This window comes from Lissotriton helveticus, chromosome 7 (assembly GCF_964261635.1).
Source record: "Lissotriton helveticus chromosome 7, aLisHel1.1, whole genome shotgun sequence".
Classification (NCBI taxonomy): Eukaryota; Metazoa; Chordata; class Amphibia; order Caudata; family Salamandridae; genus Lissotriton; species Lissotriton helveticus.
The window spans coordinates 71541590-71607995 of record NC_136068.1 but is presented as its reverse complement, the minus strand read 5'-3'; the positions used below and the strand labels follow the sequence as shown (position 1 = coordinate 71607995).

General features: G+C 45.2%; 1 pseudogene across 1 annotated transcript; it reads left to right on the top strand.

The window, feature by feature from the left end:
• The first annotated feature begins 35256 nt into the window (after positions 1 to 35256).
• On the top strand, positions 35257 to 65054 carry LOC144768091 (complement C1r subcomponent-like; annotated as a pseudogene). The gene is made up of 5 exons (XR_013598468.1): positions 35257 to 35336; positions 47750 to 47969; positions 48783 to 48963; positions 51548 to 51676; positions 64096 to 65054. The product of XR_013598468.1 is annotated as a complement C1r subcomponent-like (transcript).
• The last annotated feature ends 1352 nt before the right edge of the window (positions 65055 to 66406 follow it).

Below are 66406 nucleotides of genomic sequence, written 5' to 3'. Positions count from 1 at the left end.
TAAGGATGGTGGGCAGGCGTGTCTCGATCAAATGAATGGAAGACTTTCCTACTCTCACAGTGCAGCAGAAACTTGACATCAAGTGGCACTGTCGACTGCTGTGGAACCCATGATAGAACTTCTGGCTTCTTGGCCCCTCCTCCAAAAGACCACTGTTGTAATGGAAGCTGCTTTCCCTCTTTCTCTAGCCCTCAAGCCATTAGCCATATCTTTGGAGTAGTCAGGAGAACCCACTAAGATGATGCAATTCTGACTTCACCGCCATACCTGCTGTTATCACCTTAAGGTCTTCAACCCCTTCCATCAGCTTCACCAAATAAGTTTCAGTTCCCATAAGAGATAATTGAACCTCATGTCTCTTAGGGCCGGATGTAGGAACCCTAATACCGGTCGGTAACGGACGAAATTACCGAATTTCGTCCGTTACCGACCGGTATTAGGCATTTGGGATGAATGTCTGACATAATATCGACAGACAGAATATCTACATACAAAAATATCGACACAAAAATATCGAAATCAAAAATATCGAAATTATATCTACATAATGGTAAGTACAAAAATATCGAAAAAATAATATCGTAGTACAAAAATATCGAAATTAAAAAGATCGTTTTTTTAAATGTATTAATAATAATGTAAAAATAATTTTAAAATACATATAATTTAACAAATATTAAATAAAACATTAAAACATAATTAAAAAATTAAAAGTAATACATATACATTTAAAATAAATTAAAAACGTAATAATTTAATGTAATTTTATTTTTTTTAATTTCATTTAATTGATTTAAAATAAATTTACATTTATTTTATTTTTACCCTGTACGCCTGTACCCCAAAAACCCAAAACTGACCCTGAACCCTAAAAATACCCCTGTACCCCAAAAACCCAAAACTGACCCTGAACCCTAAAAATACCCCTTTACCCAAAAACTGAAAACTGACCCTGAACCCTAAAAATACCCCTTTACCCAAGAACTGAAAACTGACCCTGAACCCTAAAAATACCCCTTTACCCAAAAACTGAAAACTGACCCTGAACCCTAAAAATACCCCTTTACCCAAAAACTGAAAACTGACCCTGAACCCAAAAAATACCCCTTTACCCAAGAACTGAGAACTGAAAATATCGACACATACAAAAATATCGACACGATATTCTGTCTGTCGATATTATGGCACATCGATATACTATACCATCGATATTAAAACATCGATATTATTGTATTTCGATATTTTACTTTCGATATTTTGTCTGCCTACCATTTGGGATGTAGGTGGCTACATTTCAGATTCGGTAATTTACCGAATCGGTAGTTAAGAATTCGGTAAATTACCGAATCTGAAATTTAGGAAGCACTCAAGTGAGTGCTTTTCACCTGTAAGGATTCGTTATTTACCACCAACTATAAGTTGGTGGTAAATAACGAATACCTTTGAAAATGCAACTCTGCATTTTCAACTGTGCCATGTGGCAGACATACATGCCCTTAGGGCATGTATGTGTTTAAGGGCATGTATGTGTGCCACATCTGCGCACAAGCACGATTCAGGGGTGCAACAGGGTGTCAAAGTGACACCCTGGCACCCTTGAATGTTTCCCCCATTTTATTGAATCGGTATTTACCGATTCGGTAATTGCCATTCATTCCTATGGGCCTCCAGGCCCATAGTAATGAATGGCAATTACCGAATCAGTAAATACCGATTCGGTAAATACCGAATCTTACAGATTCGGTAATTTTTACAGAAAATGTATCTACATCCAATTTACCTATTCTTAAATACCGAATCGGTAAAATTCGGTATTTAAGAATAGGTAAATTGGGATTACCAACATCTGGCCCTTAATAGTTACAGAAGTCATAATCCTATATCATTATGATAGAACTCCACAACTTAAGTGTGCTTTGTAAAACCCTGACCGCTCTATGTTCAGTTCTATTTGTATCCTTGATAAAGTTAAAATTTACAATCTACGCACCAAGGATCAGGAACAACATCTCCATCTTCATCAGGACCACCCAAAGGTTGCTCCAATGTAGGAAACAGTTGAAAACACACCTCTTTAAAGAACACTACATCATAATCCATTGACACCATCCAGAACTCCGTGTCCTCTCCTATTACTCACCGCCTTTAGCTTGCCTTTAACCTTGTACAGCGCTTGCTGCCTTTTTGGCTATGTTTGCGCTACAGAAATACTATATGCATACAGTATTGGAGAAGTGTGGCTCAATGGTTAGAGCGGCAGACCTTGATGCAGAGGTCTGGCCTGGGACCAGGGTTCAATTCCCGCCTCGGCGGGTCTTGGACTCAATTTCCCCGGACCTGATAATTCTCGCCTCGGTACCTATTCTAATCATGGGTCCCACTCTGCAACTCTGGGCAATAGCTTGCTTAATCTCCACAATGGCCCCAACAGCGCTAAGGATGCCTGGCTTCACATTGGGGGTTCCCAGGAGTGGGCATTTCACAGGGAAATGCCAGGAAGGGTTCCACCGCGGTATGTGTACAGCGCCAAGACGCCTCAGGGTATAAGTGCGCTATACAAGTATGAATTCATTTCATTTCATACATACCGCCCTGCTGTCCCAGGGCAATTCACTCATGCTGGAGGGCTAGTTTTGCAATATCGGCTCGACGTCATCATCGTAGTGACCATAGCACCCTTCAGTGTCTCTCCCCCAACGTCTTCATTGCAGTGTCCTTACCACCCTTCAGGCTCTCTCCCTCCGCATTATCATTTCTTTGACCTTCTACCCAATCGCTACTACACATGTTAGATTGCTGGACTAAGAGCAGGGGTATATCTATTGAAATATGCAGAATCTATAGATTTTACATTATCACAAATGTATGAAGTTTTTTATTTTTTACGCGGTTCAGCAGAACCATCAGGGGACTGATAAACCTGAAAAATTGTAAGAACACATGCATAAACGTGTACTAATCACATGTTAAAGAGACATCAAAAGTAAATGTGAGAGAACTTAGGGGCATATTATCAAGGGGGTTTATCTCCGCTTTTTTGGCTTTAAGAGCCAAGAAAGCGGAGATAAAATTATCTCCCTATTACCTAGCTGTCGCTAACACCAGTTAGCGACAGCTAGTAGGAGATAGCGACCATCTTGGGCCCCACTTTGCATGTCAGTGATATTTATCACTAATGACATGCAAAGTGGGCGTGCCAAGATGTTAGCGACTGGAAACAGTCGCTAACATCGCTATCTCCTATTACCAACTTTTGGAGATATTCGCGCTAAGCGCGAATATCTCCAAAAGCTAACACCTGCCCTGGGCAGTTCTTAGCCATGTTATCCAATGGGAGGTGGATAACATGGCTAAGACCATTAGCTCGGTAATGCATGAATATCGCTGACTTTTCAGCGATATTCATGCATTGCGGCCGTTTTTTATCGCATTTGCGATAAACCTTGGTAATACCAAGGTTTATCTGCGATAAAAATAGCCGCAGCTCTGCGGTACATTTTTGTCTCTAACTAAGCAATAGCGATAATTATCGCTATTGCTTGGTAATATGCCCCTTAGTTACTGCATCATAAAAGAATGCAGATAATTGTAGGATAGATGAAACCATATTCATTTCATAATACAGGTTTATATTTTAATAAATAAAGCTTAGCATTATTATTTCAATGTTTAATAGAATGGTAAAGTGATGTGTTCATGTGTTATAAAACTTCTAAAGATCCTTATAGAAATAGTAAATTGTGTGAAGAATTTATTAAGTTGAATGTAACTTAATTAACTTTATGTGTGATATTGAAGGTTTCCTTCTGAATTTCCAATCTTCTGCACATGTGAAATTTTGCACCAAATGAGAAAAGCAGAAAGTGGTGCAGCACAGTCGTATTGGGTGTTATTATCATGAAGCTTTCAAATAAGCTGAAATGGTCTATTTGAATATTGATTTAGCTTTATGAAATGTTTATTTCACTGCTTATATTTTGAGTATTCTTAATTGATTTATTCTAGGCCTGCATTTTAATATTCTGTATTGTCTTATACCCATGAGAATACTTTCTAAAACCTACACTCTGAAGCAAAATTGTTGCCTCCTAAAAGGAGTTCTTATTCCCTAAGAAGGACTGCTTTCAACAAAGTTGACACTTTGGGAACATTTGCTATGGGAAACTGTCCTTTTGAGCTCACTCATGTGACTGCTGTTAAAGGATCGTTGTTTGGAGGTTTACAGGTACCCGGTGATCCTACAAATTACGTGATTAGTGCCACCTCTTTCTACAATAGTTTCTTACTTTATGCCTCGTCAAAATCATCCTATATGAACTGACCAAGGATCTGAGTGGTCTGACACTATGAGGTGACCAAGGAGGTGTCACTCCCAAGGGCCAGATGTAGGTAGGCTTTTACCGGTCGGTAACGGCCGAAATCAGCCGTTACCGACCGGTAAAAGCCTTTTCCTATGTAGGAGGCTATTTTACCGATTCGGAAAATAACGAATCGGTATTTACCGATTTGGTATTTACCGAATCATCATTTATCGATTCGGTATTTACCGAATCGGTAAATGAGATGTAGGAAGCACTGTAAACAGTGCTTCTGGGCTTTATGAATTTGTTATTTACCACCAACTATTAGTTGGTGGTAAATAAGGAATTCCTATGTAAATGCATAAATGTGCATTTACACCTGTGCCATGTGACAGACATAGATGCCCTTAGGGCATGTATGTATACCACATGTGCACACCAGCACTAATCAGGGGTGCAACAGGGTGTCAAAGTGACACCCTGCCACCCTTGAATTTTTCCCAATTTTACCGAATCGGTATTTGACATTCATTCCTATGGACCTCCAGGCCCATAGGAATGAATGGCAAACACCGAATCGGTAATTACCAATTCGGAAAATACCGAATCTTAACGATTCGGTATTTTTTACCGAATGATTTACCGATTCTAAAATACCCAATTGGTAAAATTCGGTATTTTAGAATCAGTAAAACCTATTTACCTACATCTAGCCTTTTCATACACTGATTTCATGGATGATGGGCTGATACTTTCGTTCCATTGCGGAGAGACTGCTTTGATGCCCTGAATCCTTTCCGTTGGGAACTCTATACTGACTACGTTCATGTTCATTCCTTTGCGGACTCTGCTCGTTCCCTTCCTTCTTGGACTGCCGCATACGCTGTGTGTGTGTGCACCATTCTGGGACTCCTTTCCGAAGGGACACTGCCTATGAGCTATCATGGCTCATATCCTTGCTGAACTTTCCTGAACCCTTTGTCACCTTATGGCAAGCCCAAACTAGATAGACTATCCTGTACTCTTTAGGCAAGAAATATTTACTAATAGTGGAATGATTTTATTTGACATCTTTTACACCTAGCCTTCACACCCAGAATTAAGGAGGCACACACAGGGGGCCGCCTCTTTTCCTACCTCGCCCCTAAGCTCTGGAACTCCCGCCACTTGCCATCCGCAGCGAAGCCAACCTCCTCTCCTTCCTTCTTGAAGACCTGGCTGTTCCCCTAACCTCATCGTTCCCGCTAGCACACTCTTCAGCGCTGGGACGCCCCCGGGTAGCCACGCGCTTTATAAATCTTCTTTTCATTTCATTTCATTTGATAAACTAAACTTTAACTGAAACCTTGATTCTATGTCTTATCATGACCAGTCTACTTGAAGTTGATTGTGCCTTCTAAGTTAATATGTTAATGCCAGAGAGAAAACAGTTTAACACCTTCGCTGCGGCGGCTATTCCGCCACAGCGCTACAGGGCGGGGGGGGGGGGCACGCGGCGCTCACACGCTGGTGATGGAACCGCTCCGTCACCAGCCTCGGGTGAGCTGTGCTGATGACGGATCGGTTCCGTCATGGCCCCGCCCGCTCAATAGAACGTGCCGCGCAGGTGCGAAATCAGCGCAGCGCAAGCGCGTCGGGCGGGCCATGACGGAACCGCCCCGTTACCAGCACAGCGCCACCGCGGCTGATTACGGAGCGGTTCCGTCATCAGCGTCGAAAAGGTTAAAGAACTATCCAAGCATCAGGTACTAATTTTATTGTTTTGTATGGCCTTAGCAGAATTATTGGTCTGCATGATTTTGGTCCGGTTAAATTTATTCAGAAGTTTCAGAGTAGCAGTGATAATCCTTTATTTTTATAGTATAGTGTTGAGAGTCATATACATGAACTTAATTATTAGTTTGTGAAATGGTTATCCAATTCCTTATCCTCATTGGATATCTGGATGTTAGATCTCTATCCAACCACTCAGTGGCACAATACAAGATCCATCGGAGGATCAAGTGAGTGTTGGAGTGCTCAAACACCTGGGCTGGCTGCACCTGCCCGGAATCACTGGTAGGGGCCAGGAAGAAGCCAGGGTGGGAGGAGGCATGTGGGGTGCAGGTGTGTAGAGCACGTTCAGAGCCAGATTGGCTGTAGCTGGCATCGAAGGTTTCCCCGGGAGGCTGGAAAGGTGGGGATCGGTTTTGCAGCAGTGGGGGCCAATTTTGTTACTGAGGTGCTGCAACATTGCCCCCCAGTAACCAAAGTAGCAGTGCGTCAAACTAGCACATACCCCCGGAGGGCTGTTCCCACAAACTTGCCAGAGCTGATTCAGGTTCCCAGTCTGGCCCAGAGCGCGTTTGCACCATGGCTGGCATTAAATATTTGTGCCGGGGAAGGGAGGGTTCAGAGCCAGTGACAAGGTGGACGCTGAACTATGCCAGCCTCCCCATTGTCCTGATTGGGCCATCATGGCAGCGGGAATGCAAGATCATTTCATACACACAGACTCTGTTTTGCAGGCTTGTGTGGATGAAAAAAAAAAAGACTGAGAGGAGAGCCAGGCTCAAGAGGGAGCAGGCGAGTCTTCAAGGTCCAAATGCAACAGGAGGCAATAGGAACAATTCGTAATTTGGCAAATGGCCTTATGGAGGCCTCTGTTTCTGTTTAACAATGATGCTGTAGGTAAAGCCTACGTGCCTGACAATCAACTACTCTTGAAAGCGTGCCACCCTTCTGCCTCTCTCCCTCCGCGTCATCATCATCATCATGGGGACCTTACCACCCTTCAGCCTCTCTCCCTCTGCATCATCACCATCATCATGGGGACCTTACCACCCTTCTGCCTCTCTCCCTCCGCGTCATCATCATCATCATGGGGACCTTACCACCCTTCAGCCTCTCTCCCTCTGCATCATCATCATCATCATGGTGACCTTACCACCCTTCAGCCTCTCTCCCTCTGCATCATCACCATCATCATGGAGACCTTACCACCCTTCAGCCCCTCTCCCTCTGTATCATCATCATCATCATCATCATCATGACCATAACACCCTTCAGCCTCTCTCCCTCTGCATCATCACCGTCATCATGGTGACCTTACCACCCTTCAGCCTCTCTCCCTCTGCATCATCACCATCATCATGGAGACCTTACCACCCTTCAGCCCCTCTCCCTCTGCCTCATCACCATCATCATGGGGACCTTACCACCCTTCTGCCTCTCTCCCTCTGCATCATCACCATCATCATGGGGACCTTACCACCCTTCAGCCTCTCTCCCTCTACATCATCACCATCATCATGGGGACCTTACCACCCTTCAGCCTCTCTCCCTCTGTATCATCATCATCATCATGGTGACCTTACCACCCTTCAGCCTCTCTCCCTCTGCATCATCACCATCATCATGGAGACCTTACCACCCTTCAGCCCCTCTCCCTCTGTATCATCATCATCATCATCATCATCATGACCATAACACCCTTCAGCCTCTCTCCCTCTGCATCATCACCATCATCATGGTGACCTTACCACCCTTCAGCCTCTCTCCCTCCGTGTCATCATCATGATCATCATGGGGACCTTACCACCCTTCAGCCCCTCTCCCTCTGCATCATCACCATCATCATGGGGACCTTACCACCCTTCAGCCTCTCTCCCTCTGCATCATCACCATCATCATGGGGACCTTACCACCCTTCAGCCTCTCTCCCTCCGCGTCATCACCATCATCATGGGGACCTTACCACCCTTCTGCCTCTCTCCCTCTGCATCATCATCATGGGGACCTTACCACCCTTCTGCCTCTCTCCCTCTGCATCATCACCATCATCATGGGGACCTTACCACCCTTCTGCCTCTCTCCCTCTGCATCATCACCATCATCATGGGGACCTTACCACCCTTCAGCCTCTCTCCCTCCGCGTCATCACCATCATCATGGGGACCTTACCACCCTTCAGCCTCTCTCCCTCTGCATCATCATCATCATCATGGTGACCTTACCACCCTTCAGCCTCTCTCCCTCTGCATCATCACCATCATCATGGAGACCTTACCACCCTTCAGCCCCTCTCCCTCTGTATCATCATCATCATCATCATGACCATAACACCCTTCAGCCTCTCTCCCTCTGCATCATCACCATCATCATGGTGACCTTACCACCCTTCAGCCTCTCTCCCTCCGTGTCATCACCATGATCATCATGGGGACCTTACCACCCTTCAGCCCCTCTCCCTCTGCATCATCACCATCATCATGGGGACCTTACCACCCTTCAGCCTCTCTCCCTCTGCATCATCACCATCATCATGGAGACCTTACCACCCTTCAGCCCCTCTCCCTCTGCCTCATCACCATCATCATGGGGACCTTACCACCCTTCTGCCTCTCTCCCTCTGCATCATCACCATCATCATGGGGACCTTACCACCCTTCAGCCTCTCTCCCTCTGCATCATCACCATGATCATGGGGACCTTACCACCCTTCAGCCTCTCTCCCTCTGTATCATCATCATCATCATGGTGACCTTACCACCCTTCAGCCTCTCTCCCTCTGCATCATCACCATCATCATGGGGACCTTACCACCCTTCAGCCTCTCTCCCTCTGCATCATCACCGTCATCATGGGGACCTTACCACCCTTCAGCCTCTCTCCCTCTGCATCATCACCATCATCATGGAGACCTTACCACCCTTCAGCCCCTCTCCCTCTGCCTCATCACCATCATCATGGGGACCTTACCACCCTTCAGCCTCTCTCCCTCTGTATCATCATCATCATCAGGGTGACCTTACCACCCTTCAGCCTCTCTCCCTCTGCATCATCACCATCATCATGGGGACCTTACCACCCTTCAGCCCCCCTCCCTCTGCATCATCACCATCATCATGGGGACCTTACCACCCTTCAGCCTCTCTCCCTCTGCATCATCACCATCATCATGGGGACCTTACCACCCTTCAGCCTCTCTCCCTCTGCCTCATCACCATCATCATGGGGACCTTACCCCCCTTCAGCCTCTCTCCCTCTGCATCATCACCATCATCATGGGGACCTTACCACCCTTCAGCCCCTCTCCCTCTGCCTCATCACCATCATCATGGGGAACTTACCACCCTTCAACCTCTCTCCCTCTGCATCATCACCATCATCATGGGGACCTTACCACCCTTCAGCCTCTCTCCCTCTGTATCATCATCATCATCATCATCACGGTGACCTTACCACCCTTCAGCCTCTCTCCCTCTGTATCATCACCATCATCATGGGGACCTTACCACCCTTCAGCCTCTCTCCCTCCGCACCATCACCATCATCATGGGGACCTTACCACCCTTCAGCCTCTCTCCCTCTGTATCATCATCATCATCATCATGGGGACCTTACCACCCTTCAGCCTCTCTCCCTCTGCACCATCACCATCATCATGGGGACCATAACACCCTTCAGCATCTCTCCCTCCGCATCATCATCGGAGTGACCTTACCACCCTTTAGCATCTCTTCCTCTACGTCATCGCGGTGACCTCACCACCCTTCGGCCTCTCTCCCTCTGCATCATCATCTCTGTGACCTTCTTCCCAATCGCTACTACACACCTTAGATCGCTTCACTAAGAGCAGGGGTGTATATATTGAATTATGCAGATATGCAAAATCTATAGACTTCACATTATCATGAATGTATGAAATTTTGTATTTTTTTACACAACTCCAATAACAATCAGGGGACAATTTGATGTCTTTACCTGTGGATTTGCCAGCTTTCACTACCCAGCCCTCATCCCATCAGAGTTTATTTAATCACCTGAGTATTGTCTTAGCCCCAGAGGACAATATTTCCTTCCACTATGCAGTGATGCCAACTTAAAAAAAATAGTCCTTGCAAGCAGAGGGCAAGGCTTAAGAGGGGGCGGGGCTTCATGAATAAGAACTGACTGAAAGGCACGTCTCCACACCCCCCTCACCACCAAATAAGTAAAAACTTGCAAAGGCTGCCCCAGATGTGCTGGGGTGTTTTCACACTCCTTAGTGGACATTGTCTGCTTAGATCTACCAGCGGCGGGTGGTGCAGGAGTGTCCAGCTCGCCTTCCCAGCCACTATGTGATATCGGCTCTTCACTTCATAAAAGAATCAAGGACTTTCCCAATTTACAAAGCCTGCAGTACTGCGGCAGACATTTTGTCCCCATTCCCATTCTTAGGTCTTCCTAGACTGCCAAAACAGTTGAGCTAAAGATGACCAAGATGGCCGCCGTTGAGCAGCAGCAATTGTTGTTCCTCCAATGGGAAGGTCTTCAATTATTTAAAGGGCTATAGTAGACAAACGCTCTGCCTTTTGGGAGCTCGGCCCATCAACTGATATTTTTACAGGCCTAACAGGTGCTTTTATCATGAGACTGGCTGCTGATTCTGGGTTGACCTACCTGGTTCCCCACAGCTCCTGTTGTCTGGCCCCAAGGCAAACCCTAGATTACAGGAGCACGAGAAACCCCCTGGGAAGTTGTGGCAGAGCTGACCGCACTGGCCCTTCCTAAAGGCACACTCGTCAATGTCTGTGAGGGAGAGAAAAATCAAACAATCAAAGGTAAGCGGCAGCAGGAAATTGGAAGCCGACAGCTTTGCAGATAGATAATGTCACAGTGTAACATCAGACGCATTAGGATTACAACATACAGGGCACAGTGACGTCATAGAGGTGAATCTATGACATCATAGGAGGTCAAAGTCAAAAAGTAGCTTTATTCGATTTCAGTTAAAGAAAATCACAAAAGCACAAGTAAATACATAAAATGGACATTAATAAAATTCATTTAAAACTGAGAATTACCGAGAAGCAGTCATAATAAGATTTCAATTCATTGTTGATCTACATCTGATAGCGCTTTTTAAAAACATGGCAACTAAGTACATGGACATCTCATCTTCCAACATTTGCAGTTTCAATAATGCCGGTCTACATTGTCTCAAACCCCATTGCTTCAATAAAAATATTAAATATTTGGTCCTTGGCAATGTGTAAAATTTACAAAACAGAGTATAATGTATCAGTGACTGCTGTGATATGTCATCACAGGGGCAGAGTGCCATCATAGGAGGTAATATAGAATCACTGCCCAGAAAAGGGAACGTGTATGACGTCATTGCTGGCGTATCATAGGAACTAAAGTGTGGTATCAATAGGTAGGTCAAATTATCCATATATATGACATCACTGGTGAATGACTGAGATACCAGAAGTAGTATGTATCTTCATTAAATACATAATTTAAATATAAACATTAGATAGCATGTGTGTTAAAATATGACGCCATTGAAAAAAGGTGAGAAATCTGAAAACATTGCGTGAAGCATTGAAGATAGGAAGATTTAAGGTGATGCTTAAAGTGTGACATCACTGAAAATATGTAGCAATAACGCGTGGCATCATTGAAGACAGGGTTTAACAACAGAAGGCTTAATGTGTGAGATCATTGACAAGAGGGTTACATATCCCTGACGTCAGTATGTCAGTAGAAAGCAGCCTTCCAACCCTAATTCAGGAGTGCTAAAAAAAAGGCACCATACCGACAGCAACATATCGAGCAGAGAAGCTTCCCAGGTGTTCCCGCTGCGATGCGGTGGAATGGAATGTTACAGTCATCCTGTTGGAAGTGGAGAAGACGACCATGGGAACGTGGGGGCTCTTCTGAGGGGGGTGGTCCATATTTCCGCAGATGGTGAGAGTCGGCTTCTGTCCATCGCTGACCTGAAGGGAACGATAAATGGATTCCTGTTATAAGAATTTATCCTAACAGTTCCATCTTCTGCCTTCCTAGAAAGATCAATTTTTGCCCCTGATTATGATTTGTTTTTTTGCACAGTCCCATCTACAGAGGGGAGTAGGATAATTTTCTAGAAGGACCGCACCTTGAGGAAGGGACTAGGATGAGGGCCCTGGAGTGTATTTTCTTGAAAAAAAGGATTAGAAGAAGGTTTTGGTATTTTATTTTATTTATTTATTTTATTTTAAGAGTTTTCTATAGCGCGAACATGACCCTTGGGTATCAGAGCGCTTCACATTACATGAGGTAGTTATAGACAAGCCTTGTTATAGTAAAACGTTCACAGTGGTATGATGTAGGTACGTACACAGCCATAGAAGGATAACAACAATTAAGGGTTATACAGAAAATATATACAGAACATGAAGTAGGTTTAGTATACAGCTAAATATAATGTGTACTGGAAGCGATAGATCCTAAGTGTCTATTTCCTGTGCATTTTTCAATCACAATCCTTGGTCATGTATTGTGTAGTCCCGAGTTGGGGATATCCCCAGTAAAGTTGGAGATTTTCTCTTGTTGTTCTGTCTAGGTTACATCTATGTCAAGGTGCTATTGAAGACTGTCTTGCCTATGGAAGGAACTTACTAATTCGGAAGATCTTAGTTTCCTTCTTAACCCTTCTGCGCCCGCGATTTTGCAGAAGTGCGACACTTCCGCAAAACGGGCGGGGCCGCGTCGGCCATTGGCCGACGGCAGCACCAGCGAGGTAGCGTTGCCGTTGGGCAATGGCCGACGGCAGCATGGAAGGGGTTAAAGGTTGCTGTGTTTGGAATTTTTCTAATGTTTGGAGGAAGAGAGTTCCAGATTCTGGGGGCTGCTCCTGAGAAAGCTCTATCATATGTTTTCGTATCTCTACCTCTATCTCTATCATCTTTTCTCTAGCTCTATCATATGTTTTCACCTCAACAGTGGTGATGCAGAGTAGAGTCTGGAAGGAGATCTCCTTCTTGGGGGGAATAGGATGAGGGTTCAAAAATAGAATCCCATTGAGGGACAAAAGAGAGATTCACCTGGCAGAGGTGATGCTGAGAAGAGTCTGTAAAGAGATCACCTGACACAAGAAATGGGAAGAGAATTCTGGAATAGGATCATATGAGGGACCAGACAAGTCGAATGATGTGTAGGAGATTATCTCGGATGAAGATGCCCAGGAAGTAGTTGCGGATGGATCACCTTGACGTAGTCCTGGCAGTTGTCTCCATCTCTGGCTACATCGAAGTGGGTGAAGCGCAGCCGGATCCGATAGCCGCTTGCCACAGAGAGGTGCCAGGTGTTGTTACGCCTCATATTCCCAGGGTACTTGTGATACATCAGGGATGAAATCTGCCCAGTCTGAAGGCTGCCGCCAGCCACCATGTTGGACCCCATAAGCAGACAGAGCACAACCCTGAGACAGAAACACATATTAGGGTAACAATCCAAACATGAGCATACAGAAAATGGAATTCCATCCGTGGACCCCTTTATCCATCCTACCGTCTATTAATTTAACATCTAACCATGGTTGGCAATTCCCAATTTATTCATTCATCCACTTATCCATCCATGTACTCAATCACTCATGTATCCACCCCTCTCTGTTCACATTCACTCATGCATCAATATGCTGAGATGTCCACATACTCAACTGGTGGCTTACTGAACAACTTACCAACTGATTCATGCCAACCAACCTAAACATGAATTCATCCATTAGCTCACCCAGTCCCTCAATGGCTCAGTCATATCACCTTCATTCTATGCCATTTAACTCTTTCATCCATTTTGCTATTCACTCAGTTAACCCACCTGTGCTCTCTACCACCCCGTCACCAGGTACCCACTAAATATTTGAACTGCTTAAATAGCACTGTTTAGTGAACAGAAGCGCTGAAAGTTCTTCTTCCTGGGATTGGGTGGGGGGTGCGTTTGGAGGGTTCAAAAACTGGGGGGTGGGGGGAGTTACATTTATTTTTCTAAAATATAGGGTAGTGGCCATAGGTGCACATGGTCGAGAGAGGCACGTTCCATTGGAAAATGTGCTAAGTTTCAAACTGCAGCCAGATCAATAATTCTAGAGGATAAATGTTTTAATTTTTATTTTTATTGTAAAGGTTTCATATAGCGCTGGCTAGACCCGGAGTTATCAGAGCGCTTTACATGAACATCAGATCATAGTTACAGGTTACATCGTTACAATGGTTACACAGTTGTTAGAGCATGGGAACATAGTTACTTGTATGGTCGAGATAAACAATCAGAGCAAATACGTAAGGGGAAAAACAGGCAGAGGGAAAGATACAGGGGAGGGGGAAGGAGCTGGGGAAGTAGACAGATAATGAAGGCGGGAAAGAGGAGGAGAGGGTGAAGGACACCCCATTGGGAAGAGGAGGGGAGGGGCGACGGGGAACACAAACCGGTAGACGAGTCAAAGCAACGTCCAAAGTCCAGTAAGCTGTGATCCCAGGGGAAGTGGTAACACTTCCTTATCTCAGTTGCGGGAGACTCCCTTTACGCAGTGGACTCTCTCAGAGGGGTCTCTGAGACTCCAAGGCCTACATTCTGGATCCTTCCCCAAAAAGGGGAGAGGGAGTGCTTTGGCAAGTGCCATACCATACCTCATCTGTGAGTGGCTCCCTTGGCGCAGTGGACTCTCTCAGCAGGTTCGCTGAGACTCCAGAGTATAAATATTGGATCTTTCCCCAACAAGGGGAGAAGGAGTCAAGTCAAGTCAAGTCAAAGAATTTATATAGCACGCTACATACCCAGAGGGTCTCAAGGCGCTAGAGGAGGAGTGGGGAATTACTTGTCGAATATCCAGGTTTTAAGTTGCTTTCTGAATGCTAGGTGGTTCTGAGTGAGGCGCAGGTGAATGGGAAGTGAGTTCCGGGATTTAGCCGCCAGGTAGGAGAAGGATCTTCCTCCCATGGTGGTTTTGTTGATGCGAGGTACGGCAGCAAGGGCTTGATTGGAAGAGCGTAGGTGGCGGGGGGGTGTAGAAGGAAAGTCGAGTGTTGAGGCATTCGGGTCCAAGATCGTAAAGTGCTTTGTGTGCGTGGGTTAGGAGGCGGAATGTTATCCTCTTATTGACGGGGAGCCAGTGGAGGTCTTTCAGGTGACCAGAAATGTGGTCTTTACGCGGGACGTCTAGTATGAGTCTGGCTGATGCGTTCTGGATGCGTTGAAGTTTATTCTGAAGTTTTGCGGTGGTACCGGCGTATAGGGTGTTTCCGTAGTCCAGGCAGCTTGTAACCAGTGCGTGGGTGACCGTTTTTCTTGTTTCGGTGGGGATCCAGCTAAATGTTTTTTTGAGCATGCGAAGAATGTTGAAGCAAGACGAAGAAACGGCGTTGACTTGTCTGGTCATCGAGAGTGAGGAGTCCAGGATGACGCCCAGGTTCCGTGCGTGGTCCGTAGGGATGGGTGCTTTTCCTAGGGCCGCTGGCCACCAAGAGTCGTCCCAGGCAGAGGGGGAGGTACCTAAGATAAGGACTTCTGTTTTGTCTGAATTCAGTTTCAGACGGCTGTGCTTCATCCACTCGGCTACTTCTTCCATTCCTTCATGTAGGTTGGTTTTGGCGGTGCTAGGGTCTTTGGTGAGTGAGAGGATCAGTTGAGTGTCATCAGCGTAGGAGATGATGTTGAGGTTGTGTTGGCGTGCGATGGCCGCGAGGGGGCTCATGTATACGTTGAAGAGGGTAGGGCTGAGTGAAGATCCTTGTGGCACGCCGCAAATGACTTCAGTGGCCTCTGACTTGAATGGTGGGAGGCGGACTCTCTGTGTTCTTCCGGCAAGGAACGAGGTGATCCATTCCAGTGCTTTTCCTTGGATTCCGGTGTTTCTGAGGCGTTGTAACAGGGTGCTATGACAGACTGTGTCGAAGGCTGCGGAGAGGTCGAGGAGGATGAGGGCGACTGTGTCTCCATTGTCCAGTAGAGTACGAATGTCGTCTGTTGCTGCGATGAGTGCGGTCTCAGTGCTGTGTTTGGCTCGGAAGCCGGACTGTGATGAGTCGAGGGATTTGTTGGTTTCGAGGAAGGCGGCGAGCTGGTTGTTGACAGCTTTCTCGATGACTTTGGCCGGGAATGGAAGGAGCGAGATGGGGCGGTAGTTTTTGAGTTCGGTGGGGTCCGCTGTGGGTTTTTTCAGAAGGGCGCTGAGTTCGGCATGTTTCCAGATTTCCGGGAAGCTGGCGGAGTTGAGGGAGCAGTTGATGACGTCTCGGAGGTGTGGTGCTATGATGGAGTCTGCTTTGTTGAAGATGGGGTGGGGGCATGGGTCTGTGGGGGATCCTGAGTGGATGGAGTTCATCAGGCGAATGGTGTCCTCAGTGGAGATTGGGTTCCAGTCATTAAGGATGTTCAAGGGGGGTGAAGGTACGGCAGAAGGTTGGGTGGGTTGGACTTCGGGTTGGTTGTCGAAGCTGTTGTGGATGTCTGCGATTTTGTCGTGGAAGAACGAAGCTAGGGAGTCGCAAAGGGTTTGAGAGGGAGTGATGTCGTTGGAGTTGGCAGTGGGGTTGGTAAACTCTTTGACGATGTTGAATAGTTCCTTGCTGTTGTGGGCGTTGTTGTCTAGTCGGTCTTTGAATGCGGCTTTCTTGGCAGTCCGGATCAGTTGGTGGTGTATGCGGGTGGCGTTTTTGAAGGCGTTCCTGGTGCTGGTGTTTGGGTCTTTTTTCCAGGCCTTCTCAAGGGATCGACAGAGTTTCTTGGATTTCTTAAGATCATCATTGAACCAGGGGGCGTTTTTGCTGCCTAGTTTGATTTGACGTTTTTTCAGAGGTGCTAGGTTGTCAGCGCTGTTGGTTAGCCATTGAGTGAAGTTAATGGCTGCTTGGTTGGGGTTAGAGGAGTGGGTAGGGGGGTTTTGAAGAAGTGATGAGGAGATCTGGTCGATGGTGATTTTGTTCCAGTTTCTTCGCAGAGTAGGTTGAGGATGGTTGTGGGTTGTGGTCTTTTTGTAGACAAAGTGAACGCAGCTGTGGTCAGTCCAGTGGAGAACTGTGGTGTGACTGAAGGAGATATGTTTGCTGGAGGTGAAAATAGGGTCGAGTGTGTGACCTGCGTGGTGAGTGGGAGTATTAACAAGTTGTTTGAGTCCGAGGTTGGCGAGATTGTCCAGAAGGGTGGCGGTGTTGCTGTCGTTGCTCTTTTCCAGGTGGAAATTGAGGTCTCCCAATAGAATGTAGTCCTCGGAGGGGAGGGCGTGTGGGCTGATGAAGTCAGTGATGTCTTCGCTGAATTGTGCGCGGGGTCCTGGTTGCCTGTAGAGGAGGGTGCCTCTGAGTGTGGTCTTGGGGTCGGTGTGGATCTGGAAGTGAAGGTGTTCGGCGCTAGCGAGGTTGACGTCTGTGCTGGTTGAGATGCAGATGGAATTCTTATGGACGATGGCGATGCCTCCTCCTGTTTGCTTGATGCGGTCCTTACGGATGATCTTATAGCCTTCCGGGATGGCAATGGTGATGTCTGGGGCTGAGGAGGCGTTCATCCATGTTTCTGTTAGGAAGGCGACGTCCGGAGAGATGGTGTCTAGTAGATTCCAAAGGTCGATTGCGTGTTTGTGGACCGAGCGGGTGTTGAGCAGGATGCATTTTAGGTGGTTGGTGTCAGGTCTCTGTTTGGTGTTAGTGGATGAGGAGTTGGTCTTGGTGCCGTCAAACTTGCAGGAGTTGCATGTGAAGGGTCCATGGGTGTGTCCAGGAGCGGCTTGGGCGCAGTTGGGGAGTCGGCCTGGGTTAAGGGCTAGGAGGGTGGAGGCGGCGTATGTAATGCGGGTGGGGTGGGTGGGACGGGGGCCAGGGGGTCTGGCGCTGGGCGCGGGCTTGGCGCGGACGGGCGTAGACGGGCTTACCTTTGGCGCACCTTCGGCGCGGCCGCAGCGTGTGGACGCTGCGCGTTGGGACATCTGTCTTAAGTGGAGAGTGGAGGGGGGCGGAGCGTGGGAGGGTCAGCCGGGAGGCAGGAGCGAGGTGGGGGAAGGGCCAGGGGATGCACACAAAATGGAAGCAACAACAACAAGCTTTGCAGCAGGGGAAACGGAGGTGCTTTTAAATAATAAAGTATCTCTTAACAAGCACAGCCAAGAAGTGCGCGCTGGCGATATGAAAGGCACTAATAATGCAGGCACTATGGTTTAAATACAGACAGTGCAGTCAAGCGCTACTAAATGGTAAATGGTCTGCACTCGAGCGCTATGATAGAAAATGCAGAGGCAGAGGCAGGCGCTACAATCACAGGTTAACACTCAGCGCTATGAAGAGAATTCAGTAGAGTCAGGCGCTACAATACCAGGTCTTCGCTGGAGGAAGGCAAGGGGAGCGACCGTTCGTGTCCAGGACAGGACGGTCACAGCTGAAAGAGGGTGCGAGGACGTCCTATGGTTTCCGTGGGTGGGAGGGTCAGCCGGGAGGCTTAGTCAAAGGGCACAAAGGACAGGAGGCCAGGCAGAGTAGCAAGCAAGATGAGAGATTCAGGGGAGAGTGGATAGGAGCTTGGAGCTAGGGAGGTAGACAAAGAGAGAAAGAGTAAGAAATGAGAACGAATTTAATTAACAAGTTTTTATATAGTCCTGGCTAGACCCGAGGGAATTAGAGTGCCTTACATGAGGAACAATAATGTTGCAATTTACATCAGTTAAAAGTTCCGTAAGTATCAAGAAAAGCATTTAAAGAACATAGGGGACAGGTGAATGGAGCAAGGAAGAGTAAGGGGATAGGGTAAAGGGGTAGGAGGAAGATAGGACGTAGAGACGAGGGGAAAAACTGCCCAAGGTCCGGCTGGGTTGGTGACGGCAGGAGGGGCGGAGGGAGTCCACAACCCATCTCCTCTTTAGATGCGGTCCAGCTATACTCACTCATTCATTAATTGATTGATCCACTAATCCACTCCTTCGGTCTTCCATAAGCTCACCAGCTTGCCCATGAAGTTTTTTTCACAAATATATATATACTATGAAGATACAAACAGCGCGTTTCATCCCACGTCATAGGGACTTCTTCAGGACCACAAAAACGTATTTCTCACGCAGAGCATTAGTTGCTAGGTAGTAAAATACACAGAATCTTCAGTATTCAATATTGCAAGTCTTTTCAGGAATATATTTGTACGTCTGTGGCCAAGGCCAGGGCTAGAGACACCATATATGTTTTCAAACTCTATAATTCACAAAGTTTTCTCCTGATGTCTGAAATCAGATTCCTTAGGATCACATTATTCATCTCCTTTTGAAAAAAAGCATTGGATGTGTCTTCATGTGTTATATATATGAAAAAAGCAATAAAAGAAATAATAAATGACAATCTGATACTCTTCTTTAGGATATTTTTCTGCTATTTTTTCATCTGAATTTTTAGCTACTTACAGGCATTGAGGACAATGTGACTTAATCAAAAGAACTCTCTATGACAGACCAGCTCAATCTCCTATAATCTTTATGTTTTAGCATCAATTAAGGTCAAATTAAGCTCACACCAAGGGCACCACACAGGTGGCATTTTGGACAATATTGCACGAAGGGCAGAGTAGTGTGAAAAAAGTGCTTTCAATCTGTTGTTTATATGAAATATGTGGGGGATGGTGTTCTTGACCTCAATATTGAGATGCAAACTTGTAAAGTCCGGTAGAAAAGACGCCCCAACCCCGACACCCTTAATTGCTTAAAACAGCACCCCCATCCTCAGCACTTTCGTCGAGGTCTCAAGAGGCGATGGGACATACGTAGAAAGGAGATAAACTACCCTGTGCTATACGTTATAAGGATACTGCACGTCACCTAGGCGTTCTGCAGCCATATAGACAGGGACGCTGGAATTATGCGCTTTTGCGGCTGCGGCATTTTTCGTATGTTTATGGATTTTCCGCATTTGCCACATAATCCATCAGCCGCTGCCGAGTTTGCAGATTGCGACAAAAAAATGGGGGCAGATTTACAAGCCCCCTGCGCCACTTTTGCGTCATTTTTCCCATGTTAAAAATTACGAAAAAACTGGCGCCGGGGGCTTGTAAATCTGCCCCATGGTTTCTAGCCCCAGTGGATCAAAAGTTGCTAAAAGCTCAGGAGTTTGTGTTTCAGTGACTGGTCGCCTTTCTGTTGCTTCTTGCTGTGTTTTTTTGTTTGTTAAACTGTTACTAATGAGAAGAAACAGTTGGGCAGCCAGTGTGAACATGTGTATAAATGACAAAATACATAAAGACCTAAAACTATCACAAAATGTGCTGCATTACACCTCATTAATTTGCATTTTCCTGCCACATAATTTAATCTATTACTTCTAAACAAATACCATTGGTTTGACAGCCACTACTTATGAATATTTTGTTGGTTTGTATAAGTCGTGTCTGTCATACCAAGGATCTTTGTTTAGAAGGATTGTGTGAGTGGAGGGCGCCCTTGGTAAATATTCCCTCTGTTTTGCCCCTTTCGTATACCACATAATTTAATCCACCCTGCAGCATAATTTGACCCTCCCCTGCCGCATAATTCCAGTGGCTCTGCATACAGAGGAACAAGACAATGTTATGCCTTCCCAACCCCACCCCACCCGAGACCACAGCTGTAACCAGCCCTCGAGGGTCACTCACCACCTGCAGACGCCATCTTGCCAGGGGACAGGCTGGGGACGCATGGCTGCCTTGGTTCCCGGCGGAGGTTGTTATGAGCGGGTGAGCTTTGGCAGAGCAGCGCTGAGGCTGGTGTGGGGCCAAGTGGGCGTCGTGGGGAGGATTGTAATGTTTAACCAGCCTGGAGGCCACCGTGAGTCCTCCAAGTGGACAATGGAAATTGAGCGGCAGCCTAGGCAATGCGCAGAGTCGCCGGGCTCCCACTGACTCGCGTGTGCTCCTGGGCAGGCGGCACCTGTTTCTGCAGCACAATGTTGCAGGTGTGTGCCGGAAGCACGCACATCAATCGATCTCTAAGGATCTGCAGTTATGCACTGTCACAAACTGGCTGGTCTCCTGTGGTGCACATTTTATGCCGGGCCATTGCTTGGAGCTAAAGAGATAAACAGTCGTACTCCTTGTCGAGAAGGGAAACTCAAGAAACCTAGGGGCATATGTATCAAGCCAAATTGCATTTGCAAATGCCGAAATTCGCAGAATTTCGGCGTTTGCGAATGCAATTCGGACGATTGGTATGTATGAAGGAAATATGCTGTAAAAATAAGGAATTGCAAAATATGCGTTTCCTAATCTTGTGATTGCATTTAAGGAATCGCAAATTTTGCGATTCCTTAAATGCAATGTAAGAAGCCAAAATAAATAGCAAATTGGCCTTAAGGAATCACAATTTACCACCAACTTATAGTTGGTGGTAAGTTGCGAATTCCTTTCAAAATGCATATTTTTTCTTCGGGTGCAACAGGGTTGTCCTTTGGACACCCCTGCACCCTTGAAAATATTCACAATTTGCGATTAGTAAATTGCGAATGGCAAATTTCCCCTTCATTCCTATGGGCCTCCTGGCCCATAGAAATGAATGGGAAATTATTCCTTAATTGCGATTAGCAATTTGCTAATCGCAATTAAGGGATTTTAAGAAATTGCTAAAATGAAGCTAATTTCTACATACATACCATTTTGTGATTTCTAAATAGAGATTCCTTAAAAATCGCTATTTAGGAATCGCAAAACGGAATGTTGATACATATGGCCCCTACCTTTCTTTTTGCCTCTTAAAGGGCTAGAGTGGACCCCACGCCTCTCTTTCTGGGTGGCCAGGATCTGCTCTGACTGTAATACATTAAGGCCTAGTGTACCCAGCGCCCTGGGCTTTGCCCTTGTCTTTGCTAAACCTTCGTTCCACAGTGCAACACTCTCCTGCCTCCACCCTGCTCTACCTCCCCATCACCTCCCCCATGGAGCCCCCTCACCAGCCCTGGAGGATCAGGGGCTCAGGCTCATAACTCCAGGTCCTGCCAGGGCGCCACCTGGGATGCCCCTTGGGGCACTGATTATTACACCAGGCTGGGTCCACCAGATGGGCCAGGCAGGTACCCAAGGATGGACAGCATCACGAGCAGTGGGAGGCAATGAGTACCTTTCATATATATTGGACTTGAGGCTGGACCTCTGCCCAGCACGGTGACTTGCTCCCGGGCACTGGTCCTGATGAAGGCCCATACAGTCTTGGACAGGAGTGTGGGGTGGAAACTTGACTCAAGCATTCATGTGCTCCAGAACACAAGCCAGACAAGGGATGGAGTGAAGCTGGGCTCCAGTGAGCCTCTGAGCAGGTAGAGTGCCTTTATTGCTGCAGCTCAACTGGGTAGACGCCTTAATAGGCCCTAAACTGAGCTCTGGGGCCAGATGTAGGTCGCCCAATACCGGTCGGTAACGGCCGAAATTACCGAATTTCGGCCGTTACCGACCGGTATTGGGCTTTTTAGATGTAGCTGGCATTTTTTTAGGATTCTGTATTTTACCGAATCGGTAACTTAAGGATTCGGTAAAATACCGAATTCTTAACATACCGATTTGGTAAATTACCGAATCCAGGATGTAGGGAGCACTCAAGTTAGTGCATTCCTCAGTTAAGGATTCGTTATTTACCACCAACTACGAGTTGGTGGTAAATAATGAAAACCTTTGAAAAAGCATTTTTTTTGCTTTTCCAACAGTGCGATGTGGCAGACATACATGCCCTTAGGGCATGTATGTGTGCCACATGTGCACCCATACACAATTGAGGGGTGCAACAGGGTGTCAAAGTGACACCCTGCCACCCTTCAATGTTTTCCCCCTTTTACCAAATCGGTAATTACCGAAACTTACCGATTCGGTCATTTTTAACGAAAAATTACCTACATCCCATTGACCTATTCCTAAATACCGAATCGGTACCTACATCTGGCCCCAGGTGTTTAATTCCACAAAATGATGCCAGGTCAGATTTATGTCACTGTTTTTCACTTGTTGGGCATTCTACAGGCTCAATAATTTGTGGGTTTTCACGTAGAGACCTAAGAAAATGGCCAAAATATAGCGCCGTTTTGCTACCAAAAACTTTAAAAATATGAGGTGCAAGAAAGTTTATGTTATAAATATCAGCATAGCGTTTGCAGTGCTAATACCAGCCTCTTACCAGCTTTCAGGAGCATGCAGAATTTTAAAACAAACTCTTTTTTTGACATATTTATGTATTTTTCTAAGTGATAGTACATTTTTGAAGTTTCTATTGATAGAGAGCATATATTCTCTAATATGCATGGGTGCACTATACGCATGGTCTCGATGCTCCCATATATATGATCAGAGTGGTACAATGTATTATGTGTGTGAAATGCATTTATTCTACACGATGTTTAAAAGATGCAACATTTATTTCAACGAGAACGTGAATAGTGGGAAACATCATTACGTCGACATGTATAATTGTGCACTTTAATAGTATGTTCATATAAATATAATTAATGTTTGTTAAAGTTGCCTGCAGTCTAGGCCCAAAGCTGCATGGAATTTACAAGTTCATTTTTCCAGCCATCAAAGAATTAATTAAATGTATTTTTGAATGTGCTGGAACAGTGTGCTTTCCTCCCTTGCAGGTATAAGGAAATAAACATCATTATTTTAGTTTGAGAGATAACTGGGAATGTCTTTGAACAATCTGAGAAGCAAGAGGGGAGGATAGCTTCTGTACCTGGCCTATCTGCACTCCAAGGTCACCAGAAGGGAAGAAGATTGAATTAAAGAAGTGATGGAAAAACACAGAAACTTTGGAGAAACTGAACAAAACGTCACGTGATATCTTTTGAGAGGGGGTTGAATTTATCCTTTTTTTATTGTGCGCAGGGACAGAAAATCAGACTTATAGATTTTCGGAGGAGAAGGAGCATCTTGAGAATGAGCTCCATAGCTTTAAGCTATTCTGACTCATTTGACGTGAGTACTTCTAAGGAAGTCTACATGTGATTATATTGGGCGAAGCGGGGGACAAAAGGAAGAGATAGAAAGTCTGCTCAGAAGTGGAGAGGGAACCTCTGGATCTAGAAGTACCATATAACCAGACAGCAACAGAGGCTATCAAATACCACATAGTCCTAAAACGGGAGAATACAGTTTGTTAGCAACAAACAAAGTCAAACAGGCATACCTAGCCCAACAAAGGTGAATATATGAAGTAGAAAATAATGAAGGGAAACTACTGGCGTGGCTCAGAAATAGGAATCGATTTAGGGACCATATCAGAGAGGTCATAGGCCTGAAAGAATCAGAAATCACAGATAGTGAAGCCACAGCAGAAATTATGGCAGATTACATGCAGGGTTTCTATGCCGGAATATTGTCCCTCTGAAAGACCTGCCCGACTTTATCCAGGATTGGCCCAGCAGATGGATTGGGAAAGACCAAGCCCTAGAGCTAGAGGAGGGCCTGATAGAGCAGGACAAGCAGTTAGCTCTCTCGTAGTTACAATCAGGGAAACCGCAGGTCTAAACAGCATCCCACTAGAATTCATGAAGAACATGTCAGGCCAGATCCATAAACCACTACACAGGCTATATATTGAGGTACACCAAAGAGGTGAATGCCTCAGAGACGGGCGCAGCAACAGTTATGCCTATCCCCAAAGAGGGAATACATACAGATAGGTGGAATTCATATCGATCAATATCACCTCTTTATTCAGACACCAATATACTGGCCAATGCCTTGGCGAATAGGCTGAGTGGTGTGAGCCTAGGCCTGGTCCACACAAATCAAAATGGGTTCATTCCCCATAGGTCTGATGAAGCAGAAATGTAATTTCATTTGTATGGGTGCATTATAATCACACGTGTGGAGCACACTTGCATATAATCCTTCAACGTGTTAACATAAGGGGGTCGATTCCGATTCGGTAAAATGCCCTCCGAATAGCCGTACAGAGTTTTTTTCCCGTACGAATCGTATGTAGAACCGTACCCGTACGTACGATGTGTACCCACAGCAGTTCTCTGTGCGAATCATACCGAAGACCGTACAACTCACAAATCCGTACGAATCGCATTTGGAATGCGCAGTACGCGATGTCCGTACGGATTGAAGCTGCATTTTCCGACCCAGCAAGTACGAATCATATCGACAACACTCCGTACGACTCTTTTTCTACGGGAGGTTAAAACGTCCGTAAAAGCAGATTTCACCTCGAAATGCGTACGAAACGGACCCCCCGGGTACGGTGCGTACACCCCATCATTGCAGGGTACGGTGCATCGGGGTACTGTGCGTACACCCCTGGCTTTCAGGGGTACGTGCGTATGTCCCCGTACGTACACCCCATGATCGTAGGTGTATGGACCGTAGGGGTACGGTTCATACACCCCAAGGTCGTAGGTGTACGGTGCGTACACCCCGTGCGTACACCCCTTGATTTTAGGGGTACTGTGCGTATATGATTGTGTTGCCCTCCGTACGAATTGCTCAAATGCGACGTTTACCGTACGAATCGCGTACTGATTCCCCGGTCCGGATCGTACCTGGTGGGTCGTATGGCATTTTTACAAATCGTACGGTTCACTGTGCGGGTCGATGTACGGATTTACCCTTCATTTTTGGATGGTTCGCAATGATTCGGCCGGATAATACTACGCGATTCGGAAGGATCCGTACGATTCGTACGGAAACGGCTACAAATACGAATCGTCGTACGGATTCGTTTTCCAAATCGGAATCGACCCTAAAGTGTTAGGATCTTGAAATGTAATAATATAAAATGTGAAGTATTTATCTAATTGAATAGTAAACATGAAGAGTTGATGTAGAAACTAAATGTAACTAGCAGAAAACACTAACGTGAAGAATTTGTGTTGTGCAACGACAACCATTCATTATTGAATGTGTTTATTAATCGTGTCATTATACATGTAGGAAGGAATATTAACTGAAAGAGCCCTATTTCTATGCAGTTTTGTAAAGTTCATATGCCATTTCTCTTATGGTAGCTGAATCTTGTAGGCCTGAAATGCATTATCTCAATTGTACAGTATCAATCCCCAGTGTACAGTTGGATACAGGTGTTACAGGCACAACATCATCAAAGCTGGTTCCTTTTACATAATCCAGTCCTTTTTTGTCTTTTTCCGGCATTATTCTTTTCCACATTATTCGTCCTCTGAAACCTCCCCATCTAGATCACCTGGTGGGTCACATATGTCCCCTCTGAATTTGTTCCACGCCCCCCAGACTTTACTCCATTTCCGGGGACACCCCCTATTGACGAACACCGTTCTTTCAACAACCATAGCCTCGTCCATGTCTTTACACCATTGGGCCAGTGTCAGTATTTCGGATGTGCCCCATTTTTGTGCAATATTACGTTTGGCGAACATAATCCCCAACTTGGCCCAATCCTGCGCCTGATGAGTTAGGTCGTTTGGCTCCCAAACATTCAGCAAACAACGTCTGGGTTCCGGTACTAGCGAGACATTCTCTGTTTGGGAAATAGTCCTCATCACTTTTACCCAGAATTGAATGGCATTGTTAATGATTTTCTCCTCTCAACACTTACATGCTGCTTAAAAGAACCATAGGATTGAAGGTCTAGAACAGGTCCAGCACTTATGGGCCTGGGCCTCTCAGGTCCACTAAATTGTATCTCTGCAGATTATACAACGACATAGCTGCTGCAAAGGGGGTGACAGTTTCATTAGCAGTAGTTTCTCTAGATGGCAACAAAGCCTATGACCAAGTGGAATGGCCTTTCTCCTTGCAATAGTTGGTAAAATGGCCTTTGAAGAGCAGATATCTCTATACAGATATGGTAACCTGCTGTATCTGTAAGAGCGGGAGCTACCCCTAACAAGGATAGGGGAGATATTTGCAATCAGAGCACAAAGGCCCGAGATTAAACTGGGAAAAAATCCAGATATAGGAGAGCTGGGTGAAAATGATTGGAGGGACGCGCTGCGATTCCTGAAGAAGGTGGCAATAAAAGTATGGTACCACCTGATTTAATTGAAAATATTGCACAGAGTGTACTACACTACAGTACTACTGGATAAAATAGTCAGGACCAATGATGAGAGGTGTCTACATGCCTGCAGACAGAGCTGTACCTTCCTCTACATCCTATGGGAGTGCCCAAAACTTCAGACATTCTGGGAGGGAGTAATACAAGGGTTAGAGGCCACCGCCGTAATACATATAAAGGCGCAAGCACCACTAGTGCGATGAGGCACATGGAGAGAGTCAGATGCAACCTCAAATAAGAAGCTGCTATTCGATTTGATATTTATGCTGGCAAAAAGAAAGGTAGCACTCAAATGGGTCAATACCATATCCCCAATACTGAGTAACTGGGAGTGGGAGATGAATGTATGCTTTCCTCCGGAGAACAATGGTATCTAAGGGTAGAGGATGCCCTAAGGAAGAAATCGGAGTTAGGAAGAACTTTGGTTTACGATGAGACAAACCTGAGAATATCCTCCGGATACTAAGCCAAAGAAGACAGTTCTGCAAGAAAGAAAGACATTGCTTCGCCTCACAGTGAACGAAGTGCATGATGTGATCCTAAGAGAGAGGGAAGGGGGAGAGGGGAAGGATGGGTGGGTAATGTGGCCACCTGCACACCTGTTTGTTTTTCTTATGTTTAATGTAAAAAAACAAAAACATTGTTGGTCCTGTATTTTTACAAAAGCCCCTGTACAAAGGCTGCCCTCGCCTTAACCTGTTCCATAGTCTGGGGAACAGGAAAGTACGTATCAAAGACAGCTGTCAATCTACCTAGATAATCTGCGGTAGAATTTCTGCATTTACAATTAGTGATTTTAATCTAGGCTGTTTTGACTGGGTATACTTCCATTACAGCATTTTGAGATCCATTGCAGAATTCCATAAAGAGGCAGAGGTTCCAGAATGTATATAAGTAGCTGCCTTTTAAAGCTAGGTTATAGTAGCAGTTAAGGTTTAGATAAGGATGCTCCAGAAGGAGCCATGTATCTTCCTGCTCATCTCTGGTCCGAACCCGGATGACGTACTCCACATTCCATTCTTCCCACACGCCAACATTCCACTCAGCCATGTTTGCAATGAGACTCCTGAAAAATATTGAAAGGATACTATACAGCCCTTTTCCTTATAAAGAAAACAACATAAGTGTAACCCTACATACACCCCACTGCTCAAAAGACAACCTAAACATAACTTGTATGCCAACATTGCATCACTTAAAAGACAACCCAAACACAGCTTGTAAACCAGGAAACTCCTGCACTAAACAAAGACTTCAAAATACTTTGAAAGGAACAACCAATCAAACCACTCCCTTTTATTCAGATTGCTGTGCACTCAGCCTCCAACCAAAGGATCAATTAACACTATTCACTGTGCTTTTTTAAGGGATGTATGACATTACAACGCATGCTTTTACCACGCATGACTTTAGAACTCGGTTTTTACAACGCATGCCATAGTGCTTTGGGGCACTGGATAGTGAATAGTTTAATTTACTATTCCAACTCCAGTCCCCGTGGATAGTAGGGAAGGTGTTGGATAGTAAACTAAACCTATTCCCTATCCTAGAGCGCCCCCCAGCGCAATGCGTTGTAATGGTTTGCGTTGTAAAAGTTGCGTCGTAAAGGCACTGCGTGGTAAAAGTTGCGTTGTAAAGGATGTTTCCCTTTTATAGGAGACACCGACAACAAGCAGCACACACTGGTGTAACACCTCATTACTATTACAAATTGTAACAATATCCGCCATCTCGACTGCACAGCCTAAAGATAATACCATGAGACCAATATGTCCTCCCACACACCACAACCTCATGGCAGCCACTTACCCCCACACTGCACTTCAACAGAACAACAGCTGTTGTGAGCACACATGTTCCAACCCACCACAACAGCATGTCAACCATTCAATCACCAGGTACTCCAGTGCACCTCAACATCATAACATCAATTTCTACCTTACATTGGCTTTTTCCATGAAGCTAAGGTAAATAAATGTGAATTCTAACCAGAAGCTCGTCTTCGCTGACACTCCAGTTTGGGGCGTCCTAGTATTTTGACCGCCTTTGCTGCTGCATTCATCCCAGCCCTGCTTGAGGTGGGTTGGGAGCCTAGAGGCAAACAGGAGGATGAGGGGGATCTCTAGGGTGTCCAGTGGCCTAGTAAGGGTCCTCTGGACCCTAATACAAGCAAGGAAAATACCCCCACAGATCAGCCGAGTAGTAAGCAATAGCAATAGATGGGATGTTGTGAGTTCCTCACACCCCAAGACTTGTACACACAGGGGGCCTGGCAGGCCTAGGCTAATCAACATAGTGTCTGTCCACACTAACCTGTAATATTGTCATAAATATAATTCATGGGGGCCTGCCATAGTCAGGAAAGTGCACAAATCGAAAGGCTGGTGCTGCACTGCCTTGCTACCATTGAGCAAGGCAAAGGGAAATTAGGTCACAGCCACTCTCACTTTCACCACACAGCTGCATAGCTCTGCTGCATCATTTCAGATTCACTCCCAGCAGCAGCTCACACCCAGCCATCAGCTGCTGCCATCCTGCCTGACAACTGTCTTAAATATGGTGCTTGCAGTACTTCTTTCTTCAGTTTTTCATATGCCAACTGTTATGCTAATCCCACACTTGTAGTGCTTTAGCAAGCTTCTTAAAGGTTCAATGTTGCTGGTATAATGTTTCACAAATGAGAGATAACAGTTAACCCTTAGATTGAGGTGTTAATGCACCTCAAATTGCTTGGACATGGCTCTTCTTACGTTCGATTCCATCCTTGGTAATCCAGTATCCTAAACACTCCACCTCTTCACACTGGAATTTACACTTTGTGAATTTTAATGTCAAACCCTTTTTTCCCAGCACACTTAAGACATGAAAGATTCTTGTCATGGATGGTCCTAATAGTCTTTTCCAAAGATTAAGATATCATTCTGGAGAGCCCATGTATCACGATAGAAAGACTAATATATAGTTCGAAAAAGTCACTTTGCCAGCATGGGAAGACTGATTTTTTTTGGGAAATATATTTTTATTGCAGATATTCTTTTACACAGTTATGCCGGTCAACTATTATAACATCATCGATTGTCATCAAAGATACAGTAAAGATCTCATTACACAGCCATTTAGCCCACAACCCGGAGGTCGGGCGGCGATGATCAAGAATGGGACGTACCCCAGCATGGGAAGACTGATGCGGTGCTAACTAGGCCCAAAGGCATTCTGGGAAACTGAAACATCCCCTCTGTTGTCACAAAAGCAGTTAAATGTTTAGATTCCTCTTTGATTTTGATTTGATGATACACACTTGCTAGATCAATTGTTGAGAACAGAGCAGGTGTCAATACCATCTTGTGAAGATTTAGAAGAGGATCACTGTCTACCCAAAGTTTTTTATTTAGGCTCCGCGGATCAATGCACAATCTCTGTTTTTTTCTCAGTTTGCTTGAAATCATCACCAACGAAACCCAGGAGACTATGAGCTTCATTATAATGTTCATGCAAAAATCCTACAGCACATCTTTGAGCTTCGTTCTATATGATAATTGTGCCTTAAGGTCTATTCTCACCTGCAGTCATACCCGCTGCGCACGGCGAAAGGCCTTGTGCAGCGGGGATGGCTACAACATGGGGGTTTGGTTGCAGGGCCTGCATCTAAGCCCTGCACATGCAACCTGCTGCAGGTTGTATGACCCAAATGCCTGCGGCCAACCCCGCTGCACATGGCTTTTGGCCAAAGGTTGTGCAAATCGGGTATGGTGTATGGCCTGGCTACAGGCCAGATACTGCAGTAAATAAACCCTTTAGCCGTGCGCGGCAGAAGTTAGCTGCTCCATGGGGGTTATGTGCAAGGCCTGGATCTAGACCATTCCTAAATTCATACATCTTTTGGTTGCCTTTTCTGTCTGTGATGTAACACCTTAAGTGTCTAAGGGTATGCTCACTGTGTAATTGGAACTAAACTGCACCTGACTGAAGTGGGCCAAACAGAGAAAATGGTCTTGAGTTGCTTGTGTTCCTGTTCAGAGAAACCTGGCTTGGCAGTTTCTATTTGATTATGACCATAAGTGATTTGCATATGTCTGAGTGTACTCAGAGGTGACATGGTGGACAAAAAATATGTTGCAATGCTACTCCAGGTGATTGCCAGTGGTTAGACTATCTGTAAGCCTTTTGTGTGTTTGCTTGTCTACAAATTATTTACATTTGCCAGCATCCCTCTATAAATGTGCCCACCGATTTGTCAGACCCTTTTCTATTATTAAATTAGTGAGAAAATGTGCTGTGCAACTTGAACTACAAAAGAAGTGGAAATACATACTGTTGTATCATACCTGCAGTATTGGGTGATAGTTCTCAAGACTATGAGGTGGAATGTATATTTGGTTCTCATATCTATTTAATACCCTGGAGAATGGTGTAATGCCTCAGAATGATCCTCTCAGCTCGGCAATATTCTGCATACCACTAGACTGATGCCTTAATTCCATAAACAGTATCCAAAGGTACTAGGTCCTTTTTTAGAAGATCAAGGGGGCTGTTTCTTGGGGGGCAGTGTAACTGTCAGGGATATCAGGAAGCATCACACCAGCAGGGTGCCTTTACACAGGCATGTAGGGTTTAGACCCTCCTTTAAGTTCATAAGATGTCAGGCTTGGTATATAATGAGGATGGGAAAATAGATGGTACGTTAGTACTGGGCTGAGGACGGTAATTCTGGAGCCACACAGGTTAATGAATATTAATAATGAATGTGTGCCGTTATCCCGCAGTCTTTTTCCCTGCAGGGAATGACAACACGGTTGTTACAACGACCGCATTGTGATTCCACATACCATTACCCCACAAGTCGTAACATCGACTTGCGGAGGGGGGCACTGAATGTTGGAATAGTATAATTTACTATTCCAACTACAGCCTGTGCGGACAGTAGGGAAGGTGTTGGATTTTAAATCCAACACCTTCCCCACCCCCCGCAAGTCGTTGTTCCGACTTGCGGAGAAATGGTATGCGGAATTAAAACGCGGTAGTTGTAACGACCGCGTGGTGATTCCCTGTGGGGAAAAAGTTAGTGGTAAACGTTGTTTCCTATTAATGATCAGTGCACACACTGGGTAGGTGCCTGGCAACAGCCTCCAGATGTTTTGGCTGGCTTTGCTGCCGTCAGCTCATCACTCATCATTTACAATCCTTCCTTTTTGTCATTTTTTCCCTTCTCGGTTACCTGTCCCTGCTTGTCCTCAGTAACTCTTTCATCTCTCTTCTTCGATTTAATGTTACCCTCTTTTGTGTCTGTCAAGGCCATCTGCTCCCTGTCCTCTTTGATGCTCCATATTCAGCACCATATACAGAACTGTACTGCTGCTTTTCATCTCAGCAGCAATTCTGTAGTAAGTTAAGCAGCCCTCCTGCAAGATGGGCATGCTGTCTCTCTCCACTCCAGCAGCATTGTCTCCTGCACTCAGGCCTTTGGCTGCAGCTCTGGCTTCTGCTAAGACTTGGGCTAGTGACAATGTTTCCTCGCTGAGCTAGAGGTAACTTATAAAAGCCACTGGTTTGATACTTTCTCTGCTGAATAACAAAATGATCTTGCTGTTTCTTTGCCTCAAGCATGTCAGAGAAGTGATTCTGAGAAAATTCTAGGCTGCTGTTGACTCTGGCCCAAATTAGATCAGTGCTGTCTTCTTCATACTTTTTTTTATTGTTGCTCTAAATATTCTATTATTTTTTTAACTATCCATATGGTAAAATATATTGGTGTCCATTCCAAAAGGTAAATTCACATGTGAAAAATCTACACAGGTAAATTTACTCTTACACTTTTAAGTAAATGTACTAGTTTGGACTTTTTACAATTTGCTGGTGTAAATTTAATCCGTAATTGAGACAGAAACAAGGGAATACACTCAAATTTACGAGTATGAAGTTGCGACGGATAACGTTTCATACCTAGATAGATATCTACGCAGCTTGTGAAGATATTCACAACAGTAGTGGAAATCTCCGCCACCATAACGCACATCTATGCAACCGTAGTAGAGATCTCCCTACCGTAAAAAATAGGGAATATGCCTATAGTTTATTAATTTAAAAAACAATCTTTTATGTATTTAATTGCGAAATATAAATGTAAAATAACTTAAAATAATTATGTTTACCCTCTAACTATGAAAATAAAATGTTAGAGTACATTACTTGTTCAAAATACATGTTTACTAAATATTTTAAACATTTAAAATATATTATTGTATTTTATAAATCTTACTTTCTAATCAAAATAATATGAAAATTACTACTTTCCAGCAATTTTATTGTCATTATTTTTGACTTTATTTGTTATGGGCTGTTATAAGTACCTTACTTCATTATTTTCTATGGGAGTGTGTTGCAGTACCCGTGAGTGGTCGCATGTGGTGCTAGACTTACTCCACGGCTGGGCTGGAGTACATTTACTATCTTTTCGTCACCTTCAGAGACAGCAGGGCTCATGCAGGGTAGGATCGCGTACAGCGGTGCCGCGGCCCGCTAGGCTTCACCTCACAGAGGGGTCCGTCTTCAGCCTTAGAGGCATACGATGTTTGCTGCTGACATCTGCTGTAATCTGCAGGTCAAGCATTGAATCACGGCAGGAACATCCCCGGTTTTCATCCTTCTGAAGTCGATACGTTGAACACCATTAACGTGGGGTTAAAACTTTTATAATCTAAGCCTAGAAGAAATTTGGTACTAAGAGCTATTTAAAATTGCATATTGTTATTATGCATATTCCTATGTGTGCAATATTTTATTTTATTTCATTTTAAGAGTTTTATATAGCGCTGGCTAGACCCGGAGGTATCAGAGCGCTTTACATGAGGATCCACAATGTTACAAGGTTACATCAGTTACAAGTTACATTTGTTGCAAGAAAACATTTAAAGAGAATAGAAGACGAGATAAAAGGAGTGTAGAAGGGTAGGGGAGTAAGGCAGAAGGGAGATACGGCGGGGAGACGAAGGAAAGTCTGTCCAAAGTCCGGCTGGGTAGGTGACGGCCGAGGGGGAAGCCCACAGCCCATCTCCTCTATAGCTATCAAGGTAGCTCCATCGGGCATCGGTCAAAAAAAAAAAAAGCAACCGTTTTGCCTCTATTTTGCTGCCTATAACGAGAAACTGAATACGCTGATTCTGTTTTAAATTTCAGAAGTTCCATCTTTCACATATGGGTCAAATTACATCCAGCGCCCTGTAAACCGTGGGCTCCTGTAGGCGCCAGGGAAGCACGCAGAGCGCTTCGTGACCTTGTGAAGGTATAAAGTAATACATATAGGTACAACGCACAATGCAATACGTATTATGACAATGTAACAGAAATATTGTGAAAAGAGAAAGATCATTATTCCCGGGTGCAAAATTAAACTTGAGTGAAAAAAAAATATTTTTGCCCCATTCCTGGTTGAAAAAGCAGCAAAAATGGTGCAAAATTAATTTGCTGTTTTCTTTCCAAAGGTGCAAAACTTTAGGGGGCATATTACCAAGGGTGGCGATAGGCAATTATCGCTGGTTTAGCAGCTGTTTTCGGCCGCTAAGCGGCGATAATTCTATCGCTCTATCAGCATGATGTTAGCGACAGCTTTTAGGCGATAGCGAGCGGTTTGGGGGCCGCTTTGCATGTTAGCAATATTTATCGCTAATGACATGGAAAGTGGGCGTACACAACCTGTTAGCGACTGAAAGCAGTCGCTAACGTCGCTATCGCCTATTAGCAAGGCAGGCGTAGCGATGGAAATATTCCCGCTATCGCCAAAAACCAACGCCTGCTCAGACCAGTTCTTAGCCATGTTATCCAATGGGAGGTGGATAACACGGCTAAAAGCATTTCGTCGCTAATGCGTGAATATCGCTGTATTCTCAGCGATATTCACGCATTTCGCCGCTATCGCTGGATATTTTAGCACAATGGAGAAAAACGTTGCTAATAGCATGTTTTCTCCGCTAACATATCCAGCGATAGGCAGCGATAAATAAAATTGTCGCTAAGCCTATTTAGCGATAATTTCGCTACTTGGTAATATGCCCCTAGCTGTCATAGCCCTGCATATTTGGAACTGGACAAATGCACAAATCCCTCTCTCTTCATTTGGACCCTTGTCCTCCTCCCCGGGTTAAACATTACAGATCTCACTTCTCACCCACCGGTTCATGATTTTTGTCGTCATTACACTGAAGGTCAGTGGTCGCCTCCTCACATACCCGTCAGTCTCTGCCTGTTCCCACCACAGACATGCGTCGCCGGCCGCTCCTGTGCTGCGTGTGGTGAGTAAGGGCGACCTAGAGCAGACTGCACGAGGCACAACGTTTTGTCAGACTCATGCGTAACTTAAGTGTGAAAAAAATGAATTTTACATCTGTAAATTCAATTGTGAATTTCTATGAGTAGAATTTGCATGTACAGCATTGACACATTTCCACATAATTTACTCATCCGGATTTTCCACCCAGTTGGAAATCTACACTAAGAAATTTTTCCCACTAGGAGTACAAATAGAAATCAAGACTGTTGAAGGAATGCAGGAGGGGATCTGGAGTTCTTTGTGAGTCCATTAAAATGTGGAAACTTACTCCAGACACTGGTGGAGACCCACAGGAGTAAATACCTGTCTTTTAATGCTGCACTGTGGGAACTGGGCCAAAGCTGGGTTTGAAGTAGGCAGGTTAAATCACCCTATGTGTTTTTAATGCTATAATATTGGTTGTGATTCTGGGGTGAACGTTTTTGGGGAATGCAGATTTTCTACTTACATTAGCTGAAAAATGTTGTCTTGTTTGTGTTGTCCATAAAGTTCATAAGTAGTTTATCTGAGCCAATCAGCAAGTATTTTTTACTCTTTTTAAAACATGACAGCCCACCGAAATAGCTAAAAACAAAGCAAAGGGTGCGTGCAAAGGTTTGCAGTTATGAAGAGGTGGCTGTTTTGACTGACACGTTTCTGGTATATCCCTAGGAAAATGCATGTTTCCCTGAGAAAAAGTGCACACTCACATCCTCTCTGTGCCTTGTTTTGGAGGTGTGATCAGGCCTGGTAGAGCAACAACAAGAGCAAGTGTAATAAATACTGTATTACATAGGAACTTGTATTGTGCCATCCTACTGCTTATTTGGTAAACAACTTTTTCAGAATAATGGACTGAGTAGCTACTCCATTTATAAGTTATCAAAAGTTTAAGAATTTACAGAACTCAGAACATGTGTGTGTATAAATCAGCACTATACACCAAAAAGTACTCTAGTTGGGAGGGAAATATCTATTCTATTCCTGGGGGTATGTACTTAAAGGAAATATTCCCTTAATCAGACAAAATCCATCACCCACCAGTAAAGTGGGATGCATGCTTCCTCATAGGGCTCCTCCTCTCATTGGTCAAGTTGTGGACCAATGGGATGCCACCCCTACTGCAGTGAATCCCCTTCTGAGTTGTTCAAAGGTGATATCACCTACATTTGCACTGGTTTGCCTAACTCAGCAACTTTTTATAACATGGTATTGAATGTATATTACAATTGAATTATAACAGTAGCATCACCAGCAAACTAATATTATATACCAAACAAAAGCAAAGACATGTTGCTAACAATGAGAAAAAACAGATTCAATTATTTTAATAAAGTGGATCATAGTCTTGATGATCCAGTTGGGACTTTTTGAGTAGAAACATGTCACCTCATTATTACATGATCAAATTATTCCCTGGGTATTTTCAACCCTGAGCACGGGAGACGACAACCTGTATTTGCTTTTACTCTCCTTTCTTTCCCCCTCTGTTCCCACTGAAAGGATACCTCCACAGCAGCACAAACAAAGCGGCACTGAGAGCTCTCCTGTAATGAAGGTAGTAGCATAAAGCACTAAACGGTAAAGGTCCTGGCTATCTAGCAGAAAAACTCATTCAACACCCCCCCTGCAGACCCCTCCGTGCAGGAGAAAAATCCTTGCTCCTTGTCCCTCACATCTCGCATGGGTGGGAAGGCATTTTTCCACCTCGTCCCCTATTACTGGGATCAGCTCTCAATTCATCTCTGGAAAGGCCAGAGGATCTTTTATTGAAAAAGCTGTTAAAAATGAGCTTTTCTAAATTGCCCACATCTGATCTGCTATGACTGCTGCACCTCCTCAGCGCGGAGATACCACTCTGGGGGTGATTCGGGTGCTTTACAAGTAAATAAATAAATAAAGTAGGACACCTTGACCAATGTGAAGAGGAGAGATGTTGGAATGCGATTTATTAGGAGGGTTAAGTAGGTTCCTACCAGTAGTAATTAGGCTACAATCACAATATAGGGACCAGTCAAGGTCTCAATAAAGTATCCCCTTGCTCATCCCTAGGTAGCTGGCTTAATTTAGGAGACAAGTGTGTATAGCTTATAAAAACACTAATACGTTAAATAATACAAAGCATACAATAAAATTCCAACACCAATTAATAAAAACAGGAAACTTGCTTATGATTAAAATGACACTAAAAAGACAAATATCCAATGTAGGGAACCAGAGATATGAATTTGTAAAGATTAAATACTTAATAGTGTCTAAAAACAAAAAGAGACAACTTGGGACATCTGTCACGCTTGACCGGGACAAAGTCGTAGTTTGAGGCTGACTGGAATGGGGCACGAGTCGGATACACTGAGCAATAGGACCCCCTCAAGTTTTTACCTTCGGATTTATGGTCTATTATGATGTTGGGCGGATCGCCACCACCCGCATGGCAGTTAAAAGAGTTTCATATACATCAAATTTTCTCCAGTCAAATTCGTATTCACGTAATCATAAGCAGAACCTGGCCAAACCCATCCTCCATGGGCCATCATAGATTTAGGCAGGGAATAGAAATAAAAGTTTATGAATTCTGAGGTGGAGGTCCAGGGCAATGACAACATAGCCATATAATGCACCAGCACCTACTGAAAATGACACTAAAAATAAACAAGAACTTGCCTGTGGAAGGAGATAGCGACAGAATAAAATCTTTACAAAAATATCCACATAAAGTTAAGAATATTTAAAACAGGTTCCAAATCTTAAAATACTAGGGGGCCCATTACGATGTCGGGCGGATCGCCACCGCCATTGTGGCAGTAGCGATCCGCCCGACATTAATGCCCGCCCGCCACCCATTTCCCCCCTGCCATATTACTATGGCGGGGGGGACCGCGGCAGACATAAACACCGTCCGCTGCTTTTTCGCCCCGTTCGCCTTGGCGGAAAATGTTTAATATGGTGGCGGTGTCTATGAGACACCGAAAGCCATATTATGATGGGCTTCCTGACATGCTTTTCCGTGGCGGCGGCCAGTGTGGCAGGCGCATCCTAATGCCCAAGGCGGGACCGCCGCTCATATGGCGGCGGTCCCATTTTGCACGAGGATGGCGGGCGGGCAAAGTACGCCCGCCATCCTAATGGGGGCCTAGAGGTGCTTAAGAAAGTTTCCAAGCACAAGCACTAAAGCATGGCTTCTGGTGGTAGTTCTTAACCTCAGCAGTATCTCAAGCCTCGAGGATAAAAAATGATGACCATTCTTAACACCGTGTCTGGAGTGAAAGTCATAAAAGAATGTATAGGGGCCAGAGGAATCCAAGGTAAGAGAGTTGTAAAGGAAGTAATGATTGTTAAAAAGTTGACATGGCCAAGAATCATCATCATTGTGAAGAGTAACCCATGTAATTTGTTACACATTTTCACATTGATTCATAAATGTGCAGCCATCGGGGCTAACAACTCTCTAATGGTATGCTGACTAGGGGTGGGCGTAACTGGCATAAATATATCTAGCCTGAGTTCTCATAATTCCTGCAAAATTCCTCAGAATTATGCATAATTGTCTGAGAAACATAATCAGCATTTAGCACTATTGTGACCAGAGGATGCATTTTGCAATACAAAAATAGCACTAAATGCTACAGGACATGAATAGCAGTGCCCAGTACCTACTCGCTCTCTCTTAGTTAATTTTCCTGCAGTATTATTATTGCCCCAAATTACCCTTAATTACTGAAGATGGATTAATCACATAGTTTTAGGAATTTTGCATAACAAGTGCAATGCGTAATTACTGAAATTACCGTAATTACTTAAGCGTAGTTCAAATTTCTCCTAGGTTTACTGCTGACATGTATTGAAATCGGACTACAGCTGACATTTTTTTTTCAGTTTAGGAAATTTGTATTTGGTTTTAAGAGAAACACAATACAAGATAATAAAATAGTACATGAGAACCGAATGAGAAAGAACATAAGGCATAAAAAATGACTATAAAATAACGGTTCAGCAGGAAGTGAGAAGAGAAAAGAAAAAGAAAAGAGTGGAAAAGAGAAGAGAGAAAAAGAGACAAAAGGAGAAAAGGAAGAGAGGACAGTACAGGAAGAAAAAAGAAAAAGAAAAGGAAGAGAAAATCTGTATCGGAAGAAGAAGGAGTAAAAGCAATAGGAGAAAAAGGCTCAGCAATCAGTCAGGCGAAGTGAAAGAAAGATAAGTAGAAAAAGGGAGCCAGAGAAGGTCAGATTTAATTATTAAAGAGACAGAAGAGGAGGAAGCAATAGCAATCCTGTGTTCATCACAAATAAAGTTCCACCATGTAAGTACAGATAATTTGGAGTTATCCTTCCAACATGAGAGGATCACTTTAAAAGCAATAGCAATGAAAAGATCAAGTAATCGTGCACTAGGAGGAGCAATATCTATATCATCGGAATCAGAGCCTAAAAATATACTTAAAACTGATAACGGAACGGAATAATGAAACATACGCATGCAAACATTCCAAACAGAGTTCCAGAAGGAAAAAACAGAGTGGCAATCATATAGTTGATGCATGAGCGTACCTGTATGAGAAGAACATGACCAACAGAGAGAATTGGAGGAAGGTGAAAATTTAGCAATACTTACAGGAGTGATAACAGCTCTATGATAAATAAAAAATAGTGATTGAGTAATACGAGCCGCTACAGAAACTTTAAACAATTTACACCAAATACGATCCCATACATCAACAGGTAGAGAAACGGATAAATCAGTTTCCCAGGCGATCTCAGAAGCTGATTTAGGTCGATCAACAACATTTGATAATAGTATTTTATAAACAAGGGCAGCTTTGGGTTGATGACGGGAGAACAGTGTGTAAAGGGGAGTGGAAGGAGAAAAGGACGGAAGGGCACCAAAAGGAGGAAAGGTTGACAAGTGAGAGGTTATAGCAGTAGTAATAATTGTGTATTCCTTGAGACAAGATGCAGGCAAGTCGTACAAAGTTTGCAATTCAAGAAAAGAGAGAATGGAAGTATCGGAAAAAAATTGATGAACAAATACAATATCCTTTTCCTTCCAATACTTGTAGTAGAAAGATTTGCCTTTATACTTGAGGAATTTATTATACCATATACAAGAGGATAAAAAACACTGAAGAGGAGATAAGTCTTTAGAAAACACATCATGTAGCAAAGATTGTGAATGTTTTAACACCGGGTGTTTGGCCAAAAATGAACAGTTGGACATAAAAACGGTGTGTTGAAATGAAAAATCCTTCAACAATGAACGTTCAAAAGCAATCCATTTGGGTAAAGGGGCATCAATAAAATCAAATGCTAAAGAAAAGGATTGTTTAATTAGGAAGGCAGAGTGGTACGTTTTAAAATTAGGAAAGCGGACCCCACCTTCATTCTTGGGACGAATGAGTTTGTGAAGAGCAATGCGAGGGTGCTTATTATTCCACAAAACTTAGGCGCAAATGGAATTGAGGCGTGTAAAATATGAATTTGGAATTTTCATGGGAAGCATCGAAACAGTGTAGAGGATGTGTGGCGTAATCATCATTTTAATGGTGTTGAGTCTACCCCACCATGATAGGAATAGGGGAGACTAGAGTTTGAGGAGGGATTGTATCTTTTGGGTAAGGGAAGCAAAGGTACGTTTGAGAGTGTCAATGAGGGATGAGGAAAACCAAATACCAAGGTACTTAATTGTGGAAGGACACCACGCAAAATCAGTTGAATCAAACATGTATTGATAACAGGTAGAGTTTAGGGGCAAGACTTCCGTTTTAGATAAATTAAGTTTATAGCCTGAGACAGAGGAATATAAATGGACTTCGTTCAAAAAGGGGGGAAGGGATGTAGTGGGGTTGGCCATATAGACTAAGATATCATCCGCATGAGCAGATATTTTAGTTTCAATGGATGAGAATTTGAATTCATTTATTGGGGGTTGGAACGGATACGTTCCAGAAAGGGCTCAAAACAAAGTATAAACAATAACGGGGAGAGCGGGCAACCCTGTCTTGTACCCCTAGACAGGGGAAAAAATCTCAAAAATTGGTTAATAACAAAAATACTGGCACGGGGGTCAGAATAGAGGAGTTGAACCATGGGAATAAAAGAGGGACCAAACCCAAACCATTGCAGGGAGCGGAACATGAATTGCCAATTAATACGGTCAAAAGCTTTCTCCGCATCAAGGGACAGGGCTGCGAGAGGGGCTTTAAATTGTTTACTATGAGAGATGACATTGGCGAACATACGAGCAATGTCAGAGGCAAGTCTGCCTTTTACGAAACCAACTTGGTCGGTTTTGATCAAAAGGGGAATGATTGAATCAAGACGGGAGGCAAGAATTTTGGCAAAAATTTTACAATCATAGTTGATTAAGGAAATAGGGCGGTAATTTTTACACTGGGAATGGTCTTTGTCTGGTTTGGGAATAATAACAATGAGGGCATCCAGGAAAGACCCGGAGGCTTTAGCGTCGGCAATGAAGGAATTAAAAAGATGGAGCAGCCGAGGCACAAAAATGTCATGAAACGCAGAGAAAAACTCAATTGGTAGTCCGTCAGGGCCAGGAGCCTTTGATTTTTTCAAAGAGTTGATAGCCTTAAGGATTTCCTGAGCAGAAATAACGTTCTCTAATTGACCAAATGGAGGAGGGGGGAGAGCATAAAAAAAAAAGATACATTTTGGGCGGTGGGGTGGGTGTCATCAGTATAAAGGGAACGATAGTAGTTATTGAAGACTTCCGCAATATCTTCATCGAATGTGACAAGTTTGATTGTAGATTCATTTAGGATAGGGCCCACAGATTTACGTTCATATTTAATTTTTAGGTAATTTGCTAGCATTTTACCAGCCTTATTCTGACCCCCATGGTATTTGGATTTGGATTTGATTTTCAAGAGGGTGTTACAGGCTTCTACTGTAGCAATTTTATTCAGTTCAGATTTTGCTTTAATCAGATTGTGGAGGGCGTCGGCATCTTTAGAGGAGAAGTAGGAGTGTTCCAGTTGTTTAATGTTTTGAAGTTGATCTGTATATTTAGTTCTGTTAAGTTTCTTCTTCTTAGACACATATGAAATTACAAAGGCTCGCAGAGAGGCTTTGAAGGCATCCCAATTGTTGGAAATGGAGGTGTCATCCGGATTGTTAAGGGTAAAGAACTCAGTAATAAAGTTCTTAACCTCTTTTACAAACACAGCATCAGACAAAAGAAAGGTGTTCAATTTCCAGCGACTAAACTTGGAAGAGGTAAGGGAAAGGTCAAGGGTCGCATGTACGGGGCGTGATCCGAAATAAAAATAGAGCCAATATCGGACCTCTGGAGGGCTGGGAGTAGAGATTTACTTACTAGGATATAGTCTATCCTGGATCGAGTGTGATGGACATTCGAAAAGAAAGTGTATTCCAGGGAGTCAGGATTACAGGATTTCCAAACATCGTATAGGGGGCGGGAGGCAATAGCCGATTGAAAACATTTATGAGTTTTATCAGGATGGAATTTGCTTGATGAGAGTCTGTCTAAAAAGGGGTCCAACCATTGGTTGAAATCTCCAGCAATCACAATATTAGGACAGTTAATGGAGGAAATAAGAATTTTAACATCAGCCCAAAATTTGGGGTCAGGGCGAACAGGACCATATATATTTAATAGAACCATTGATTTGTTATGGATCACAACCTTAACTAGTACCCAGCGACCCTCAACGTGCGACTGAGAGAATAGAATCTGGACAGATAAACTTTTATGAAATAGAATCACAACACCCCCTTTTTTATTTACAGCAGGAGAAAACACAACCTGGCCCACCCATTGCCTCCTAAGCTTAGAAGATTCTACATCTGAACAGTGGGTCTCTTGGAGAAAAACAACCTGCGAATTCAACTTGGATAAATGGGACAATACCTTTTGAAGTTTGACGGGGTGTCCAAGACCACGAACATTCCACGTTACAAAGTTACACACGTTGGAGGGTGAGGAAGGGGGGAAAAAACCTGGATCCAACACACTTCACGAGAACAACTACAAAAAAAGACACAATAAACAAATGTATTACATAAGCATATGATAACAAACAAACGCATATTAACCCAAAAAAGAACGTCCATGAATACGGAGAATAACAAGATAAAGAACAGGAGTCGAGGAATAGGAATGAGGACTTGAAAGAGGGTACAAGAGGGGGAAGGTAAGAAAAGATGGTAGAACAGGAAGGTGCAGACTAAGAGGAAGAGAGAGAAGAGAGAGATAAGGGAAAAGAGAAATGTAGACAGATCAAAGCAAGAAAGCCAGATCTGAGAGGAAGAAGAACACCAAGACATCAGGAGCGGGAGGACGCCGAGGGGAATACAGACCCCACGGAGCTGCAGGAGAGCAAAAAGGGGCTGTAGAAAGAGGAGAAGATAAGAAAAGCCTCAAGTACAGAATGATGTAAAGGGAGAAAACACGATGAAGCAAGAACATTTACACCAACAAAAGAAATGTGAGAGATAGAAGAAGAAAAAAGAAAAGTCAGCCATTGTTAGTGTCCATCCTAGGTGAGGAAACACTTTGGAGGTATTCGCGGAGCTTCTGAGGATCTTCAAATGAGCGGGTGCGGCCATTATGAGTAATCTTGCAGAAACAGGGATGAAGGATTCCATATTGAATGTTCAGCTGTCGCATTTGCGGGCGAAGATTCAAAAATTCCTTACGTCGGGCGTTGGTCGCATTTGAAAGGTCTTGAGAGATAAAGATATTATGGCCCGACCATATGAGGCGACGTTTGAGTCTGGCAGCTTTGAGGACAGTCAGTAACTCAGTAAATTCGAGAAAAAGAATAATAATACCACGAGGTTTAGTTGGATTGGATTGAAGACGGCCTAGGCGATGAGCCCTCTGGATATTAAGGGCATGAGAGGCAGGTTGAAGGTCTAAAAGTTCACGTAAGAGTCTACGAATGAAGGCCACCATGTCGGACCCCTCAAGATTCTCCAGAACCCCATAAATACGTAGGTTATTTCTACGATTACGATTTTCAAGGCCCTCCGTATGCAGCTTTAGCTGTTGAATTTCCTTTTCCAGAAGAGGTATTTTAGTAGATATATCTTGAATATCACTAACACGTTGCTCCATATTCAAAACCTTGCCCTCCATAACGAGCCATCGTTCTTCAATTTGTTTGAGCTGTTCATTAGTGGCAGACATGAAGGGTTGGAGACCGCGTACCTCTTCCAGGATGGAGTCCAAAATGGGGTTCGAGGAGGAATGAATTGGAGAAGGGGGGTCATTCTTGAGGCGTTTTGGGTTGGTGCCGGTGTGTGAAGACTTCAAGCTGCCTGCGTCATGAGCCATTGCGCAGAGCAAATGAACACACCAGAGAGAGAAAAGGAGCGCAGGTGCCAAAAAGAGGTATAAACGTCACCAGTCACAGAAGTAAGGACCAGGAGGTAGAGTAACCAGACCTGAAAACACCAATCCAAAGGCAGGAATCAAGCAATAGGTACAGTCTTGTCAGATAAGGCACAAGTAAGGCGGGCGCTCAGACTCCACATAAAAATAGGGTAAAAAGATCCTCAGAGAGCCAAAAAAGAGAAAGCAATTGCCAGAACAGCAAAGCGTTCATCAATAGTACTTGAAGAAAGGGCCAGAGATGTAATATCAGAGCAGGATACAAAAAGAAGAGGAGAAAAAATACATAGCTGCGCAAAAAATGGTAAAATGGCGATTATTTCCTCATAGAAGTAGGATAATGAAAGCAATAGAGGGATTTATCCATTTGGAGGACAGTCTGCAGAGCAATTACGCCATACCTTGACAAGCAGAAGTAAATTCGGGCCGTTGGTGAGCAGCAATATCGCACCAGAGATGCCACGGAGATTCGTGAGGAGACGCGGGCTCAGCGGCACAAAATGGCGGCCGCCCGCGTCCCGATGCAGCAGAGAGGGTGCGACGCCGAAAACACCTGAAAATCGGCTTCAAATGGTCCGAGGAGGGAAGATATCAGAGCGGACCATGTTCCGCTGATAGAGCACGTCAAAGGCCGGCCCCAGAAGAAAGAAAGCAGAGGCAAAAATCACTGAAGAAGCCCGCAACTCTCGGGAGCTCACGGGATGTCCGCCATTCCACGACGGCGCGTAAGCCACGCCCCCTGACTACAGCAGACATAATTTATTATAATATTGATGGTGGACCATTGATGTGTCTGCCTAGTACGTTGAGAGTGCTGTTTTTCCACAGTGAGACTAATGTTGCTTCTCGACAGAATCATGGAATTGTGATTAAATCTCGAGCACCTTACAACTCAGTATAAACAGATCCACATCACACAGCATTTGTGCATAAATAGTGTGCTTTATTTTACAATTTCAATATCTCCGTGCATTTCCCAGTGGAGCTGTATATGTTGGTCATTCTCTGCAAAGCATCGATCACTCAGCAGAATATTTAGATAAAGGTTGACTGAGAAATGCCACGCACGGATCACTGACAGAATATCGAGGAGCAAAATATCGACCTGCCAAAATATCGTGGACAAAATATAGAATGCCAGAATATCGAATTCCTATCTGCAAACAGGTAAGTACAAAAATATTGAATACAAATTATTGTTGTAAATAATATAGTTATTAAAAATATTTAATTTTTTAAATGTCTTAAAAGTAATGTAAAATTAATAAAATAATAAATATGATTAACTAAAACATACTCAAAAATACTTAAATAACCTTAGAATTAATGAATAATTAACGTAAGATAAAAAATAAACATGCATTTTTATTTTTTAATACATATATATGTTAACTTAATATTAATAAAAAATATTAAATGTTTTTAGCGTAGGATAGCGGGAGGGTAAAATTTACTATTCACACTCCAGTAAGTGCAAGAGTAGGGAAAGCATTGGATAGCGGGAGGGTAAAAATGACTATTCCCACTACAGGGAGTGCAACAGTAGGGAAAGCGTTGGATAGCGTAGGGCTAAAAATTACCATTCCCACTCCATAGAGTGCAACAGTAGGGAAATCGTTGGATAGCGTAGGGGTAAAAATTACTATTTCCACTCCAGAGAGTGTAACAGTAGGGAAAACGTTGGATAGTGTAGGGGTAAAAATTTCTATTCCCACTCCAGAGAGTGCAACAGTAGGGAAAGCGTTGGATAGCGGGAGGGTACAAATTACTATTCCCACTCCAGTGAGTGCAACAGTAGGAAAAGTGTTGGATAGCGGGAGGGTAAAAATTACTATTCCCACTCCAGTGAGTGCAACAGTACGGAAAGCACTGGATAGCGGGAGGGTAAAAATTACTATTCCTACTCCAGTGAGTGCAACAGTAGGGAAAGTGTTGGATAGCGTAGAGGTAAAAATAACTATTCCCACTCAAGAGAGTGCTACAGTAGGGAAAGCGTTGGATAGCGTAGGGGTAAAAATTACTATTCCCACTCCAGAGGGTGCAACAGTAGGGAAAGAGTTGGATAGCGTACGGGTAACAATTACTTTCCCCACTCCAGAGAGTGCAACAGTAGGGAAAGTAATGATTTAATATTTAAATAAGAATACATTAATTATCAATACCAATAAAAAATGTATTAAAATTCATTACCAATGACAAAATATTTAATAATTAATTAATTATAAATTGTTGTAAAGAATTCGAGTGCTGCTAGCATTTGTAGGAAAGGAGGACGGTAGATGATTCCTATGTTGGGCTCCACGGTATCCATAATGATGAAATGGGCTTTGGATGGTGCCCATATTGAGCCTGTATATCTATTGGATCTCAAGCGAACTCATGTTTATGTGTTCCCGCCCCTTACACAGTCAATCCTGGCTGCGCTATTTAAGGTCATTGTGTCACGGCATGGTTGCCACCATAGTGCATGGTTTATTGTAGCAGAACATGAGTCTGCCAAGCATGATATAGTGGCCCAGCGGTGCTACATGCATGGTGGTGGACCTGGGAATGAAAGTGTGAACTGCAGCAATCAATCTGTGTGGACTTCACCTGTCCATGGCTCTCTATGTAAGTCTGGCCCTGTAAGTAGGGGTGTGTGTGTGTGTGTCTTTATGTTTTTTAGCTCAAACAGTGCATGTACTATGTTTTGTATTGTTTTACAGCTTTTCTTTCATTACTTACACTTTCAGGAATTTTGTAACAGCTGCTTCTAACTGGAACTATTTTCCACTGGTTTTCAATGACCTCTCATGCTTGCAATTGGACATTATTTACCACGTGCAGAATTTTTTGCATGTGGTAAATATCACATATGGCACATTGTATGTGCATTAAATCTGGATGGATGGATGGGGCGGCGGCCAATTAGACAAGTGAAATGATGATTAAGTAAATAAATGGATGGAATACTAAACTGATATGATTCTGTGGTCAGAGTACTCAAATGCCCCCTTCAAGCTTCACATAATGTTTCTGTTTCAGGGTTGTACTGTGCCTGCTGCACAGGTCCAGCGAGGCAATGAACATAATGCCACAGACTCATATTGGCAAGATCTCATATGTACTCAACAAAATGTGCTTCGAGAGCCAATCCTGCAACCAGACGTGGTACCTAACTGTGGCACACGGCTACCGGATCAAACTCCACTTCACTCATTTTGATATCGGTGGAAATGAAGGCTCCTGCCACAACTTTTTGAAGGTGATTCTATAAAGACTGTCTCCCCATCTTCAACTGATAAATCCCTTTCATTCCCCCTATCTATACCATACTTCAAGAAGATTCCCTTCCAAATCAAATCCCTGCCAAGGTGACCTCTTACTAGAACATTCTGCTTATCCCCAGAATTAGTTCTCCTCAGCTGACAAATTCTTCTCATTACCTCCATCAAGGTGATCTCCTTGCAGAATGTTCTCTTTGTCTCTCTCATTTGAAGAACCATCGCCTTAACTCCAGTGTTAGGTTGAATCGGTATTTGAATATTGTCCACCTCCTGTCCCTCTTCACTTCTTTTCCAGCTCAATGATGCTGCCTTCAGGAGATCTAAGATCAGAAATAGAAAGGACACCGACGTGTGTAGCAAAGGCTAATTCATGTGCATGTATTGCTGTGCCTGTCTAGACAGAGCTGACATTTTTGGCCACATACTTATCCTGATGCATTTCCTCAAAATGATCGCCATTGATGAACCAATCTTATCTGTCCTTTTAATCCTCAAATAGAACTTTCTCTAATCCTTTCCATTAGAAAGATTCAAATCAATACCTATCTCCCATTCACCTCTGAATTGGTGTAGTGGAGAGAGGTTTTTATCAGGCCAGTGATGCTAAAATAAAAATCACTTTTACAGGGACAAACACAATATAAGTGTGGGGAGATCTTTTTTCATCAGAAAACTTTACCACAGCAGCAATGACATCTAGAAGTAGATACATAATGGAGACAAGGATTAAGGTCTTCATCAGATATGTGTTTTTATAGCAGAGCCATCACCATCTTTCTCTCTCCCTACAGGTGATGGATGGATGGAACCCGTCAATCATCCTCTGCGGCAAGCAAAATGTGTCCTCTGGTCAGGGCAGCCAGGCTCCTCTGGTCTTCTTCTCTTCTTTCAATGCAATGACAGTGGCTGTCCATTCAAGCAACCAACAGCGAGAACTCTTGGGCGGTTTCTCTGCGCACTACACAGCAGTCGGTACAACTCTTACTTTGAGATTGCTATGCAAGGCACTAGGTGGAGCTTCTTTGATGGGACATGCTAAGAACAATTTATCACCTCAAAATCAGTTGTGCTGCCTGACTCCTGTGTTGTCCTTCATTATTTTAGACAATTTGTAGATTATATTTTTTCTTGTCTGTCATCAGACTTCTAACATTCACGTTCCAACAGGTTACCCATTCCACACCAATTACATGTAAGGTCGGCCGGATCGCTCAGTGAATTAGTGGATCTGTTGTTAGAGACTTTGGGCCAGATGTAGGTAATGAAGATTTATCAATTCTAAAATACAGAATTTTAATGATTCTGTATTTTAGAATCAGTAAATGGGATGTAGGTATTTATTCGGTATTTACCGAATTGGTAAGATTCGGTCCGATTCGGTAATTCCCATTCATTCCTATGGGCCTGGAGGCCCATAGGAATGAATGGGAATTACCGAATCGGTAAATACCGTTTCGGTAAAAGGGGGAACACATTGAAGGGTGGCAGGGTGTCACTTTGACATCCTGTTGCACCCCTGAAACGTGTGTGTGTGCACATGTGGCACACATACATGCCCTAAGAGCATGTATGTCTGCCACATGGCACAGTTGAAAATGAACAGATTTGCATTTTCAAAGGCATTCGTTATTTACCACCAACTTATACTTGGCTGATGTGGCCAATGTTGTGGCTGCTTTGATGGCCCCAATTGCAGCTGTTGTTTCTGCTTGTATTATCTGCGTGTGCTGCTATTGTTCCTTCTATGGTCAAAACAGTGGTCAATGCTGGCTTTTTTAAATTGCTACCTGCCCTTCATGGGGCAGCTGTGTTTACTGCTGCGGACCCTGCTGTGCTAGCAGCTGCTGCTATTGTTGTCCTTGCCATGGTTGCTGTTGTGGTCACTTCTGTGAACCCCGCTATTGTGGTAGTTGTGGTTGTTGCTGCAGTTTCGGTTGTGGGTGTACGCTGTCAACACAAGGAGTGTCGGGAGGGGAATTGGAAGTGTGATGCAGAAGGGGACTACTTTTTAACTAATTAAAAAAACGTGCAGACAGTAAAATTATACAAATCAACATGGGAAGCCCCTCCCTGTATGCTCTATATTTTAATAATTTATAGCTTTATCACATGAGTTTTGGCAAACCACCCAAGCTGTCTGCAGCCAGACATAAAACTGAAATACTTTCATTGACGTGCATCCGCCAGTAGCTCCAAGCACTTCTGAAATAAATCTTCTCCTATGCATTAAGTGGCAGATTTACACGCAAAAGATGCGCCATGTTGCGGGGTATTTACAACGTGACGCATCTGGGAGATGCGTCACGTTGTAAAGCCTTGCGCCAGAAGTAGGCGTTCCTGCGCAGGGGGGGGGGGCATTCCAGCACAGGAACGCCTTCCAAAAGTGGCTGAGTGAAATCTACAAGATTTCACTCAGTCACTTTTGAGCCCATGCTGCGTCATAACCCTGTGCCTGCTTGAAGCAGGCGTAAGGATTGACGCAGCATTGTAAAGATAGGGCCCCCCAGAGCATTGTTGGAGCTGCGTCACGATTGCGTCAGAACTCCAGCAATGCGCCGCCTTTACGGCACAGATGCGTCACGCATCTGTGCCGTTTTTGCCCCATGGTGCGCCGCATTGTAAATGCGGCGCATCCATGGGTGCGGAGCCGTGGAGCACAATAACTGGCGCATCCCTGCTGATATGCAGGGATGCGCCAGTTATTGTAAATCTGCCCCTCAGAGTTCCAAAAATGCATTTCTTTGTGGACTAAATGTGCCATGCATCACGTTTTAAAATATCGATTAAATAAAGTATAAACAGATGGACTGGATGAATAGAGTCGTGAAGAGGGGATGTTTGACATATGTTGAGAAATCACTCATTAAATATTTCTAGCCAGTTAAAACTTCATGATGCTGTCACCGACTAAGAAACACATTTCAGCTGGTTTCTAATATGTATGACCAAAACTATTAATATTGAACTCACAGTATTGTTAAATACTGTGAATTTTGCAGCGAATTTTCCAGAAGCATGACTTCCATTGGCACATTATTCTGGTTCTGTCATTCGAACGGTTAGCACTCTAGATATGTATTAGATCTTCTGTGGTTGACATACTGGCCTGACTCTGATGTCACATACTTCTTTCTGTGATGTCACACTCATGTCTCTATGACGCCACAGTATCACCTGTCATGCCCTACTGAGCTCTTTGAGCTTCCACTGTGAAATTGTAACGGGCCGAGTATTTATTCAATATTTTTTATTGATGTTATAACAGTCATCAGTGCTGAGTACTACTGGTTTAACACTTTTTGAGCTAATTTATTGTGCTGATTTGGTTTTGTGTGATTTTATTATTGGTAATATTTATGTAATTATGGATTGTATTTGCTTATCCATTTGATAGTATGTCTTTTATGGTTTTATAATCGAAATAAAAGACTGATGAAACTGAAGCTTCCACTATGACATCACACTACCCCTAACCTGTCAGCGTCTCGTGTTATATTTATTTAAAATAGACTCCTCCCTCCTAACACCTGCGGCTTATTGGCTTTCCACCCTACAGATATTGATGAATGCGCATTGAGGAATGGCCGGTGCAGTCGATTCTGCCACAATTATCCCGGGGGCTTCTCATGTTCCTGCGACCTTGGATATTTTCTGAAGGAAGACAAGAGAACCTGTTATGAAATAGGTATGCACTTCTCTACTCCTTTTGGGGCCAGGCATGACCCAATTGTTTAAAAACAGATGCAACTCTTTTTAAACTTGGCTTTTCTGAATGTACCTCAGGAAATTCAGCATCGGTATTGTTTGGGCTACCAGAGGCCATTGCAGAATTATTGACCATTTTACAGGCTACGTTAAAGACGCATTTATCCCCATAGGACTATTTTTTTTTTGATGTTTGAAAGCTTTATTGAAGAGCAATAATGATAAGCAACAATAAGACATCAGCAAAAGACATAAAAAATGTGGAAACATAGGGGCCAATTATGATCGCGGACGGACTTGAGTCCGTCCGCGATCACCGAGGAGGAGGGAACCTCCGCATGGGCATGCGGAATTCTCTCCTGTCCAATTAGGATGTGACCGCCACCCTGGCGATCACATCCTCTATTTGTAACATTGCAGCGGGTGCGGCTTCAAGCTGCACCCGCTGCAATGTTACACGGTGCCTGCCGATTTCTGCATACAAATGGTACCCCCCATGTGCACCCCCCACCCCCTCTTCACCCAGGGGGCCCGCTACGGGCCCCCGAGGTGACGATCCGCATGCTTTTCCTCGGCGGAGAAGCCGCCGCGGAAAAGCATGTTTTCTCAGCCATCCTAATATGTCTGGCGGTGTCTGAGAGACACCGCCACCATATTAGGCCTTTTCCGCCGCGGTTGTAAGCCAACCACGGCGGAAAAGCGGCAGACTGAAACCAGGACCCACCAGCCATCCTAATGTGGCGGTGGGTCTTTGGTGGGTCCGCAGAGGATTTTCCGCATCCTCGGGGCCGGCGGTGGCTTCCGCCGGCCCGGAGGATGCGGGAAATCCTCCATCGTAATCAGCCCCATAGTCTGAAGTATTAACATTGCTAATGTCATAACTGAGAAATAAAAGCAGTTTAACGGAGTTTTAAGGCTATAGGGAAGGGGGAGGGGAAGGGATGAGAGAATATTGCTATAACAGAGTAATACTATGGAGAATAACGGCAAATAAATAAATGATACAAATATCAATACAAAATATACAGTATATAAAAGTGTTGCAATATAGGAACACTGACCCCATAGGTATTCTTAATTGTCAGTTAATAATCTCTACAGCTGAGAAGTGAATTCTTTCGTACACCGCGGAGTATTGCCTTCATATTGAGGCAAACCCTGCTCACTGTACCAGAGAGGACAGTCAGCGGCTTAAAACAAACTATGAAAAGATGAGGGGAGAAACATCAACTCAATGGATACCATGTCAAGACATTTTAAGTTGTTTCACTCCAAGTTTGAAATGTTGAGGCTTTCATGGGAGTTTTAGATCAAATGCCTCTGTCTTCTGGCACTTTTAGTGTTCCTTTTCTTACTCTTTGTGTATGCCCCAAGCACTAAAATGCTAAGTAAAGAGAGCTAAAAAGTCCTGACTAGCTGTACATCACTCTCTTGAGAACTCCTACCATTATATAAACAGCTTACAGAGTAAAATGATGATTCATGTAATGCTTGAATTAGCCATTGCCTAGGCCCTAGCTGCCCTGCCCACGTTCCTGGGACTGGTCCTACGACCCTTCTATGGCCCTTCCGGGCGTGGCATTGCGCCTCAAGACCCTGCCTCGCTCGTCCTGCAGCCTCCCCTCTCTGCACTCTCCTCATCTGCCTCACTCTCATGCTCCCTGGCTCTCTGTACCTCACTCTTTCATTCTCTAGTTCTTCTGTGCCTCTGTTTTCTCTTACTTTTGTGCATTTTCTTTCTTACACTTTGAGCCTTTTCCTCACTCTTTTTCTTATAGTTTTTGTGTCTCTTTTCCCATACTTTTGTCTAACTTCTGTGCTTTTTTCATACTCTTTGTCATACTTTTGTGACTTTTACTATCTTTCCCCCACAGCCCCACCTTTCATCATACGCTTTTCCTCCTCCCACCTCCCCATTCCTTATCTGCTCTCCTGCGTCTTCTGCTTATTCTCATGTCTTCTTCCCGCCTTTCCACAGCCCTTCCCACCACGCCCATCACTCTTCTCTTCTCTTCTCCCCTCCCCAATCCTACTTAATAGCAGCCGCTGCACGAATGCGCAGCAGGTGCATCACTGGCATGCCAAAGGGACGCTTAAGGCAAGACCGTCTGTGCAATGCCATGCCTGGACTGTGTCTAGAGGCACAACCCCAGGTCAGATCAACTTCCGCAGCTGTTCCGCTGCGACCCACCTCTCACTCGACCTAGGACGCCCATCCATCCAACAGCAAACCTGAAAAGATCTATAATAACTTCGAAAAGCAACTGAGCCCTGAGGACATTGTGAGCAAGCTGCCTCCCTACCACTCGGACAGACACCTCTCCAACTGGGCAAAACTCACCATCACTCCAGGGCCGCAATAAACCGATTTCAACATCATATCTACAACCCAAGAGGACCTGTGATCAGCAAATTCCTCCCTCACATCATCAACTCCGCAACCTTCTGTGAGGACTGCAAGCATTCTTCAGTCATGGCCCTCCTCAAAAAAATAATACTTTCAGACCCCAACAAACTGAGCAACCTCTGCACTATGTCTCTTCTACAACACCCAGCGAGGGTGATAGAGAAGGCAATCAACCAACAACTCACCGTCCACCTGGAACTCCACAATCTCCACGACTACTGTCATATGGCTTTCAAAGCAACTACAGTACAGAGATGGCACTCACCAGAGCCACAAATGACACCCGCACCCTACTGGACCGAAGAGAAACTACCATCCTCATACTGCTGGACCTGCTGGACCGCTCAGCTGCTTTCAATACCATGTCACACACCAGCCTCATCAAAAGACCATATGCAAAAGACATCCAAGGTCCAGCCCTCACATGGGTCTGCTCCTTCCTCACAGGGAGAATACAGTGAATCAGACTTGCTCCGTACGCATCGGAGACCAAGGACTTGACCTGCTGAGTCACTCAAGGATCATCCCTCAGTCCCACCATGTTTAACATTTGCACAACACCACTTGCAAACATCATCAGTTCTAACAGCATCTCCATCATCTCCTACGCCAATAACACCCAGCTCATCCTCTGAATGTCAGACAAGTCTCCCATGTTCCGATCTGGCATCACCAATTGCATGATCTGCGCAGCAGAATGGATGAAAAACAACTGCTTGAAACTCAACTCAGACAAGACAGTTCAAGGGGAGAACTTCAGGGACAAGATCTCCCCCTTGAACTCAAGCTGTTGGCCATCAGAGCTTGAGCCAACAACATCACCTACTAACCACGCACAAAACCAGGGAATCATCATAGACGATAAACTCAACATGGCCTTACAATGCAGTCAGCTCCTCCTGCTTCCACATACTTTACAGTCTCAGAATAATCTTCAAATAGATCCCCAAGAGCAAAAGGTGTACCCTCACTCAATCCCTAGTCACCATTAGACTGGACTACGGCAATGCACTATAAGCAAGTGCCAATGCATTGAAGGTTTCCAATCCCTATTAGTTCCCATCGAGCTACCAGCTGGGTCATGGGTAAAAGTTGGCATTGAATTGGTGGAACCATTTAATTTTCTTTCCAGTCTTTCACCGATTACTACTTTAAAGGACCAGAAGTAAAATTTGTTGGGGAACCAGATTCTAAAACAGTGATCTAGTTTTTAAGGTATGTATGCATGGGGGGCGTGGCCACGGCGGCAACCGTAATGGCCGCTCTGCCGTGAAGCTCCTCCGGGCGGGCGCCCAATTCGGACAATAAGGAATGTAGTCCGCATCCCTGCCATTCCTAACTGCACCGTCCGGCCGCCTGATGGTCCGGGGCAGCCTTGGAGGCGTTCCTGAGCCGCGGGGACGGCTAATTGCAGTGGCCGCGACGGAGGGGATCTGAGACCGCCGGAGCCTGGCGCCATCTTCCCCGCAACACTGGAGAGCCGGGTGAGTGCGCCTCGGCGGACTGCGGCCGCGCCGCCACTCCTTTAATCCCCTGCCTCTGGCGCTTTCGCGCGCTGCTTCCCCCTGGCCGCTCGGCCCGTCTTGCCCCTGGTTCCGGGCTCACGGGTGTGGCTGCTCTTTTTGGCCTGCTCCGGGGGTAGAGCCGGGGGCTGGATTTGGGTCCCGGGCCGGGTTGGGGAGGAGTGCGGCGGGCGCGTCCGGGGGTCCGGGGGGGAGGGGGGTGCGGACTTGCTGGTCGGGCCGGGGCGCTCCCTGTTGACACGCGGCGGCCCCGCCGTGCGCCTGGGCGCCGCGCCGCCCTCCGTCGCCCCCGCAAAGCTGCTGCTGCTGACGCCTCGGATGGGAGGCCTGCTACTGCTCCTCGCGGCGCCATTTTGAGCTCCTCGGCCACCTGCATCCCTGCTACCTTGACTGTGGCTTGGACCTTCGCCTGCTGTCCTGTCCTCGCGGCCGGTCACTGGGGGCCGGCCTGCTTCTGCCATTGATCCCCGCTCACCTCCACTGTCGCAGAGACTGCGACCACGCCACACATCCCCCACGATGGGGAAGAAGGATCCGGCCCAAAAGACTCTCAATTTCGACAAGGCTCTCCCTGCTGCTGATCCCCCTCCGGGTGCTTCTGCTGGAGGCCTGGTGACACAGCCTGCTGGTGATGCGGCGTCCATGATGGCCGCTATGATGGGGGAAATACGGGCTGGCTTCAAAGCCCTGGATACTAGGTTCGACAGCTTGGAGCAGAAGCTGTCCGCCATCAATTCAACCGTACAAGCCCACGATAGGCGTCTGGACTTGGCGGAGTCTAGAATATCCGACCTTGACGACGACTCTTCCAAAACCCGAAAGAAGCTCGAGAGGGTAGAGAAAATTCTAAAGGAAGTTGCCATTAAAAACGAGGATTTGGAAGCGCGAGGCAGACACAATAACATCAGAATCCTGGGCGTGGCGGAGACAACTACCACTGGCCGATTTGACACCTTTGTGGAAAATCTCCTCCTCGAACTGTTTGGTAAAGACACATTTACGGCTGGTTTTGTTGTGGAGAGGGCACATAGATCGTTGGGGCCTAAGCCGCGCACGGGACAGTTGCCCCGACCCATCATCGCACGGATTATGAACTTTAGAGACCGTGATGCCGCGCTTCGGGCGGCGCGAGAAATGGGCGAGGTGCGATGGCAAGCTGTCCTTCTTCCCGGACTACACGGTCATGGTGCAAGAGGCCCGGAGAAAATACACCAGCGTCAAGGCGGCTCTCCGAAACCTGGGCCTAAAATACAATATGCTTTACCCAGCCCGACTGAAAGTGGACATCAATGGCCGGTATCGCATTTTTGACTCTCCAGCGGAGGTTCAGGACTTCTGTCACACTTATAGGTCTGGGCCTGGATCGAACCCCGGCTCTGTGCCCACTTCTCCCCCGCAGTCAGATACGCAGATCAGCGCTGACCTGTTCACAGACGCTGGACAGGGCTGACTGCTCACTCCGCTTTAATCTTGGTTCCTTTCTTTATAGCGGGAGTGGCTAAAGTTCCTACATACCCATCCGTTTATGACATTCTCAATGTTCCGTTGGATTGCCCGCCCGGGGGTTAGCGTTGCCTCCCCCCCTAGCGCGGGCTGATATGATTAGTTGCATCTTCTGGGGGTTTCTAGCATGTGTAGAGTTCCTTTTTTTGCGAATTTTTCCCATATTGCACTTGCTGTTTTGCCTTTCAGATTTGCGAATGGGGGGGTTCTGCCTCTCATGGGGAGTTGGGAGGCTGGGTGGTGGGGTTGTTTGTATTTTTTGTGTTGTTTTTTTCTCCTTTATATTGATCGCGAGACATCTGACACTGGTTTGTTCACTGGGCGCTTATTGCCCACAATTTTCGAATTGACTCTATGGCCCGAGTAGGATTGCAGACTGGCCCTTCTATTCTAAAGCTGATGACCTGGAATGTCCGGGGCTTGAACTCCACCCGGAAACGGAAACAGGTTTTACAGTATGCAGCGAGACATAATGTTGATGTTCTAATACTGCAGGAAACACACATGGTTCATTCAGACACACCCTCTTTTGCACCGAGCTGGGGTGCAAACAGAGTGTTCTCTAGCTTCAGTAGATATGCTCGAGGGGTGGCGGTCTTGATTCACAAACGCTTACCCTTTGTCCTGACTACTAGCGAGGTGGACGGGGAGGGACGCTATGTGATTCTACACGGGCTGCTGTTTGGGTACAAGGTTTCCATTGTAGGGGTTTATGGCCCTAATGTCGACTCCCCGACCTGCCTTGCGAACCTGCACATGTCGCTAATACGCGCAAATATTGACCTTCTAGCGTTGGGGGGCGACTTTAACTTGTTGATGAACCCCGGCAGGGACAGCACATCCCCCTCCCCGGACCGCAAACCACTATACCGCGCGGCGATGGCGGATCTATGTTCCCACTTTGCACTGCAGGACATTGAGGCTACCCGGCACTCTACCTCCCCGTCCTTCACACACCACTCTGGCTACCACAACACGAGCACCAGGATTGACTACTAGCTATTGTCCCCTGGCTTGGCGGGTTGGGTTACTGATTTGCGCACGCTACCACGTACCATATCTGACCACTCTCCGGTGATTCTGGCGCTTGCGATCCCAAGGTTGGGCGGGTATGAGAGGCAGTGGAGATTCCCTGGGCGTGCACTGGCGGACCCGGTTTTCACGGAGGAAATCCGCTCGGCGATTGAGGACTATTTTGACCTCAACACTGGCTCCGTGACTGCGTGGGCCACGCTATGGGAGGGATTCAAGGCGACAATCAGGGGGGTCTGCATAACCAAGCATGTAGGGGCGCTGCGTGAGATACGGTCCACCCTGTCCCGCCTTGAGACTGACCTATCAGCCATTGAATCTCGGATCCTGACTGACCCCTCCCCTGCCAACGAAGCCAAACGCATCGAGCTCCTGTTAGAATTCAGAGACACGGCGGACAGGGAACTCAAATACTTAGGCAAGTACCATTCGGCCCGCCAATATGGCGAGGGGGACAGACCGGGACGGTTATTGGCGCAATTGCTGCGCCCCCCCCGGCAGGCGGCGTACATCACACAGATTGTGGCTGCAGATGGCACACCTCGCTTCACCACGCCTGACATTTGCAACACTTTCTTGTCTTACTACAAGCATCTCTACAAATCTGACCTAACCGGGGACAAGCGCGACCCGGGTCCCTACATCAACGAAATAGCCATGGTATTCTTGGATAAGTACATGCAAGACTATTTGGCGCACCCTATCACTCCCGACCTGATCGCAGAAGCGATAGACTCGCTGAAGGGTTCCTCGGCGCCGGGCCTGGATGGTTTCACAGCCGATTTTTACCAAGCATACAAGGAGGAGTTGGTTCCTATCCTGGTCGAGGTGTATGCTGAAGCCCTGGAGTCCGGTGTTCTCCCCCCTACGCTCCGTGAGGCAGTTATTGTCTTGCTACCCAAACCTGGCCGAGACCCGACGGTCGGCGGTTCCTATCGCCCGCTGTCACTCCTAAACCTAGACTATAAAATCCTTGCCAAGGTGCTCGCTATGCGGCTCGCGCTGCTAGTGAATTCTATCATTTCGCCAGTTCAGTCAGGATTCGTGCCCCAAAGGTCGACCTCCCTGAACCTCCGCACGGTCTTCTCGGTCCTGCATAGAATTGACCCGTCCGTTCCAGCTGCTGCGGTCTTTTTGGACACTGAGAAGGCATTCGACACCTTGGAGTGGCCCTTTTTTCTGGACGTGATGCGTAGAATGGGCATGCCGGCTATGTTTGTGGCGACCGTCGAATTGCTGTACACGGCTCCCACGGCTCGTCTTCGCCTCAATGGTACTATCACCGACATGTTCACTCTGTCTCGAGGTACCCGCCAGGGATGCCCCTTATCCCCCTTACTTTTTATTTTGGCTATGGATCCTCTGGTCCGTCACTTTCAAGAGAAACACTTGCACAGGGGACTCCAGTTCCGCACGGGACCGCTGCTTGTATCGCTCTACGCGGACGACATGGTTCTGTACATCCGCACTCCAGAAACCAACCTGCAACCTCTGCTGTCGGAGATTGTGCGTTTTGGTGATTACTCTGGTCGCAGAGTTAACTGGCACAAATCACAGCTGTTCCCCCTTACCCTTGCCACTTCGAGATGGCCTTGCTCCCTCCCATTGGAATGGTGCGAGGACTCCGTTAAATACCTAGGGATTCACATCCACTTGGATACCGTGGCTATCATTCGCATGAACTATGGTCGCGCCCTTGATTTCTTGGAAGATAACACTGATAGATGGCTTCGGCTTCCCCTGTCGATGGCTGGGCGCATTGCCATAGTGAAAATGGTAGTACTGCCCCGGTTTTTATATCTATTCAACAATATCCCCATCCCCCTTACTCGGGTTTTTTTCACGCAACTGCGCTCGGCCCTGCTGAGACTGGTTTGGGGTGGGAAGCGCCCTCGCCTGGCTTGGAGCGCGTTGACACTGCCATATGAGAGGGGAGGCTTTGGGGTCCCGGATTTCTACCTCTATTACCTGGTTGCCCAGTGCTCGTATGCTCACTCCTGGTTCCACCCGGACGCCAGGATTCAACACTTGAAACCTGAGGCGGACGCCGCACTCCCTGTATCTCTGGACAATGTGCTCCCTAAGGGCCTTCCTCGCGATCCACATGACATACTTCCTCTTGCCACTACGGCTTGGGCCTGGGACAAACTTAGGCGCTTACTGCGTGCTGACACTCTGTACTCACAGGCCCTTCCACTACCCAACCCGCATTGGCTCCCCATAACTGGCGAAACATTGATCTGTCGTACTCTAGCTAAATACCATCTAACTATGATCGGTGACTTGTTCCCCGACGGCCACGCGCTTTCCGTTTCCGAGGACCCTCGCTTCTCGGAACGCACATTCATGGACACCTTTGTGTTTGCTAGACTCAGGGCGCTGATGCGTACCACGGTCCACACCTTCCCGCTGCCGCCGGACGACACTCTTGCACTCACTTCCATTATCCAGAACACTTCGGGGGCCCACGTGGTGTCCAAACTTTACAAATTATGCTTACTCTCACTCCCATCATCTGATGAGGCGGTCCGGGCCACTTGGGAAACGGATCTGAGCACCCAGATCTCTGACGCTCAATGGGACGCATGCTGTGCCACGACCAGAGAGGTGTCGATGAATAGCAGACACAAACTCATTCATTTTAAATTCCTTCGTCGTCTATACCACACGCCAGCGATGGCCAACAGAATCGACCCTGCGCGCCCCCACACCTGTCCTAAATGTAACGCCCCGTATGCGGACTTTGCCCATCTTTCCTGGTCATGCCCACAGCTGCACGCCTTTTGGGTTGCTATACATGACACACTGTGTGCGATTCTAGGCTTACCACTGGCGGTCTTACCAGAGAATGCCCTGATGGGCTACATGTCCAACTTTCCCCGAAAGATACGTAAATTGGCATCGATCTGCTTCCTTCTGGCCAAGAGAGAGGTAGCACTGCACTGGTGCTCGAGACGTGCTCCCACAGTTGCCGCTTGGCTGCGAAGTGTGGCTTATTGCAATGTCAATAGTGTGGAGTATTCTGACCAACTCCCGGCATCCTCCCGCCCCACGGACGTCTGGGATCCATATCGCCAATACATTGCGGGGAGGGCGAAGGAAGCTTCATCTCAGTCCTTACACCCCAATTTACCTACTGGGGTGGGCTAGGCCTCAGGGAACCCACTTTGCACTCCATCAGTTAGGGCTTCTGCCACAGCACGCTGCTCCCCTATGACGTGGGGCTGGGAGGTCCCTTGTCTCGCTGCTTTACCCTACTCTTGGTCCCCCAGGCATTTTGGCGCTCTGTGGCCTCCAGTTTTTACTCCTGTTCCTCCCGGGTGAGAGGATTCGATGCTGACTGTTATGGAAATGTGGTCACTGTCTGCGATGCCTCCTAATGTGATTCGGAACGGACTAATGTGTTGGTCTCGCAATCTGTTACTTCTGCATGATATTCCTTTTCTTCCTTTTTTTGAGTTTTTGGACTATTGTTTATGTTTGCTTTGCATTTCAGTTGCTTATCAGAAAATTTTACTACTGTGACATTGGTTTTGCTCCATGATGCGACCTAACTGTTTACTTTCCTAGCGTCACTTTTGTATTCCCGGACTTGATTTGAATATGCATACATGGACGCTTTGATCAGAATCTGTCTGTTGTATTACTGTGGTTTGCGTCACTTTGCTCTAATAAATTGTTTTTTAAAAAAAAAGGTATGTATGCATGAGGGAAGGATCCCTGAATGTCTTCGTTTTGTACAATTTGTTTCTGCAGCTGTAAAAGAGTTTCTAAATAATAGCAGTATAAGGTCTTTCCATTGCTCACTCTATCACCCTCAGACTAAAAGCCTTGCTGAGTGCTTCAATCGTGTTTGGGGAGATTGTGTGCAATGGGATTTGCCCAACAATTGCGTCCTGAGCACTGCAATTAAAAACCTGTTGTGGTTTTATAGGACCGCACCACAGTCTTCTACTAATAGTTCTTATGTTGAGCTGCTCAGAGGTAGGAAACCTGCAATAGACTTTTGAACTACACAAATGTCAAGATGGTTGAAACAGAAGGTTGCTGGTGAAAGAATGGATGCACTTGTAAGAAAGAATGTTGCCTATTCCCAACACAAACAGAAGGTCTATTATATCATGAAGAAAAATGTTTCTGGCAAAACCATTGCGGTTGGGAATTATGTATGCATTAAGAAGTGTGCTCATGTCAGAAAGACGATACTAAGTTCACAACACCAGTGCTTGTTGATAAAAAAGTTGTAGAGCTCTTCGTGTCGAAGGATGTGGTTGGTGGAACCATTCTAAGGTGGTAACATTTTCCCTCCAACAGGGTGAGTCATATACTAATTCTGAGCAAGGAAAGGTTGTAAAAAAAACTCCTGTACAAAAACACAAGGTGCAGGTTGGTTTTCAACTTGTTTAAAATGGTTCTCCCCCTGTACGGAGGTGTGTACATCAACACATAATTCGGGCCAGGTATAGATGAATTTTACATAAACCTTGTTAAGATATGTTTTCAATCATTCTTTTATTGATCTGTATAGGTTATGTTCTATCTCCTGTCTTGTTATCTTCTCTTAGACCCTCTGGGGCAGAAACCAAAATAAGTATTCATAAGCTTTAGGACACTGACAAGATGCTATACTCTCATGGTTGAGAGCTTTGTTAATATGTAAATGTTGTATGTGTTCTACATGATTTGGGGGGAGGTTGAGTATCCTTGATTCTAATTTGTTTTACTGTTAATATGTAAAATGTTTGATGTATAAGGTAATTACCTATCTAGTATTCCTGACTCCACACTAGCTGGTGCCACCATGAGTGGAATGCTGGTGTGGAGTCAACATTCTGGTTGGCAGTTCAAGCAGTTGACTGACCGAGGCTGGCCGTGCTTGTGTGTTCAGCAGCTTGGGTTGGTTTCTTTTGACAATAAAAGTTATAGCAATGAATATGCCTATGTGAGTGTTCATTACCACACATATGTGTGAGGGGAAGAGAAGGAGGGGAAGAAACATGGATAGAAAAAAGTGAGAAGAAAGGGAGCAAGAGGAACATGGACAGTTAATAGAAAGAAAGGAAAAGAAGAAGAATAGATAGTAAAAAAAGAGCATATAAAGCACAGAAGGGTAAAAGAGAACTGTCAAGAAAAAGGATCTGTAGAGACTTAGGGCCAGATGTAGGAACCCTAATACCGGTCGGTAACGGCCAAAATTACCGAATTTCAGCCGTTACCGACCGGTATTAGGCATTTGGGATGTAGGTAATTTACCGAATCGGTATTTCAGAATTCGGTAAATTACCGAATTCTTAAATACCGATTCGGTAAATTACCGAATCTGAAATGTAGGAAGCACTAAAGTGAGTGCTTTTCACCTGTAAGGATTCATTATTTACCACCGACTACAAGTTGGTGGTAAATAACGAAAAGCAATTTTGTGCTTTTTTAACAGTGCCATGTGGCAGACATACATGTCCTTAGGGCATGTATGGTGCCACATGTGCACCCATGCACTATTCAGGGGTGCAACAGGGTGTCAATGTGACACCCTGCCACCCTTGTTTGTCTTCCCCCTTTACCGATTCGGTATTTACCGAATCTTACAGATTTGGTAAAAATTACCGAATTAATACCTACATACCATTTACCCATTCTAAAATACCGAATTGGTAAAATTCGGTATTTTAGAATCGGTAAATGGTATTTACCTACATCTGACCCTTACTGTCTAAAATTGCATTCATCACAGTGATATGTCCATGAACAGATGATGGGTGGTACGTGAGTCAAAATGAGGTGGAGACAAGTTTGTAAAGAACAGAAAGTGAAGAAAGAGAGGGAAAGGGACTCACCATGAGAGTAAAGTATAGAGGAACTTGGGAGGAGAAGAGAAGGGAAGTGGAAAGCTACTGATACTAAGGAAAGTGTAATATCTTTCTGCTTGCTCCACAGAATGTGGGAAACCAGAACAACCTGTGACCATGATTGGGAGAATCATTGGCGGGGACAAAGCTAGGGCAGGGAATTTCCCATGGCAGGTGTATGTGAAGACCCCTGAACCTGCAGGTGGTGTCCTGATCAGTGACCGCTGGGTTCTGACTGTCGCCCACGTGATACGCCTCAAGCAGGAAGGTGAGGAGATGGAGGCAGACGCCAGTGCAGCAGACCTGGAGGTCTACATGGGAGACATTAATCTGATCATGCAGTTCCAGCTGAGTCCACACCCAGTGGAGAGCATCTTTGTTCACCCTCAATTCTCCACAGACTGGCACAACTTTGATCACAACATTGCCCTGATCAAGCTGAAGCAAAGCGTGACCATGAGTGCCAACATCAAGCCCATCTGCTTGCCTTGGAGAAACAGCAAGACCCTCTACGAAGAGGGCCGGATGGGCTTCGTGAGTGGGTTTGGATTCACTGAGCAGAACAAGTTATCCGCCCATCTGAGATATGTCACACTGCCCATGGCAAGCAGAGACACCTGCAGGGACTACCTTCGGGATAGGGAAATTTGGGGCAGACCCCCTGTGTTCTCTGAAAACATGTTCTGCGCTGGCTTCCCCGGGGGGCTGAAGTAGAGGAAAGACGCGTGCGAAGGAGATAACGGAGGGCCCTTTGCCCAGTATGACGAGGAACGCGACCACTGGGTTGTCACTAGGCTCGTGTCCTTTGGCTTCGGCTGTGCCAGTGGCTATGGGTTCTACACCAAGGTGGACAACTACTTGGCTTGGATAGACGAGGTGATGAATGAGTGAGCAGTGCTGTCAACAGAGCGATGGCCAGATCATGCCATGGCAACACATCTCTGCAGACCTTGCTGCGGTGATATGCTGGGTGAGCTGTAGATAGGAAAGAACCCTTTTCAAATTGCTTTGATGCATTGCACAGCATTTCCTTTTGAATGAACAGAGGTCTGTGGGGTGCAGTTTTCAATCACTAGGTAACTCCATTCATTTTAGTTTTACTGTTCTTACATAAGTATTACCCTATGCTCCTCTCTATCACTCTTCTTTTCCTTCTACCTTTCTCTTTTCCACTCTCTTCCCTTATCATTACTACCACTCTCATTATAATACTCTTTTCCTTTATCTTTCCCTCAGTCCCACCCACTTTCAGACTTTCAGGCAACCTTTTGTTTTAACAAATTGTATTTAACCAACATCTGCATGCAAAGGTTTAAATTTGTGCAGTAAGGTAAAGTCACATTGAAGTGTCCTCCTGACTCTAGTGTGAGTCTTTTCCCAGTGTAATTGTTACATGCAGTCTGCAGGGCAGTAACAGTTTTTCTTATGTCAGTTTTGCTGTACTCTGGTAATAAAATCAAATTACAACTTTGCACTGTAGGACTAAATGTGTGAATGTGTATTTATTAGTACAGTTGCTCTAAATAATGTATTATTGGGGCACCTTTATTTTCATTGTCGCTGTATAAAAATACATATTGTTATAATATTAAATCCCCACTCTTGGGCCTCGCCATCAAAGAGATAAGTACTCCCTCCTTTTCAGTGACCCGCTTCATACAGAGATTTCACATAGTCCTTTGTCAAGAATCCAGTCCTGTTTTTTGCTTATCATTCTGGTATTTGAGTTTGCAAATTCCAAACCACATTCACCAGAATGTGAAGGCAAAGCCAACACCTGACATGATTGCTTTGCAATACTTTGAACGAATACAAATTGAACTTGTAAAGCAGCTGTCAAGGTAGGTATGTATAGACCAGAGTGGGCTTCCAATATTTTACTCTATATATATATATTTCCTGTTGTGACTTGTTCTCATCTTAATGACACATAAGGGCAGGGTTAGTTCACAGATATACACTCCAAGTCAGCCATTGGCATTCCTCACTGAGAAGGACAACACTTGCCTTTGCACATGTAGAAGTAGTTTACTTCAGTGCCAGGAATTTTGGGCCAATGTTTGTTGTCTATTTTTGCCAATTCTTTTCAGTGGCAGCTGCCACCGAGAGGTACAGGAGGGACGGGGGATTGAAAATTAAATCACAATGTAACTTACCTTGCTGCCGGACTGCCACCTCCCCTAGCGTCGTTCTCTGAAGCAAGAAGCACATGCTCCCCTAAGCCAATCACAATGCTGATTGGTCAGGGACCCGGTGCATGTTCCTCACCAGGCTGTGTAATGCAGCCTGGTAGGGAACGTGCAAGGAACGCAGGGCTGGTTGGCCGACCCAAGGGTATCTCCACCACTAGCCGGAATCTCCACCACCGGGCCAGAATTTCCCCCACCGGGCCAGAATCT